General features: G+C 44.5%; 1 protein-coding gene across 3 annotated transcripts; it reads right to left on the reverse strand.

The window, feature by feature from the left end:
* Window positions 1-7,505: 7,505 nt before the first annotated feature.
* Window positions 7,506-53,615, reverse strand: LOC147443820 (extra-large guanine nucleotide-binding protein 3-like). 3 transcript variants are annotated; one of them, XM_086526618.1, is made up of 9 exons: window positions 51,764-53,615; window positions 33,265-33,402; window positions 32,848-32,952; window positions 17,224-17,275; window positions 16,605-16,768; window positions 16,203-16,380; window positions 15,782-16,032; window positions 8,951-9,120; window positions 7,506-8,365 (listed from the first exon to the last, which is right to left on the reverse strand). In XM_086526618.1, exons 1-9 carry the CDS (start codon window positions 52,934-52,936, stop codon window positions 7,783-7,785), a joined length of 2,814 nt encoding a protein of 937 aa, XP_086382744.1. In that variant the 5' UTR covers window positions 52,937-53,615; the 3' UTR covers window positions 7,506-7,782. The 3 variants fall into 3 exon arrangements, with proteins under 3 accessions (XP_086382744.1, XP_086382745.1, XP_086382746.1); XM_086526619.1 differs by having other exon boundaries at window positions 16,605-16,775; window positions 17,243-17,275; window positions 51,764-53,614; XM_086526620.1 differs by lacking the exon at window positions 17,224-17,275 and having other exon boundaries at window positions 16,605-16,775; window positions 51,764-53,613.
* Between the last annotated feature and the right edge of the window lie 18,474 nt (window positions 53,616-72,089).

Below are 72,089 nucleotides of genomic sequence, written 5' to 3' on the forward strand. Positions count from 1 at the left end.
AGCACTAAGACAAAATAGCTGCAATCTGCAAAAACCTGCAAATCTGCTATCTCTTTCTACACTCAACGAGTGTCCACAATCAAGCGTACATACAACCACTGTACTTGTACAGTAAATCTCTGTATACTGCACTTTGGAGACCTGTTCAGAAACTTGTGCGAAAAACCCCTTAAAAAATTTTTGCTCTGCGAGGCGCCTTCGGCATCTGGTCGTGGATTGCGAACGAAGGGATTGTGATGCTCTTGCTCTCTTAGCCTCTCTTGCCTGCACCAGGCTCTGATACCATGTAAAGAATGAGGATGCAAGAGAGCTACACAAGACAAGCACAAAGCACACAGAGATGGAAAGCTTCTTCTTCTTCTTCTTCTTCACAGAAAAGAGAGTACAAAATGACTAAGTGCTAAACCTGAAAAGTAGCACATATATACATGCGGTCACTAAGTGTGAACTCTCTAGAAGCGTACTAGGCTGGCACTATATGTGTAGTCCAGCTGTAGAATCATTGGCAGAGATCCTCCGTGTCGGTCACCTAACGCGCCAGTGACTAAACAGCGAAAGCGGCCAAGAACTGTAGTGGATGCCAGCTCAAGGTGTAGAGCTCGACATCTCAACATGAATGTGAGGAGTAATAGTGCGCTTCACATACAATGCAATCAATGCGTGCTCCTGCACATCTTTTACATCCCAACGAGCTTACTCAGCCGTAGGCAAAACAGCTCTAGCAGCAGCAATCCTGTCACCAAAACTTGCAACATCCTCAACATCGCCTACATCCTTAGAACCAGGACATACATCAATGCCCTGCACAATATTCCATACACCCTTTGACACAAGGACATGTTGCATCATATAAGCCCACATAGGGTAATTGTCCCCATCCAATCTATCCTGAGAAGCAAACATCTTAGACTCATCTGTGTTGTTGTCAGCCATGGTAAATGCTGCACTTGATGTGAAAACTACCCGTAAAGAGGAGAAACAAAGCGAAAACAACACATGCTATATAACACAAACCATTGAAGACTGTAAGGGATCTGTTATGCAAAAAACGACACTAACAAAAAATTTGCACAAATTGATAAAATTGCATGCACAGTACTATCTGTAGTGTGAATGGAGACCGAAATGAGCCCAAATAAAAAACCTAATTATAAAGGGAGATTTGAGAAATATTTAAAACTTAGTCCACCACCATTCAAGGGAGGAAGAAAAGCCGATCCAGACATGCATATTCAAGCATTTGAGATTTGGGAGGAATCGAAAAGGATAAGGTTTGACACAATTATATGGATTATTTTCCACAAAAAACGTTAAGAGCTAGAAAATGGTCCTAGCTACCTAGCTTCAGTTTGTACTCTTATTCTATCCTAGAGAAGACATTCATACAAATTTTTTGTTTCAATTGTAATGATGAATAGATTCATTTTGAAATGGGTGAAATCAATCAAAGGAATAAGCTTGAGGGTTTCACCTGTAAGAGATCGAGCACTACCCAGAAGCTTAGCTGTCAATTGTCAATCATCTCTCTCTCTCTCTCTCTCTCTCTCTCTCTCTCTCTCTCTCTCCGAGCGTGCAGGTGCAGGCAATCCCTGTGACCTGTCTCTCTCTTTCCGAGCACGCAGGTGAAGGCTACACCGAGTCTGCTCTGTGTGTGTGTGTGTGTGTGTGTGTGTGTGTGTGTGTGTGTGTGTGTGTGTGTGTGTGTGTGTGTGTGTGTGTGTGTGTGCACGCGCGCGCTCAGCCCGCCTTTGAGTCTGCCGGATGAACGTGGTGCTGCCATGTGTCCGGGGGGGGGGGGGGGGGGGGGGGGGATCGGAATTCCCTCCCCCATTATCCTTAGTATAGAAATTTGCACTATTTTTCTCTATTTTGGAGCGAAAGTTTTACTTTTCTCCTTGCTCTCAACCGGTATTTTTTAAATCTAAATCGGCACGATATTAAGATGAGTTGTTGGCCTACCTTGGTTCACCATGCCGTAGTAGTAGCTGACGCCCCCACAACCTGCTACGGCACCCCGACGGTTGACCCCAGCAACTTTGGTCCAATGTTCGATAAAAACCATTTTCCCAAACATACAAAATTCCCTTTCTTGAATTTGCGAAAAGGAAAATTTAAAAAATCAAGTTATTTTCTCAAATCTTACACTATTTTTCTCTATTTTGTGATGGAATATCTCCTTTTCCCCTTTGCCCGGCCCAGTGTTTGTCAAGAACCATTTTCCCAAACATACAAAATTCCCTTTCTCATTGGATGGGAAAATTGGAAGGCTTTCGTAACTCCAGTGTGCATGAAAGCATTGATCGATCTCTCTCTCTCTCTCTCTCTCTCTCTCTCTCTCTCTCTCTCCGGGGAAGGTGGTTGCGCTGCAAAATAGAGGTTCCAAGCACACGATGAAGTCATGGACAACATCGAAGAAGCTCAATCATTCATTCTTGCCCACCAATGTGGGCTTCGATCTTGGAGGCTCTTGAGTCCCAGAGTGCATGCATGGCGTCGTTGACAGACACCAATGCCAGCAAGGGGGGGCAGGCATTTACTTTCCAAGGTGCACTTTAGTTTTCAAAGGGCACAGAAGTTCCGTAGGCTAGCACTCGAAGCCTGAATGCATCTGGGTTTGAATCTAGGCCCAATAGGCATGCGAGGCTCGATGCGAAGCAAGAAGGCAGATGACAGTGGGACAGTGATGCTGCAAGTCGACTACTCTCCCTGTACGTCCACCCCTTGTGGCCTCTGTGCTAGCCTGCCTGCTGCAGGCCCCACCACAATTAGCATCACGTCGCCTGCATGCAATGCTCAGCTGCCGCTAGCCACCGACTCAGTGACTCACCTTATTTCTTGCGCTCACTTGGTGTGCAATCATTGGAGCGCACATGCAATTATTCCGAGGACTGACTTGCCATGCAATAATTGGCTATGATAATTCGCAATGATTGGAGGAGGAAGGCGATGATTCTGTATGCTGAGCTGGACACTTGATATTGGTTGACTGCACCCCTGAAATTCTGCGTGCTCAGGTATCATGCATCGAGTAGCCCTCCACGTTGATTCTATCCAGTAATGTGGGCTAGGATTGCCTGCCCCCTGACTCCCGACCTTGACGGTGTAGGGAATGGTCGTGCACTGACCATTCCCACTAATCAGGGCGACCGGCGGAGGCCGGGAGCACTAATTATGGGAATGGTCTGTGCACGACCATTCCTGGCCGTCAATGGTCGGGGGAGTGGGGGGCCATTAGCTTTGTGCCAAGTGGCAAACCTGATGCTCTGTCACACAGCAATATAGTGCACAGCTTCAATTCCAACAACTGACGTGTTAGCTTCTCAACACACAATCAGCAACAAGATTCCCATTGCTGAGGTGTCAATATAGCAGAGCCCATTCTGCATGCTGATTTGCGAGCATCTGATTGGGTTGCAGGTGGTGATATTACGTAGGCTGAGTTGGCGTTCATATGGTGGCTGAAGCTAGAATTCTTTGATATAATGGACAGTGGATGCACGGCCCAGATCCACTGCCCCCCACCCCCGACCTTGACAGCCAAGGAAAGCGCAACTAATGGGAGAATAAATTATGCAGTACACATTTTGAAAATTAAATGTTGTTGAGAATCTTGTAAGATTCTCTCTCTCTCACTCACTCACTCATGGAGTCTCCCTCCCTATTTTTATCATCCCTCCCTCCCCTCTCTCTCTCTCTCTCTCTCTCTCTCTCTCTCTCTCTCATGCAATCTCCCTCCCTACTTTTATCATCTATATCCATCTTTGTAATAACTTTTTATCCGCTAACCCATTATATCAATCCTCACCCCATCACCCTTGCCCACCTATTTCGTTTGAGTTTCAGTTTTTTAGTTCTTTGTACTTGTTACATTGTATAAGATTCACCAATTGTAACTTTTTAGTCTCATAGGTCACTTTTGTCTCTTGAAGACGTTAATATAACATTTCATTTCATCCATCTCTCTCTCTCTCTCTCTCTCTCTCTCACACACACAAACAAGAAGATTTGGAAATTTTCTCATGTAGGACAACAGAGTCTTTCTCAAATGTTTTTCATACAATGCATAACATCATGAGCTTCTGCTCGAGAGGCACTGCATACCTAGCTAGGTACGCTTGGGGGCAAGGGACCAAGGGACCGCCGGCCCGCGGTGGGGGGCCGGCGGTCCCTTGCCCCCAAGCGTACCTAGCTAGGTATGCGGTGCCTCCCTCAAAGAAGCTCATGATGTTGAGGTAAGTCACAATGTGGGAAACATTGTGAGAATTTGTCCAAAACTTCTTGTGTCTCTCTCTCCACACATCGAAGCCTCTCTCTCTCTATATATATATATCGATGCCGCTTTTTGTGCCTAGTGGCATCTGTGCTTGACCAAGTAGGTAGGCAAGAAAAGCTTGTCTAGCAGAGTTGCAAAAGAGGAAGGGGAAGAGGGGGGCCTATGCGGTAGGAGCAGCAAGGGAAGCAATGGAACGGAGACAAGGTGACTGAGGATGGGGAAAGCAGGGGGAGACAGGTTGGGCAAGGAGGGGGGAGGGCAATAAGGGGAAATATTTCTACATATTGATTATTGACTATCTTTTCGAGACGCCAGTATGCGCTAATATGACTCTTCTGAGTGTGTAGCCCATTTTTATGGACTTATGTATCACCTTCTAGGTGAGGTTAAATTAAAAAGATACTCTTTCTTTCTTTTTTTTTAGCACCACGGGGATTCCCACTCGTGGTGTTATAAGAGAGCATCGTGAGCGACTACCATGGTCGCCTTCTCAAATACTATGGGCATGACCTCTTGTACAATCAGCAGTCTAGGCCCGCACTCGAACCCATGACCCAGGTCACAGAGGACGAGTACTTAACCAACCAAGCTAGCTTCTTTGTAAAAGATGCTCTTTCACAAAGCCTTTGAAAAAATTGTCGACAAAGATCCTATGCCCATAACCTAGAAGTCTGCTTCTAACTTCTAATCACATGAGCTCATATTCAAAGCATCTATTAGCCTATAAGAACTATAAAACTAAAACTAAAAACCTTGCTAAAATCGCAACTCTAAAGTAAAGAAATACTAAAAGAAGCTTGTGATGCAAAGAAAATTATGTTTCACGTATTCATCAACTACCTTGCCTTGAAGTCTGTTGATCTTTCCTCGTCTTCAATTCATTTGTTATATTTGTAAGACTAATCCTAGATTCCAAGGGACAAGAATTTTGCTTTACCTCAAATAAAGGGAACTTACATCAAACTTTGCTACAAGGAAAATTGGTTCTCGCCACTTAATAAACAGTGGAGACTATAGTGGCGGGAAGCAAAATGGACAGTAAATATAGGTAACATTTGGGATCCTCTTTGGCCTAGAATAATGAGGATATCATTTGGAGGGTGTAGTGGGGGGCTCCTCCAACAGCGATCAAAGTTAAAGCAAGGGGAATAGGCACTAACCTATGTTCAGGATATACAGCAACAATCAAAGACCCCCTCCATCTATTGAGAGACTACCCAACCATGAGGCGTCTCACGGGTAAAATCTACAAATAGGTGCAAAGGACTTGGAAGATCCGCTTTCTCAAGAATTCTTGGAGTAAAGGTTCTCAATAACCAAGCCACTCTAGTGTGCACACAAATTGTCAGCTTGTGCTATCTCAAATAAACTTGGAACCCAAGTATTAAAAAAAAACTCTGCAACAACCACATTTGAAGAACTCATTCGGGAACGTAGTGAGTGGATACTATCTATAGGCAAACACAAACTCTTTGAAGAATGGAAGCAAGCACTACTCGACAAGAGATGAGCACCAACTAAGGCAGAGGTTTTTGGAGAACCTTCACAAGTGTACAGGTTTACGGGTATGCCCCCAAAAATGCCAACACACAACCAACCCCCCCCCCCGCCCCCCCCCCCGCCCCCCAAACCACCACAAAACCCCTATTCTAAAAATAGTTGGGGTAAAAATAGAACAAATTTTTTTCTGTAGACTTTGATGAATATGCAAAACGTCAACATCAATAGTAGAAAAAATGTAATTACCATTAGGATAATTTTATAAAGAGAAAATGAGTCACTGACATACAGTTGATGGAGTGAAGTTTTGTGTATTGTTTTTGCAAAATACATGGCAACAAAGAAGTTGCCATACACTTACAATGGGACCTAAGGAAATTTTGACATCCAAGCTTGCAATATGGATGGTTTGAAAGAGTTATGCAAGACGGACTAGGCTCTGTATCATTTGGGTCTTCTAATTTGTGCTGCTTGATTTTTTTATTTATGTAGTGCCGTTATTTAGCCATCTTCATCTCCATCTTTGCACAAAATTCTTTTATAGAGTCTCCCCCTCAGAACCTCCTAATTCAACTGTACCTTTGCCAAATACACAAAACATGCGGCTTGTCACATGCCTTCTTTACCAGCTAAAAATTTTGAGGGGTCGTAGCTATTGCCTTGGAGACTACCGAGAAGCTCGATCATCTGATAACCATGTGTGTGCATGCCTTATATGAGCTCCATTTGCACTCAAATTCAAAGGTATCATTCACACAGGAAAATATGGAAATGGAGGTAGACATACATGGACATATAGCAAAAGAGATGCAAGATCTCCATTGGCTATTCTAGAGAGGAATAGCTATCAGAGAATTAGCTAACAGAGATCTTCCATCTCTTTTGCTGTATGAAGTTTTATATATATATATATATAAATAGAGAGAGAGAGAGAGAGAGAGAGAGAGAGAGAGAGAGAGAGAGAGATGCAGAAATGTACTAGTATCTACTATCCAAGAATTTTTCATGCAAATGCACAAGCTAATTACCTTGACTAACTATATATGGTGTCTATAAAAGGTCCATCAGATAGAACTTTTGAGGACAGCCTTCCAATAAGAGTTTTTCGTCCCACTTATTAGATTCCATGGGACTCCTCACCAAAGTATGGTAGACTGGTTATCCCAATTCCCTCTTGAAAGGTCTTGAGTTCAAGACTTGTCACCTAGATCTTTGAGGTCACTCCGGATTGTTAATTAGTCTGTATCATATGTTTGTTCCCTTTGTCTTTGTTTGGGATGATATAGGAGATACCACAGTTGTACATTGATTTGTCTCATAGGGCAAGTTCAGCCCCTGCACCCCCAATATAGTACAGGGAAGAGCTAGCTGGATTGCATATATAGTTTTGCCTTACAAGCCCCAGCAGTAGAACTCCATCCTTCATCCATCATGGTCGTCATCCAAAGTACCATCCCCTCTAACTCTATACTGCAGATTGAGTCCAAGCATCAGCTTATCAGTTAATTAAAGTCTTTCAGCTTAGTTTTTCTTTCTATGGTATGACAGGATATACCACACATGTATGTTGATTTGTCTCTTCGGTCGAGTCTTTCGAAGACTGTGAAGTAAAGTTGTTCTTTCTTCCACATGTGCATGCACAAATCTGATGGAAAGAATTGTCTTGCCCTTAGATTGAAATCCTTCTGCCGACTTATAATCCTTCAGCAGGAAATACTATATACAATGCACATAAGGCAAACTTGAAGAGTGTAATTTATAGAAAGGACGACAGTAAAGGTCATCTCCAAATAAAAAACCAGCAGCTGCTCTTGTGAGCCAAAGGAAACATCCATTCCCAATAAATAACAGCATCCCTCTGGCTCACTGAGAAGCGCCCAAGATGTCACTAGGAAAGTATACATTTACAAGTTAGCTATATCTCCTCACTGTGAGTGTTTTTGGGAGCTTCATGTACAATCTCAAACAGTATAATATGCAAACGATCGTATGTAAACAAGAAGCACATATCACCTTCTCTGCGCTTGAATGACAAGAGAGCTTGTCTCTGTAGTATAACATGAAGTCAAAGGTACACCCTGATTTTTGACATCCTCCCAAACAAGTATCTCCTTCACATATTGCAAGGCCGCACCCACTGATGATCGATCCAAAGCCTTCAACTGGAATGTATAAAGTTTGCCACCACCTGGATTGACTATCTCAAAATGCTTCTTGAACATGTGTGCAACGTATGTGTAGGCTTGTTGTGCCAACGCTGACGAAGTCTGAGTAGAGCTCTTGACTGGATGGAAGTCGGAAAACCACTCACAAGTAGTGAGAGGGACTATGGATATCTTCTCCTCAAAGGAATCATATTTGTTCAAGAAAAGGACCACTGGTTTGTCCCTGAACGAAGGGTACTTGACGATGCTTCCAAATAAATCACGACTCAACAACATTTTGTTCTGAAGAGGTTCATTTCCATTAGGCCACATTTGATCGTAGGAGTCCAATGCAACACAGAATAAAACCGCTCGTACGTCATCAAACATCTTAAACAACTTGCAACCATCTGTACTTCCACTGCTGCTTATCCGGATAAGGTGATACCTAAATCGGACCAAAGACAGGTGACACAATTTTGTAATCCATGGAGCAAGTCCTTACTCCTCGAGAAAGAAGACTGATTCAACAATGCGACAAGGCTAACAAGAGCTACAGCACTAGATCCTAACAAGATAATTGATAACACCCATGTTCATCACTGACAGGAAACCAATCAGCTAAAAATATTTTTAGATAGGGCAATTACCAACATACCCTTGAAATGTGGTAATTCTCAAAAAAAACCTTCACATTTCAAAAAGTACCAAAATACCCTAGTACCAATTTTGGATGGATTGCTCCCATTTGGGGAATTTTAACAGAATATGAGAGATATTTTGGAATATTTTGAGATTTTGGGAATTCCCTTAGATTTCAAGGGTATTTTGGTAATTTTCCCTATAATTAATGGCTAATACAGACTCACCTGACATATTGGATAGACAACAGACACTATGAGAACACAAACCTTCAAAGTAAATTGACATTCTTGACAATGATGCTATGCTATTCCAGAATGATCTCAATTGAAAAACATTTTCAAATCAGGTTTCATAACCACTAAAACAGTGAAGTTATATTCAGTATTACCTGGGCTCTGCAAGAGACTGTTCCAAGCTCTGAGCGTAGGGCCCTGATCCCTGACTTTCTTCTTCAATGCAAAATTGAACCTCTGCTAGCCCAAAATCATTTGTGACGCCTTCAGCAAAAAGAATGTCACGATCTAAAGGAGAATAATCATTTGATGAGATGGATACTACCTGCCCAACAAATGGCCTTAAATCCTTACTTGTGCTGCTGTTTAATTCCACATTTCAATACACCCAAGAAATGAAAGGTTTTCTGATGAAAGAACTCCATTAACATACTGGTCAAACACATAATCTCAGCCCCCCTCTTGACGCAATCATTGTTGAAAGAATGTTGATACAGCAAGCCCCAGCATTGGGGATAAAGCCCAAACATGAGATCTCTTATTCCCATATTTATGTGATTTCCTTTTGAAGGGGTGAAATCAAGGCTCAAGCAAAGCAATTCATCTAAGTTTCTTCATTTGTGTGCAATGCTCTTTTGAGACTTGACATCACTATGAAGTCATCAAGATTTCGCTTTAAAACTCTTTACCAACTTGCTCCTAATTGACTCTACACAGCACACACACACAAACTCTCTTCCCTTTTTTTCTTTTTTGCGGAAAAAGGAGCTGTTTACAGTGTATATGTAGACCGAGGGATGCTCAAGTGAACCGGTCAGCAAGTGAGGGCTGTAAGCAAAATCAGTGAGGAAGAGCTTTGTGTATATCAAGCGAGCACGTGTGAGGAGTGTAAAATGAACCACTGAGAGGGTGCAGAGTGCCAAGTGATGTGGACCTGGTCCATGCTTAGGTTCAGCAGTTTCCATACAGATTCTAACCAAGGGGTTTGACATTCTCAATTTTAACCAAGGGAATACTGAAGCACGAAACAAGGTTGACACGTACCCTTATGTACAATCAGTACAAGTACAAAGACGTGCGGTATTGATCAAACTACAAAAATTATGACGTACCATGGACGTTACGTACAATTAAAAAATAGAAGACTTGTTAATTTAGCCTAGAGTTTCGTCTTTAAAGAATAAACAGTAAAAAGTTCAAAAGGCTAGAGCCCAAACACGGCCAAAAAAGATAACCACAATGTTCAAAAATGGTTATTTTGGCCGGTCAACAGAGGCTGCAGTGTTGACTTGAAAACTGTCAAACAAGTCGTAAACAAAATATAATAGTTCATGGAACAGAACCGAGCGTGTAAGTTGTCCCGTACATCCAACTTGAACAACCTCGGCGCGAAACCACCATCTGAGAAATGATTCACGATGCTCCTCCACTACCCTAGAAGAGCCTGCTGATGTATCCCACTGACTACGCAAAGTGTGCAGTAGCGCTGCAAGAGAAATCTTCACATTTAAATAAAGATCTGAAGGGCACAGCCTCAAGATAAATATACAGAGCCAATCACCGCAAAGGAGTGATCCAAAAATTGTCCATAAAATATACAATGATGACCAAAGACTATTTCTTGGTTTTCATAATGAGTCTCAGAGATCATCTAACATATTCATTTTTCTGTAAGGCCCCTCTCACACTGGGGCGGGCGCCCACCTCCTTTTTGGAAGTGTGGGCAGCTGCTTCATGTCACACTTGATGATATGTAACAAGCTGCCTTCACTTCCCATCAAATGGGCTGTAGCCAAATGGTAAAGTCTCAGGCTTTCCCGCTGCCCATAAAAGCTCAAGTTTTGTCAGCTGTGTTCGCACGCTTGCTTCTGTGGTTGGCCACGTCTTTGGAAACTTGGGCGGGCAATCTAGGCCACGTCTCTGACAACATGCGAGGCCACCTACAATGTTTTTCTGCAGCCAATACTCTGCCGCCAACTAAGTTTGGCCTGCTCGTGTCCGATCCAGGATGACAAGGGATAAGATACGCATTCCTCAGTACCTTCGTGGATATATGCACCGAGGTACCACACATAATGGAAAAAGTGGCACTCAAAACCAAGGTCACCATGAAACGTGATTCAGCAGGTCCGAACAGGTGAAACGTTTCACTAATCAAGTGGAACAATTGCCATTTCACTAACAGCAACTTACCATAGTCTTAGATTTGAGGGCCTTCCAAAATCCATATATACACATTTCAGACTAATCAAGTGGAACATATGCTATTTCACTAACAGCAACTTACCATAGTCTTAGATTTGAGGGCCTTCCAAAATCCATATATGCACATTTTGGCCCCACACTTCACTGTGCTCTAACATTAGACTGAAATGCTTTAGGGCCTTCCAAAATCCATATATGCACGTTATGATCCCACGTTTCATTGTGCTCTAACATTAAACTGAAACGTTTCGTGGTGAAACACCAAGCTTCGAGAGTAGAACATTTCGGGCTTGAAATGTTTCAGTGATGCTGTGAGTCAAAACACGTGTGTATCTAGCCTTCCCAACAATCCATGAGGTGATGCTGCAGATCAAGACCAAAATGATGTCACGCAGGTAAGAATCAAAACTATGGACAATGGAAGGCAGCATGTGTAAAGCACCTCTGATCAAGAAGCCCTGATTTTCTTCGATGGAGGAGCCAAGGCCAACTTTATTTCACCCGAATTGGCGGCATGGCTCGTGATTTCAACCGATAGGATGGGACCACCATCATAGGCAGTTCTAGCGGCAACCGGACGGGACATAGCCATTACACCTATCATTGGCAAACTTCGGTTGCATTGTCAGGGGTATTTGGGGCACGAGGACTTTTACATAATGCCCTTGAAAGGTTGTGACGTCCTCCTAGGAGTCCCTTGGTACCATAAGAACAACGTCGTGGTCGATTATCAAGCAAAGAAAGCAACTTTGACGAATGAAAAGGGCCGAAAAATTGTACTTGATGTAAAATTGAAGGGCGAGTCCGTCCCTATTGTATCGGTTTCAGCCATTTCCAAATTAATGAAATCCAGTCAATGATGAACACAGAACGAACATGTCTGAACTTGATAAAGAACACCAAGATATTCTCCACACTCATGCCGATTGCTTCTCTGAGGGCCTGCCAAGCAAATTGCCCCCATCTCGACTTGAGGATCACACCATTTATCTGATTCCTGGAAGCACACCACCGAACCGGCCACCTTATCATGTTAGCCGAGCCCAGAATAAAGAGATTATGAACCAAGTGAAAGACCTTCTAGAAAAGAGTCTTATCCAACCAAGTACTTCACCCTACTGCTCTCCGGTGTTGTTGATTTTAAAGAAACACGGATCTTGGAGAATGTGCATTGATTACAAAGCTCTCAATAAAATCACCATCAAGAATAGATTTCCAATTCCAAGGATCGATGATATTCTTGACCAACTTAAGGAATCCTCTTGTTTCAGCAGGATTGATTTGAAAAGCGGATATCATCAAATCCAAATTGTGTCGGGAGATATCTACAAGGCAACCTTTCGGATGAGCTTCGGTTTGTATGAATTTTTGGTGATGCCTTTTGGCCTTACCAATGCTCCAACGACTTTCAACCGAATGATGGATAGGATTTTCAAAGAGTATAGATCATTTGTCCGCACTTTCTTTGATGACATTATAGTCTTCTCCAAGGATGAAGCAGAACATAGACATCATCCGCTACAGGTCTTTCACGCATTGCAAGATCACAAGTTAGTTATCAATGCCAAAAAGAGTGAATTTTTCTTGCCCGAGATACACTTCTTGGGACACATCGTCTTAGCAGCAAGAGTACAGATGGACCCGGCCAAGATCGAGACTATACGTGATTGGCCCAATTTGAATTATGTTCATGAAGTTAGAAGCTTCTTGGGTTTGTGTTCTTACTACCGGCAGTTCATTCAAAAAGTTGCAGAGGTAGCTTCCCCTTTGTACATTCTGACACAGAAAGAAGTCCCTTTCTCGTGGGGATCCACAAAGGTGACTGCCTTTCAGACACTGAAAGAGAAATTGACTACTGGACCAGTATTGTTTGTCGGATTTGTAAAAGTCATTTGAAGTATATTGTGATGCTTGTGGTCGTAGTCTGGGAACGGTCTTTATGCAAGAAGGCCATGTGATTGCCTATGAAAGCGGATTACTTTCAAGGCCAAAATTGACAGAACAGATTTATGAGAAAGAGCTTTTGGCAGTGATCCATGCTCTTACTCAGTGGCGACATTACGTACTCAGAGTCCATTTTACAGTCTTCACTGATCATCAGAGTTTATGCTACTTCTTGTCACAAAAGCAGCTTTCGGAAAAGCAGATGCGATGGGCTAACATCTTGTCACATTTTCACTTCCAGATTGTCCATGTTCAGGGATAGAAGAACTTCGTGGCAGATGCTTTTTCTCGGAAGCCGCTACTCTTGACTATTTCCGCGATTCATCATAGAAGCTTCGAGGACATGGTTGATTAGTACACCACAGATCCGGATTTTTCGGATGTATTCACTCGAATACAGAATGGGGAGATAGTAGCGGGATATTCCATACGGGATGGCTACTTGATGAAGAAAACGATGTTGTGCGTTACACAGCCGTTGAGGGAAAAGGTTTTGACTCAGTGCCATTGTCCACCTATTACGGGTCACCGCGGCACTGACACCACCTTGAAAGGTGTGGAGCGTTACTTCTTTTGGCTGAGACTCAAGAAGGATGTGGACAACTTTGTACGCAGTTGCTTGGTATGCCAAAAGGTCAAGTTTGACATGCATAAAGCACACGGATTGTTACAGCCTTTACCCATTCCCACCTGCTTCTGGGAAAGTACTGCTATGAATTTCATTTTTGATCTCCCGAAGACACAGAGTGGACATGATGGCATTTGGAGTGTCCTCCACAGATTTAGCAAGCAAGCTCACTTCATTCCAATGAAGAAAACAGTCAAGCCGGATCATTTAGCGAGACTGTTCATTGCACAGATTTTCAAATTACATGGCATGCTTGAGACAATAGTCTCCAATAGAGATCGTGATTCACGAGTTTGTTTTGGAGGGCTAACATTGGCAAACGACTGCAGTTATCGTCATCTTTCCACTTGCACACAAATGGGCAATCTGAGATTGCAGATTCAGTCGTACTGGATTTATTGAAGTCTTACGTGGCTGACGTGGCTGTACGGACCGCAAGCTGCACTGGCTTTTTTTAATGGAAGCTTTTGGGGCTTTTGAATTTACATGCTTTTGGCATCCCTTGTAACAATAAATAAATCCCAAGGGGTCTCACTTCTCAAAGCATCTAGACGCAGAGTCTGAGAGCGAGCACACGTAGGAGTTGTATTTTGGTCAAAGATTAATATAAAAGAAACACCGAAAGGGGCGTCAGTCTTTGAGGCCAATCTCTCTTGGCACCGAACTACATCGGGCCGTGTCGACTCTTGAATTGTGAAGTGTTTTAAAGTGAATCTCTTTTGTGTCACGACAGAATTTAGACTTGGGGTGTCAATGTTTGTTACAATGGTATCAGAGCACAGCCGATTTCTCTTCTACCGAGAAATCCGATCCTTCTTCTTGCGGCACCTATGGATTCCGAAAAGAATCAATCAACCTCTTTTGCAACTGTTGGGGCAGGAGGAGGCAATCCCAAAAATTTAAGCGACTTAGCAAAGAACGAGTACAGGCCACCTCCACCATCACAATATCACTCATGGAGTTGCAACGTCGACAGCAGGTTGACGAGTGCACAAAGCAGATGCTTCACTTTGCTAAGGATCCCCAATGCAAAATTTTTGACCTAGCCGACGATGGTTGAAGTGCATACCCATTGGCAGAAAGCCATCGAGACTCTCAAGCATATGGTAGTAGCAGACAAAGAAACCTGAAGTCAAGGTGCCGCTAGGAGACTACCAGCTGCACCAAGTCCTGGCTCTCCAATTGACCTACATTTTCAACCCTAAGGTCAGGCCCACACCGGCCACACCAGGGGCAACCCTTTCTCGGCTTCTTCCCGCACAAAGGCCAACCAAACCCACCACCTAATTTGCATTTTCATCAACTTGGAGCAGGTCTAGTTACAGCCAGCATAAGTGTCCTTAATGCAATGCCATTGCTCTCAAGAGAACCACTGCATCGCGCTGGAGCCTCTGCATTTTTGGAGAGCAGCAATTAGCCTTCATATAGCAGCGGTCTTGAGCGTTCGTTTTCAGCCTAAAGATTGGTGAAGAATCATCGTAATGGTGACATATCATCATCTGCAGGAACTTCAGTCCCACCAAGTACATAACCCAGGCTCCTCACAACTTCCATAAAGTACGGAAAAAACTACAATAAAAGCCCAGGTAGTCTGACTCCTCCCAAGCTGGAGAGATCCATGCTTGTTTCCATAAGTAAAATGGCTCTGATCACATGCCTGTATCTGCCTGGTAGAGAGACTTCAACTGTACCACCCGACAGCACCTCTTCCCAAGAAACATCATGAAACTGTAAATGCACAAAAAAGACCCTGCCTGAGTATAATCTTGTACTTCCGGTGGAATGATCTTTCATCAATTACTCTGCATACCATATAGCAAGGTTATACCTTGGAGAGACCATTTTCTTTCTTCTCCAATGACTCATAAGATATATTTATTATTTTCTTTCACTGGTATGGCCGCAATTGATTGGTTTCCTGCCAATCTCTCCTCTGATTAGCTGTTTTCTTCTATTACCAGTTTGCTGGTGCATTGACATAAGTAGTTTACGCAGGTAACACAAGGCTTTTGTTTTGGGAGACTCGGTCGAGACTACAAGGCCATACTGCCTGTCGTTGTGGAGTCCATGTCTTCTGTTATTTTGTAGAGGTTGAGCTCATGGCATAATTGCTTCATGTCACATGAAAAGCCTAGGAGGCCTTTCTCTTGAGACACACAAATCGAATATTAAAGGGGGAGGGAGGGAGAGAGAGAGAGAGAGAGAGAACCTTAGAGAGGAAGTGCTCGGCAACGTCCGGTAACAAATGTAACTCTGCCTTTCTTTTGTGTGTGGCTTGTATTGCAGGGTCTCTCCACAACTCTTCTATGACTGATGCATGTTCTCGGGTCACTGCAGGACAGTATTTCTCAAGTTCTCCGTTTGCATCTGTTCGCAGGAACCAGTCTGCCTGATCTTTTAGCCTAGCAGTCAAAGAGAAAATATTCGCCTTGACTGACTGAAGCTCTGGCCCAGCATCACCTACACATGCCATGAGATGGGTGTCCAAATATGCATGTTGGTGGCCATCAAGAAATGTATATCATATAGGGGTGCCCCCCTATTTGACACACTTGTGAAAGGAACATTCTTGAAAATCTTGCCAACCCAAGGTAAAATTTCACTTGCAATTGCAGTTAAATAGAACATACCTGATGATGTTGATGGGGTATTCTCTTGCACCTTTTTCCTAATGGCATTCTCCTCATCCTCAAAACGCTCCCTTGCTTCTAAGAGAACAATGAGATATCTGTATATATTTCTTTGTATCAGTGCCTTTATATCCTGCAACTCTTTGGGAGTAAACTTATCTTCATATAAAAATTTTGCCTGCACACCCCCCACACAAAAATACACACACAAGGCATAAGTCATTAGCAACCACAAAGTGCGATTGTTTCAAACTAGAACAGACTTGTTACATTTGCAATATTGGCTTCTTCAGCCTCCAAACCCAAACTGCAAAAAATGCATATACATTTGCATACATACATGCGTAGATTCATACATACTTCATATATGTGTATAACATATATCTCGGCTTGAGAAATGACCTGCTTAATGATTGTGCTTGTTCCAGACCCTGCATGCCCCAAAAGAAGAATCTTATAGATCGTCTTTGGCTCGTAATATGCAGGTACTGATATGGATGGTTCAGGAGCAGCCACACATGTATTTGGTGGCATTGGCAACGAAAATATATAGCAGAGATACCTTGCTGAAGCCTTGCCAAAAATATGCAGCTAGATTAGAGCCGCAAACAATCATCTATTCCTAAAAAAGCATGTAAATAACACAACATAGAATTTAATAAATCATCAAGCGCGATACTCATAAGCCTAGAACACAGAGTGGGCACTACTTGAGAAAGAGTGGCCATTGATTATTAGACCAACTATCTATGTAATTCAATGATTTATACTGCTCAGCATACAAAATAAATACACCTAAAAGACAAACATACGTAAGGAAACAAAAAGAAGAAACTCAGACCATGACCCATCGCTATAGAGTCCAAAATTGTGCATATCATAAAATCAAAAACCACGTAAGAATGTACATGTGTCCATATGTATCTATGTGTGTGTACATGTGTGAATATGTATGTATAAACACACAAACACACATGTATCTACGTATGTGTACATGTACAATAAATACATATGAACGTACACATGTAGGTAAGGATAACCTGAAGCAAGTCCATGTGTATGTAGGTACGAACCTGGAACGCAAAGTGGGCAATATTTGAGAAAGGGATGAATGCTTTACACATCCTTAATTATTAGTCAAGCAAAGATTGTGAAATTATCCCCTTGTTATTGATGCATGCATCAGCTACCTATGTATATCATATTGTTGTACACTCACCACACATCCAAAAAAAACACACAAGCATATATAGCACGCGTGCACACACTCACGGCTCTTGAGAATATTGTTGTTCCTACTTGTTCAATAAAATATTATTGAAGCAAGTTTTTCCTGTTATGCAAACTATGCGAGACGTCAGCTATACAAGTATGATATGCATAACCTAACAAGCTACATCCAGTGCCATAATGAGGATGAGGATGTAATATGGCTAGAGAGAGGCAGTCCCAGAGACACATTACAGATTTCTTTTCACTAGATATGGGACAGCCAGAGGAGCAGCCACCACTGCAGAGCTCGTCCCACACTCATTCGACCACTACTCGCACTCTCATCGACCGAGCATTGGAGCTACAGAGATACAGACGACCGCGACTGAGGAGAGGAGCTACACAGCATCGACGGAGACTACAACAGAAGATTCGAGCCATACTCTCTCGACATTCAGAGTGCAGATGAGGATGGATCCTCACCATTTCTTCCATCTTTGTTTCACACACTGTTACATCCAGTTTACCGGGTACCTATTGTATCAGCTGCTACACCCACGTAGTTTTAGATTGTAGTAGTAGTAGTAGTATTTTGTTCCACTTCTAGTTCTTTTCTAGTTCTTTTGTACCCAGACATGGTATTAGATTCACTATTTTGTAACTGATTGGTCTCATAGGTCATTTTGGCCTTTTGAAGACGTTAATATAACATTTCATTTCATTTCTCTCTCTCTAAGGTCTCTTGCGATAGTTTCCTACGACTTTAAAATACTCTTTCTTCTCTCTCTCTCTCTCTCTCTCTCTCTCTCTCTCTCTCTCTCTCTCTCTCTCTCTCTCACCCCCTGCGCGCACCACTGCTGCTGCTGCTGAACCCGTTGTGGCTGACCTGTTGCGACTGCACGCTGCCAAGGCTGTAGCACTTGCCGCTGCCTCACTGTTGCAGCATTACCAAGTGCACCAGGCCCGCTGCCCCCAATCTCTCTCTCTCTCTCTCTCTCTCTCTCTCTCTCTCTCTCTCTCTCTCTCTCACGCAGCCGCTCCCTCCCTCTCACGCAGCCCCTCCTCGCTCCCCATCACGCAGCCATCTCTCTCTCTCTCTCACGCAGCCTCTCTCTCTCTCTCTCTCTCTCTCTCTCTCTCTCTCTCTCTCTCTCTCTCTCTCTCTCTCTCTCTCTCTCTCTCACACACACACACACACGGATACATACCCATACACACACTACACACATACACGCATACACACATGTACTCCCTCTCTTCCCCTTCCCCCTTCTTCTTCACAATATGAAGAGAGGGTAGTTACGAAGACAACCATGTCTTCCCCCATCATCAAGACGCCGACATCGACAATGAACACAACCTTCATGCTCACGAACAAGAGGCTTGCACGATTGGAGAAGGACATGAAAGAATGGCGGATGCAGAGAGAGATATGGGAGGAGGAGAAAGCCACCTTCATCAAGCTATGGAACGAAGAGAAGGAGGACATGAGAGCGGAAATCCAAAATCTCAAAGAGGAGAAGGAGAGAAGGGAACGGGAGAACGAGAAGGAGAGGGAGAGATGGAGGAAAGAGCAAGAAGAGATGAAGGCACAAATCGATCTCCTTCATGCTTCCATCACATCCCTCACCCCCGAGGAAGGAGAGATTAAAGAGGAGGCTAAGGAAGCCCTCAAGGAGGAGATCACCAAAGCCCTCACCGCAAGCATTGAGGACAAATTAGAGGCCACCAAAGAAGGATGGGTCGAAGTGGTCAAAAAGAACATCAAGAAGGTAGCAAGAGAGGAAGCCCAAAAAGATGAGGTACTCATCGTACACACAACCATCGAGGAGGAGAAGATGCGACAAGCTCGCCGTCTCAATGTGCGAGTGACCGGCATCAAAGAAGAAGAAGGGCCTACACCCGAGAGCGATGGGAAAGCTTTATGCAAGAAAGTGGGATACAAGGAAGAAGAGATCCCTTTCTCCAAAGTTTGGAGAGCCGGCAAAGATCCAAAGAAGAGAGCTCTCATCCTCCAATTCGCCTCCGAGGAGTCTCGAACTTCTTTCCTCCGAAAGAGGGTCGTCTTGAGAGGGCTAGAAGGCCCCCCGATTTATCTTGATGATGACCTCACAAAGATGCAACAAGATCACCGTCGCGCGTGCATGCCTAGAGTCCACCAAGCCCTCAAAGAAGGGAAGAAGGCAGTATATCGAGATGGTAGGGTTATCATTGATGGCAAGACCATCGCATAGGGACTCGCGGCCTGTAGGACACACGAGGAGATTCATGTCACGGTTTGGAATTGCAATGGAGACCTATGGACACACCCAGAGAGACTTGAGGAGGTGATGAGAGGTCGAGACATCATTCTACTTACAGAGACACACGAGAGCCCAGAGAGAGGGTTACCACGGATACATGGATTCTAGTGGGAGTCTCTACATCGGGGATGTATGCGCCAGCACACCACTCGCGGCTCAGGAGGAGTGGCCATACTCTTTAGACAGGGGCTTCACAGCAGACTACAGATTGTTGCCCGGGACCCACAGGCCCGCTACATGTGGATTCGCCTCGAGCTCTCACGAGACAGGATCGTCTACATTGCCCTTTGCTACTTTGCTCCACACAGGCTCCAGATTCGCCCCTATTGAGCAGGAGTCACCGTACGCATGCCTCACGGAGGAGATTATGGAGTACTCCACACTGGGTGAAGTCTTCCTTATGGGAGACTTCAATGCTCGTACGCGCAATGAGCAGTGTGAGGCATATGACCACGAGGACCCAGAGGCACTACACACTCTAGATGAGGAGGCTACTATGAGAGATACAGCAGACAGAGCTCCAGTCACAGCCTACGGACGACATCTACTTCGACTTGGCTCCCAGCACCGTCTCGTTATTTATAACGGGATGGTCCAGTGGCCCACCTCAGGGGGCCTGACTTGTATGCCACATGGAGTTGCAGAGGGAGGGGGGAGTACAGTCGACTATATTCTGGGACCCAGGGAGGCTACACACCTTATCACATCCTTCACCATTCCACCCATACCCATCGGAGCCAACCACACATACCTCTCTTTCTCCATCACCGGAGATACCATCCCACAGCTCCACAGCACACACTCCACACACCACCATCCATTTCACACATGAGCTAGCCTCTCTTTACTCGGCCGAGGTCGAGCATGGCCTATGCCTCCTCCACCCATCCACACCACTCTCAGTTCTCACATCACATATCTCTTCCGTTCTCCACACTTCAGCTATTAGCTCTTTTCCACACACCACTCACACAGGACGCACTCCCCCCCCCCCGGGACTATGCCTCAGAACCGCTGGTATGATGATGAGTGCAGAGAGCTATACCGACGCCTCCATGCACGGCGAGCCTTAGGAGAGATCACAGAGAGAGAGGCCAGACGGCATATGAAGACGCTGACACGCCAAAAGCGGCGAGCATTCGAAGAGGCACAGGAGCTTGAGCTATACCGCCTATTCATGAGCATGGATAGCGCGACAGCATGGCGCACCTTGCGCGAGCCACGTCCGACTACAGCTATTGAGGATCCACAGATATGGCATGATTATGCAGAGCGACTTTATGAGGTGCCAGGGCAGCCTCCTATCCCACAGCCACACGAGCCACGCCCCACGTGCTCCTCCTTCTTTACAGCAGAGATGGTAGAGAGGGCCATACGCCGCATGCAGCACAGACGATCAGCTGACCATACTGGATTACAGAGTGAGCACATCATTTATGCGGCCTCCACTATAGCCCCGTTGATTGCACATGTCTTCAACCGGGCTATAGGGGAGGGCTTCCCAGAGGAGTGGACACAGCACACCATAGTGCCTATCCACAAATCTGGCGACACCCTGGACCCAGGGAACTACAGGTCTATCATGATTGGCCACACGATGGCCAAGCTATATGGAGCAGTACTTGAGGCACAGCTCAGCTGCTACGCAGAGATCGAGGGTTTACAAGCTCCAGGCCAGGCAGGTTTCAGACGAGCTTTCTCCACCACTGATCACATCTTCGTTCTGCGCTGCCTCATTGATGGGGCAAAGGCGCGGAAGAAGAGGCTTTACTGCTGCTTTGTGGACTTCCGCAAGGCCTTTGACACAGTCCCACGCGAGAGACTCTTCTAGCGCCTTCACAGCATTGGGGTACCAACAGAGATGATTTGGGCCATATATGCTCTCTACGAGAGGGTGACAGGTCGAGTTCGTTGCCCAGGCGGTTTTTCAGAGACCATTGCTAGCACCATTGGTGTTGAGCAAGGATGCCCACTCTCCCCGACACTCTTTGGGCTCTACATCGACGAGATCTCCGACTACATACTGCGAGCAGGAGGAGAGGGGAGCGACTTGGCAGGTACTCCGGTCCACATCATGTTATATGCTGATGATATTGTGTTGATTTCAGAGTCACCAGAGGGCTTGCAACGCCATCTTCAGGCCTTGCACGAATTCAGCACACACAGGGGGTTGACTGTGAACCTTGGCAAAACCAAGGTTATGATCTTTCACACATCCAATGCAGTGAGGAGCGCCGCCACCTTCACAACAGCAGGAGGACAGGTTGATGTAGTCACCTCCTATGTCTACCTTGGCATCACATTCACCAGCCTACCAGGACCCTTCACTATGAGGCAGGCTGCTGCTGACAGGCTCACCCGAGGATATGCAGCTCTGGCCATGCTAGAGCGGAAATGCCACCAGGCACACTTTCAGGAGCCCCGCACGAAGCGGTGGCTTTTCGACACCTTAGTCACCCCGGCCTTGATGTACTCGGCGGCAGTATGGGCACCAGGATTGACAGCTGACCAGTGGACACAGCTTGAGAGGCCACAGGTATGTATGATCTCACGCTTGCTCCGCAGCAAGAAGACAGTGCCACATGACATTATTAGAGCAGAGCTCGCCACACCACCTATGGTTGTAGAGGCACTATTCCAGACAATCTGCTTCATCCAGAGGATGAGAGAGCTACCTCCTGACAGACTTACTCGTAGAGCATTTGAGGCAGCTATACAGCTATCAGAGAGTGGGCATGAGAGAGCATGGTACTCACAGGTCAGAGCATGGTTTGAGGGACACGGTCTTGACATGGAGAGCCTACCACCATTCCAGTACGACCCCCACTCACCAAATGTTCACCTCTCTCGCAGTGAGAGGAACTTGGTATTGAGACAGGATCTGTGGCAGCTATACACTAGGAGAGTCTGGGAGTCACCTGGCTTGGGGATGAGGATGTCAGATTACAGAGACCAATTTCTCACCATATTGTCTGGGGGGTTCATACAGAGACCACGCTACATGGACACATATATGCCACATAGCTCACGGGTGGCGATTGGTCAGCTGAGAGTGGCTTCACACAGGTTAGAGATTGAGATCGGGAGACATACTGGTGTTCCCAGGGAGGAGCAAGTCTGCAGAGCCTGCACAGAGGAGGTGGAGAGTGAGGAGCACTTTGTATGTAGATGCAGAGCATACACTGAGATCAGAGGCAGGTATGAGGCCTTATTCAGAGGACAGCCCACTCTCCGAGAGATCATGGACTCTCCAGATCAGAGACAGCTCGGACGTTTCTTACTAGAGATACAGAGCCATCGGGACACACTACTACAGCCACACACAGCTACACAGACAGAGGGGAGACAGTCGCAGCTCACAGACTTCCTTCAGAGGATTGCCGCCCCTCCCTCACCAGACACTCAGAGGGGAGTGACACTCCCACAGGCGGAGGTGAGCCGAGCTAGACGACGACCACGAGTCACAGGCTACAGGGGCGCGAGCTCCCACCACCGACAGATCGAGGAGATCCGAGCCCGGGAGCGCCGTGCCACTGAGGAGCGAGTGGCTCAGATGAGGGCCGACCCGACAGCTTTCATCCGGGTAGCCTTGGCACCAGACCCGCCCATGTACCACATCTTACATCCCCCCATTAGTACAGGATGGAGCTAGATAGCTTGATGCATTCTCATGATTGTACTACCTTGAGCATATAGACATGCATATACCCCTAGAGATAGAGCTCCATCCCTCCTCAGATACTCCACTACCTACATTCAGTTCAGTTTTGTATCAATTTTGTTTCATTTGTCTTTCCGATAGACGGATGACATACACACCATGTACATTTGATTTGTCTCATAGGCCGATTTCGGCCTGACATAGACGTTAAAAATCTTTCTTTCTCTCTCTCTCTCTCTCTCTCTCTCTCTCTCTCTCTCTCTCTCTCTCTCTCTCTCTCTCTCTCTCTCTCTTTGCTTCCCAGTGCCTAGTGCGACGGAAGAAGCGAGCTTACTCGGCTCAAATGGAGCGAGACTTATATCAAATGTTCTTGAGTAGGGACTCACGAGAGGCATGGTGACTCTTTCATGAGCACTCCCCTCCCCCAGTGATTACTTCATCTGATGTGTGGGGCCAATAGGCGACATTGTTATATACGGTTCCTGGATAGGAACCCCCTCCAGACCCTACAAAGCCATGCCCACCTACAAGCACCTTCTTTACCACTAAGATTCTACAAAGGGACATTGACAAGATGAGGACCGAGAGGGCATATGATCATGACGGTCTAGTAACAGAGCACTTTATACATGCTAGGGATATGTTGATGGAGGTTCTTGCAGTGTTGTTCAATCGTGCCATGTGTGAAGGGTTACCTGAGACTTGGAGGTTGTCTATTATTGTGCCTATCTTCAAGGCAAGCGATCCTACAGAGCCTGGGAACTACCGCACTATTATGGTGGACACACATTGGCACGGTTGTATGCATCCATTCATGAGCGACAGATCGCCCTCGATTACGCCTGCAAAACCGACAGAAGCCATAACCCGTCTTAGCAGACACTGACTGTTAGTACCTACGTACTAGGAACACACATCCAGCACATGTACCAAATCGACAGTCACATCACACAACATCACAGGGCATCACTAGACATCACATGACATTCAACACTCATTCGGATCTTAGACCATGATTTATCGGCAATGTAGCTAGCAATCGTATCTAGATCCAATGGGGACCTCATCGATGTCTGATTGACTAACACCTACTGCAACCATGTCTATTCGAGATCAATCAGACCAAAATGCTACAGTCATTTCGTCTATCAGTTCCTGCACTTAAAAAAAGTCAAGAACAAATCAGTATCATAATCAGGAAGTCCATTTTATAAAGTCATACAGCAGAATACTGTCAGCTTTCAGTATGCCTGAAGCTCAAAGAGACATCAGTGACTCTAGTATCTAAATCAAGGCATCTGTTGACAAAGGAGCGGAGTGACTCCCCTCTTGTGCATCCCACTGCACCAGATCTCCGACCAAGCTGAATTCTGGGTTCCGTTTGGAGTAGACTATGCTAAACCAAAAGCATCGAGGTAAAGTTTCACAATCTAAGGAGTATCTGCTAGGTCCTCCTCCATCCACTTCGCATCCAATGCAGGATAGTTCTTAAACTTAACCAAGAAGCGCCTTCGGACTTTACCTTTATTCTTCGTATCCCTATGTGCCAAAATCTGTTCAGGAACAAGGATCTCCTCGTTTTCTTCCACTTCGGGTTGGTCATCAGGCTCCTCATCATCGGGCACATCACCCTTAAAAGGTTCATGAGACCCGCATGAAATGCATTGTGAATCCTCCAAGTATCTGGCAGTTTCAATCAGAAGGAGACGTCAGTTATCTTTTCAGTGATCTGGAAAGGTCTGTAATATCGCATACTAAGATTTGAAAAAAGTCTCTCCTTTCCCTTTTTCTTTCTTAGGCGTGCCTTCTCAAAACGTAAGAGCACCCAATCATCCTCCTTCAATTTCAAGTCGCGACGATGGCGATCCGCTGCCTTTTTCTGTCGTTCTTGAGACTTTTGCAAAGTCTCGCGAACCTTGGCAAAAGCTGTATCCAAATCTCGCGTATATTCATCCGCTTCAAAAATCTTATCTTTCGTGCTTAGGAAGGGTGGAACCTTCGCAGCACCTTCAACAATCTCAAATGGCGCCTTCCCCGTCGAAGAGTGTATCGTGTTATTGTAGGCAAATTCCACCAAAGGTAAGTACTTTTCCCATTGAGTCTTCTGATCTGAGATATAAGACTTCAATAAATCTAGAACCACTGAATTTGCAATCTCAGATTGCCCATCAGTTTGCGGGTGGAACGATGACGAGAACTGCAACCGCGTGCCAATGTTCTCCAAAATTGCCTTCCAAAACAAACTCGTAAATCTGGGTTTTCTGTCGGAGACAATTGTCTCAAGCATGCCACGTAATCTGAAGATCTGGGCCACAAACAGTCTCGCTAAGTAATCCGGCTTGACTGTTTTCTTCACTGGAATGAAATGAGCCTGTTTGCTAAATCTGTCAATAACAGTCCAGATACCATCGTGACCACTCTGTGTTCTCGGGAGATCAAAAATGAAATCCATTGCAATACTTTCCGAGGGGCGGGTGGGTATGGGTAAAGGCTGTAACAATCCCTGTGCCTTATGCTTGTCAAACTTGACCTTCTGGCATACTAAGCAACTGCGCACAAACTCTTCCACATCCTTTTTGAGTCTCGGCCAAAAGAAGTATTTCTCTACCCCCTTCATTGTGGTAGCAATGCCGCGGTGACCCGTAAAAGGTGGACAGTGGCATTCAGTCATAACCTTTTCCCTCAACGGCTGTGTAACGCACAACATGGTTTTTCTCATCAAGTAGCCTTCCCGAATGGAGTATCCTGCTATTGTTTCCCCATCCCGTATCCGTGTGAAAATATCTGCAAAATCTGTATCTGTGGCATACTAGTCAACCATATCCTCGAAGCTCCTATGATGTATCATGGAAATAGCCAGAACCAACGGCTTCCGAGACAAAGCATCTGCCACCACATTCTTCTGTCCCTGCACATGGACAATCTGGAAGTGAAACTATGACAAGATGTGTTGTCATTTATTGCATTGACAAAGAAAGTGGTTTCTGTGGATTCTTTAGATTCATTCGATTCAAGGTTAGGACATGTGCTTTTTATGTGACCCTTGATGTGACAATGAAAACAACGACCTTCCTTAGAATAAGTGCTTTGCTCTTACGACGTGATGTATCCTCCTAAAATTCCTTGTGCTACCTTTTCATCTAGAGTGAGCTTAGGTTTAGCAATTGTGTTTGGAAGAGTTCTTTTCTAAGAGACTATTAGAAGATTGGTTAGAAGAGTTACCATTCTTACCGTTCTGAGGGTTCTGAGAAGTTTGAGACGTACTTGTTGAAGTCTTGTTTTCCTTAGGCTTTCCCTTGGTGTGCTTCATCTCTTGTGCGAGAGCAATCGCTACCGCCTTGTTGAGATTGATTGGATCGAGCACCTCGACATCATACTTGATATACTCGTCCAAACCATAAAGGAATGCCTCCTTGCACTCCGCATCTGATTTGCGTAATTGAGTGCCGAGCTACAAAACACGATTAGAGAAAGACATAACTGGCATACCATTTTGCTTGAGACCGCGCCACTCGTCCTTCAATCGTGCTAGGTACTGTGGTGGCATAAACCGCGCCTTGAGCTTGTCTTGGAAATCGGCCCAATTGAAGGAAAGGGGCGTGACTTCGTCGGCTTCCTCTAGGTGTGCGGCTAACTGTGCCTCTTGCCATGCGTGGTACCAATTTATGGCATCACCGGCAAGGTACATAGCTGCCGTCAAAACCTTGCTATTTCCTGTCTTCTTAGTTGTCGCAAAATAAGCATTAACTTGATGCGACCAAGAACGAATAACCGTAGCATCAATCTTACCATTATACTTACTGAACTGGATCTTCTCTGTGACTGGGTTGTTGGAGTCCGAATCTCGGCTTGCGCCACTTGATGAACTACCAACATCTTTGGTTGGGTCGGACTTCGAGGCAAGAACCTGTCGAACCAATTCTTGCGTGCGTAGGTCTCTCTGAACCTCACGATCGACCTCCAAGGCCGCTCGTCTTTCTTCGGCTGCCTCCTTTCTTTGTGCTTTTCTTTCTTTTCGTGCATCGCGCTCGCGTTCCAAAGTAATGCGAGTCGCTTCTTGTTGTGCCAGCGCAACGCGATTCGCTTCTTGTTGTTGTGCCATCATGTCCATCATCGATTTCACCAAAGTCTCCATAGGATTTGGTGCAATTCCTAGCGTAGCTGGCGAAGGGAGAGGGTCGGGAAACCTCCATGGTGAGGAAATTCTTCTTCACTACTTTCATGCCCATCACCTCCATGCGAAGTATCCATTCCGCTTCGGGTGATGACCATGCACTATGATCTTTGGTTCTTACGTTCACGAGGAACTTGGGTTCTTGTGGGTCTTGGGTTCTTGGGTTCTTGAGGGTCTTGAGGTTCTTCTTTCGCTTGCAATCTGTGTTAGAGAAGGATCTTCTCTTCACCCGAATTCTGCTCTTTTCCGCGGGCGCACCCCTTGGCGGCCTTGCGCTCACACCAAGGTCGCTTTTTTCCACCTCACGTCGATTGGCCAACCGCTAAGTGCACGGTCCGCTCTCAATGAGTGAAAAGAGACACAAGGGGAGGCTGGACAAGCCATTCTTTCTTGGGTTTCCTGTCACTCTGCAAAAACACGATAAGGAATCCACACGCCCAAGTGAACTTGGGTTCGTGCAACCTCAACAAGCAAAAAATAAAAATAAAAAAATCTATGGTTCTTGTGGTTCTTTCCTTGAGTGATACAGAACACTGTCAAAGCTCTGATACCAATGTAAAGTGCAGCGAATTGAATGATGAACTTTGCTCACGATGAGTGCTCCGAACTGTGCTCAAGGTTCCTTGTTCTTATGGAAGGGAGAGCCTTCCATTCTTTAATGAGAGAGTGCAATGGACACAAACAAAGTGAATGGACACTGTGCATGAGACTGACAGATAGAGAGAAAAGAGAATATGACACCAGAGACGTTGTAAAACCCTCCTCCGAAGGCCCCACTCTCGATGGCGAGAGTGGTCTACTATTGATTGCACAATCTGATACAAGATGTCGATGCAAATCTAATGGCTATGTCGAGACCGACGGTGATGAGACTATGGCTGAAAACTGAATCCTTGATGAATCTGCAAGGGGTCGAAGTTGTCGGGCTGATCTGCTACTGTTTGGCTTGCTAAAGTGTTCGCTGAAAATGCTACTTGCTCTACTGTCCAAAAACGCTAAGAGTGCTGAAATCTGCTGATGCAAAGCACTGAATATGGCAGCCCAAAAACGCCGGTTATAGCTGGCCAAAAACGCTGATTAGATGCTGTTAAAAAACGCTGGCTGTGGCTGGAAATTTGCTGATGCAACGATGCGGTTGGAGACGCCAATGCAAGGCTGGAAATCGCTATGTGCAGAGGCTAGTCCTTGCTGAATTTGCTGATTAGAAAATGCTGCCTGAGATCGCCAGATAGGCTGAAAAACGCTGATGAGGCTAGGTGGGAAAACCCCAGCCAAGGGGGGGTCTTGCTGAGAGAGAGAGGGGGAACCTGCTGCACTTGTGCCTGTGTTCTCCTTGCTCTTCTACCAAATGATGCTAGCCTTGATTTCCTTATATATTATCTTACCCAATTTGCCCTACTCAGTTCCCAACAAAAGTCACTTAAAATAATAAGTGAAAAATGTCAAAATTAGGGAAAATAGGTTTAATGCACTAGAAAATGCCCCTGATGGATTCTGATGGTAATGCTGATAATCATGTTGTGTGCAACCAGAGGATATGCGTCTACTCTAAGTGACTGGTCATGTACGGTCTACGAAGAGACTCACAAAAGTGCCAGAGCACTTCCTATTCTAGACTAACTTGACTGAACTGAACCCTGGTCATTATCCACACATAGGGTTGGATGTGTCACGTGACACATTATCCCTCCATCCACCTATGCAGAGCACCCAAGTACCGGGGTACAACCTCACCGAGGAACTTCGCCACAGGCACGTGCCATGCGGTTCCGTTCCTTGAGTACGGATCATGGCTTCCTAGAAGGGCAGCCGCTTCCCGCGAGGCTATGAGCCTCCCCACCAAGGAGAATAACGGTCCTTTCTTCAGGGTCCAACTGCGGGTCGATATCGTTGAAGGTGGAGTTGAATCGGTTCAGCCAGCACCCCCTAGAATCATCAATCACCGAGCAAGACACCAACAAATGCAAAAGCAAAGGACCCTCTAACTGGGAGCACACCGAGCAAATACTGTGTCCGCGCCTTGAGCTATCCGCCAGTTTGAGTCCGCGTACTCTCGCGAGAGAGAGCACTGTCTCCCTATGCAGAGCACCCAAGTACCGGGGTACAACCTCACCGAGGAACTTCGCCACAGGCACATGCCATGCGGTTCCGTTCCTCGAGTACGAATCATGGCATACCCAGAAGGGCAGCCGCTTCCTGCGAGCCTCCCCACCAAGGAGAATAACGGTCCTTTCTTCAGGGTCCAACTGCGGGTCGATATCGTTGAAGGTGGAGTTGAATCGGTTTAGCCAGCACCCCCTAGAATCATCAATCACCGAGCAAGACACCAACAAATGCAAAAGCAAAGGACCCTCTAATTGGGAGCACAGCGAGCAAATACTATGTCCGTGCCTTGAGCTATCCGCCAGTTTGAGTCCGCCTACTCTCGCGAGAGGCAGCACTCTCTCTTCCTTCCTATTCACGACATTGCTCCTATTGAGCTGCAGCAGGTATCCACTTGTTTGTTCAAAGCCGGTCGTCTTATAAGGCTCCAACACCAGGCACAAATGCCTCTAGTCCCACTTGTCCCATGCGTGGTAGTGGACTGAGCTAAAGTCACCCGCTAGGATATACTTATTCAAGGTTCTTGTCGTCCAAGACCACTTCTTGAACGGTTGGTTCTTAGGCTTCTTGTTTACCAAGGAGCCTATCCAGGTGGATGAAACCGAGCAGTACTTGTCAAAAGCCCTTGCTCGTTGTCCCCCACAGAAAGCAAGTACGGGTGGGATGTTAAACTCGTGGTGGAGAATTGTCGTCCCTACAGAGGTCGACCTTGCTCCGTTCCCGACTAACATTCGTATCCAGGTGGCGACGAAGCGCTGCAAATAGTGAAGGGCACGCTTGGGCCCCCATAATTTCCCGGCCATAAGAAATCACTGGGTACACACATGCCTTAAAAACAGTTAGTCGAGACCAGATGGGGATGGCTCGGTTTGCCAACAGGTGCTGGCATGCGAATAGGCTTTTCCTACCCTTGTCCGCTCGCTCCTTCACGATGCGCTCAATGGAGAAGGTCGAGTCTCATTCCAGATTGGAGCTCTTGATATCCTGGGTCATTGGTTTCCCAGAAAAATCTCATCCAATAAGGAGTATTCAATGGTTGGCACACCACAATGCAACACAAATGCTCACATATGGATGTTACAAGACACAGAAACATAAAGCTGCCAATGAACACTACCCCCCCGCAAATAACAATCTTGGTCCAAGCCATGATTTGTTCAACGACTCCCTCATCACTCCTCCCGCAAATAATCTAAAAAGGTCCTAGCCATGAGATATAGAGGCCTTTAACAACCAAACACCTCACAGACCGCAGTCTGTGTCGTTTGGAGGTGTTGAGAGTAACTGCTCAGACTTCTTAATACTCCCCCCATAAATAACCATCCAAGTCCGGGCCATGAGTAACAACGACAATACTCCCCCCGTAAATAACCACAAAGGTTCGAGCCATGATAAAAAACAACACTTTCCAAACATTCAATACTCCCCCCCCCCCCCCCCCCCCCCGCGCAAATAACCACAAGGATCCAGGCCATGAGTATGAACAAGCATTCTCAAACATCAATTCTCTTCACTACTCCACCTGGGAGTAAATCATCATCGAATACTTAGCTTTAGCACCAAAAACCTTTTGTATCCAGGCAGCACTAGAAGATTGCACGTCATCAATAATAAATAAAGTCATCTTCAAGAGATGTCAGAATAATACCTAATGCTTGCTCGTCCTTGCATTGTTGCTTGGTAGATAGCCCTCTTGTAACTGCAGTGGATGTGTGAGCTTCGCCAGTTGATAAGGGCTTGACCACGCTCTAGAGATTCTTTCGCATCAAATAGCCTTTCAATTTAATTTGCCAGGTATAAAAGTCGGATCCATTAAATTTGTCTACATTTGATGCCATGTTGTAGTCTATTTCGGCGTTTCAAGATGCTATTGGTTCGATTGATTATTTGTTGTACTTTTGTCTTGATAACTAGCTTAGCAATTGGCTGCAAATCTGGAAATTTCCATGTTTCTGTAAGTCTTCAAGGTCAATTGCCAATCTCCTATTACAGATCACCAAGGGTCGGTCACCACACCGAACTGAGCGTGTCTTTAAGCACTTCATATAGCAACTGAACTGAAAGAGATGCACGACACACGAAACGAGGAGTGGCGGAATTCCACCCCAAGAGAGCAATGCCCCAAACCTTGGCGCCCCTTTCGCTATTTCTTTATATTGCTTGAACTCATTACAACGTTGGTACTCCAGACTCTCCACCTCCACGGGGGGAGCGTGCTAGAGAATAAGCCCTTGGCTCATATTTAAGGCCCTTGGCCATGAAAAGCTTTAAACTCAAAAGCATCTGGTCCGAAGAGCGCCAAAAGCTACCAGCACGTTTTGCGAAAATCCGTACAGCTGCCACATCATCAGCGTAAAACGCGATAATCCGTACAGGTGCCACGTTAACACAACCAGCACGAAATCGGGAAATCCGTACAGGCTACCATGTCACGATGTCAACACAAAATTTGGGTGTCGGTACTGGCATGCCATGTCATCAACTGCTACGCAATAGTGTGTGTGTGTGTGTGTGGTCCTACTTTCTTTAATCCCTTTAGGTCACTTCGGCCCCATCGAATGGGTCCCGCAAGTTAATAAAACTTCTTCTGCTACTTCTTCTAGGGTTTAGGCTCCTTGGCCAGGATCTACAGGTTGGCTCCGTTCTTCAGTGGCTTGACTTGTCAGCAATTTGTGACAGCCCGTGTTATTATGTACACACAAATACAAATGTATTCCAATGTACATCGTACGCATATAGACATACAATGGTTTATGTGTAAGCCCAATACAAACAAACTTAAGCTTTAATGTATGCTTGTGATACATTTGTACGAAAATGTATATATAGTATACATAATATGTATGTGCATACATACATATATAAGCAAATGCGCACGCAATGTACATACAAGATAAGTATGCACACACATATATACGTATATGTGTACATACATGCATATGCATGTAGATACATATGTATGCCTCTATGCATGTACATTGATGTTACACACTAGAAACTTAGCTCAGAACATATAGTTAGGTTTTAACACATCCATATCAGCCAATAAGACATGTATCACCATATATAAGTAAAAGCAGATGTGCAACCAATGAGGTACAAAGACGATCGTGGAAAAACATAGAGCAAGCTCCAATTAGAATGTTTCCATATAGAAACTAGTTATGATAAATTCACATGATTGAGCTCTACCTTTGCCCAGATATTTCCACGGCAATGGTTGTGACCCTCTTCTGTACAAGAACCCTCAGCGTCCACCCAAAAACGTGTTCGAGGAGAAACTGGAAAACCTGCAAACTGCATCGCTTTAAAGTAATTAATCGTTGTGCAAATTGATTTCACCAGAAGAGATGCTTTGGGAAACAAAGAAAATTGCACATGAGAGAGAGAGAGAGAGAGAGAGATTAATATCCATGAAAGGCCATGGAAAACTGGCCTATGAGACACCTCCGTGTACAATATGTTAGTCCAGAGGACATTACGAAAGTACAACAATGATAGACTAGTCTCCTCAACGACACGAATTTGATGGGTAAAAGCATGATACATGATCATTGAGAGAGAGAGAGAGAGAGAGAGAGAGAGAGAGAGAGAGAGAGAGAGTCGTACCTTAAGCATTTTTAATTCCACTTTAGTTATCTCTCGATTGTTGATGTAAACGTCAGTAGAACCAGCACTAGCATTCTCTGATAGCTCACTACCAATGTTCAAGCTGTGAGAGATTATCTTCTCAGGCTTGTCGCCCTCCTGGAGACCAACAAGAAATTCTCTTTTGACTACTTAATTGTAGTTCCACCCAATCAGCCAGCAAAAAAGCACCATTATACAATTAAATCAATATATCACTTCTTCCTAATTAATTAACAGGTTAAGATTGGGAACTCTCTCTCTCTCTCTCTCTCTCTCTCTCTCTCTCTCTCTCTCTAAAAGTGGGCCCTTTGCATTACATTAAATCGACCAAAGGTCCATATACAAGGAATATGGGAAAAACTTTCACAAACACGAGTGCACACGAATAATCAACAAGCTGAAAATAAATAAATTGTCACGTGCACATCTAACCCTATGTGCATGTGAACAAGCTGTAACTCCTACTTCTAGGGTTTAGGGCAGCCTACAAAGTGTATTGACACCCTTGGGAGCCTGTCTGCAGGACGTGCATGTCCAAGCACTAAGAGTAGTTGCATACCCTTGGATTGCACGACCCATTAGCACCAAGCATTAGCATTCCACCGCATGTGAACCACCTCTTAACCACGTGTGAACCACCTCTTATAAGGCAGTAAAATTGTGAGTGACATTTGGGCTTTAATACAAAATTGTGGGGCTGAAATGATGCTGCTCGACCCATCTCTTTGGTAGTACATAAGCAAGCCCAATGGGGTGCTACAGAAAGCAAGAAGCAGGACAAAGCACCCGCAGTACAAGTACCCTCGGCCTCAACGTTTTCGGCATCAACAACCAGCGTTTCAAGCATCTGCCCATCAGCGTTTTTGCCACCAGCCCATGGCCCTTTGTAGCAGATGCCTCAGCATTTTGCACCAAGGGTTCAGCCATCCCCTAGCGACAGCAGATCAGATCAGCATTTGCAGAATTCAGCCCTCAGGTCAGCCTCATCAGCATTTCAGTTTTCAGCCATTAGCATCCTTAGCGTTTTCAGATTTAAGCCTTTAGCCTCGCAGTAGCATCTAGATTCTACCGCCATTACCGTCATCATCCCGGCATTTAGTACTATTGTACCAGCTTTTGTGCAATCTAAAGCAAATACCTCTCTAGCAATAGAGAGCGGGGCCCTTGGAGGGGGGTTTGAGACCCATCTGGTGTCAATCCTCTCTCTCTCTCTCTCTCTCTCTCTCTCTCTCTCTCTCTCTCTCTCTCTCTCTCTCTCTCAGCACCTTTTTCTCACAATATCATTCTCTTTCTCTTTCTAGTCTAATTGCACAACCTTCATGAAGTAAGAAGGGGGCTCTCTCTCCCTTCACTAAAAGGAACCTTGAGTACACACTGAGCACCTTTTTTTCACAGTATCATTCTCTCTCTCTCTAGTCTATTGCACAACCTTCATGAAGTAAGGAGACTCTCTCCCCCTTCAATATAAGGAACCTTAATTACACATTGATGGACCCATAAATCACTTCCACTACACATAACATTGGTATCAGAGCTCTTTGGCAATGTTCGGTATCATCACTCAAAAAAAGAGTGACAGGTAACCCAGAAAAGAAGGGATTGTCCAACCTCCCCTTGTTCCTCTTTTCCACTCATTGAGAGCGGACCTTGCACATTGCGGCAGGCCAATCAACGTGAGGTGGGAAAAAGCAACCTTGGTGTGAGCGCAAGGCTACCAAGGGGTGCGGGTGCACCCGAGGAAGGAGTTGGGCTAGGGTAAGAGAAAAGCCTTCTTAAACGCGGATTGCAAGCAATACCAAGTACCCCAAGTACCCAAGGTGCCCAAGAACCCCAAGTACTCGGTGCATGGTCATCACCTGAAGCGGAATGGATGCTTTGCGTGAAGGTGATGAGAGTGGAATTGGAGGAGAAGAAGGCCCTACACCAGAAGGACGGTGTCCCATGTAAGGTGCAGGGGAAGTGAATGTTGAACGTTGCTCAAGATGAGTGCTCCGAACTGTGCTTAAGGTTCCTTTTACTTACGAAAGGGAGAGCCTTCCGTTCCTTTAGTGAGAGAGTGCAATGGACACAAATAAAGTGGATGAACACTGTGAATGAAGGTGCTGAGACTGAGAGATAGAGAGAGAAGAATACGACACTAGAATGTTGTCAAACCCTCCTCCGAAGGCCCCACTCTCTACGGCGAGAGCGGTCTACTTATGATTGCACAAATCTCTACAATGCTTGGACTTGCCGACGATGAGATGGACTGAAATCTGCAAATTTTTATCTGCTAAAAACTGACTCTATGTCGATGACGACGATGAAACGACAACGCACTGAAAACGCAGATGCTGAAATCTGCATTTTCTGGGCTGAAACTGTAAACCTTGATGAATCTAACCGTGCGACGAGAATCTGCTACGGGAAGGTGAGATCTGCGAGGTTCGGGACTTCTTCTGCGGAGTCAATGTGCTGAAAACTGAAAACGCTGGTCCTAGGTCTGAATCTGTCGCGATGGAATTGCAAAACGCTGAGGATGATCTGCAAACCAAAAACGCTAGGCTGAATTCTGCTTCCTGCGGTGGAAATCTGCTAACGCTCGGAATCTGCTGTCTTCTAGGAAATCTGCTAACACTAGGGCTGATCTGCTGTCTACCTTCGCCGGGAATCTGCAAGAGCAAAAATTGATCTGATGCAAAAACGCTAGGCCTTCTGGTGAGTGAAAACGCTAGAGTTGTCGCGGAGGGGGAGTCTTGCTGAGAAGTTGCCTGATGAACACCGGGTTCATGCTGCCTCTTCTACCAGAAAGTGCTAGCGCTAGGTTTCTTATATACAGACTTAGTAAATTTACCCTACCTAGTTGCCAACAAAAGTCACTTAAAAATAATAAGTGAAAAATGTCAAAAATAGGGAAATAGGTTTTCTGCCCTGTAAAATGATCCTGATGGAATTTGATGGGAATGCTGATGATCATGATGTGTGCAACCAGAGGATATCCATCTACTCTAAGTAACTGGACATGCACGGTCTGCGAATAGACTCACAAAAGTCCCAGATCACTTCCTATTCTAGACTGACTTGACTGAACTCAACCCTGGTCATGCTATAGCTTGTCCACGGACACATAGGGTTGGATTTGTCACGTGACATCCCAATCCTCTTCCGTCCCCATCTATGCCACGGATAGCACCAAATCCTATGGAGAGTCGTAAAATCTATGATGGAGATGATGCTACAACAAGAGGCTCAGTGCGCCACCATGGACAGAGAACGGGAAGAACAGAGGACAGCTATGGAGCTTAAGCATGAGCAAGCACGTGAAGCTCAACGCATAGTGGATGAAGAAAAGGGAGCAGCTATGGAGCTCGCGCATGAGCAAGCACGCCAAGCTCAACGCATAGCGGCTAAAGAAAAGAGAACAGCTATGGAGCTAGAGCGTGAGCAAGCACCTGAAGCTCAGCACATAGCGGCCGAAGAAAAGCGGGCAGCTATGGAGCTAGAGGGAGAGACGCAGCGGGACCATCGCACGAAAGAGTTGGTCCTATAGATACTATCACGTGACACATTCAACCCTATGTGTCCGTGGACAAGCAACAGCATGACCAAGGTTCAGTCAGTCAAGTTAGTCTAGAATAAGAAGTGATCTGGAACGTTTGTGAGTCTGTTCGCAGACCGTGAGTGTCCAGACACTTAGATTAGATGCATATCCTTTGGTTGCACACAGCATGACCATCAGATTCCAGTCAGATCCCATCGGTAGCATTTTTACAGAGCATAGGCCTATTTTCCCTATTTTTGACATTTTTCACTTATTATTTTTAACAAGATCTATGATGGAGATGATGCTACAACAAGAGGCTCAGTGCGCCACCATGGACAGAGAACGGGAAGAACAGAGGACAGCTATGGAGCTTAAGCATGAGCAAGCACGTGAAGCTCAACGCATAGTGGATGAAGAAAAGGGAGCAGCTATGGAGCTCGCGCATGAGCAAGCACGCCAAGCTCAACGCATAGCGGCTAAAGAAAAGAGAACAGCTATGGAGCTAGAGCGTGAGCAAGCACCTGAAGCTCAGCACATAGCGGCCGAAGAAAAGCGGGCAGCTATGGAGCTAGAGGGAGAGACGCAGCGGGACCATCGCACGAAAGAGTTGGTCCTATAGATACTATCACGTGACACATTCAACCCTATGTGTCCGTGGACAAGCAACAGCATGACCAAGGTTCAGTCAGTCAAGTTAGTCTAGAATAAGAAGTGATCTGGAACGTTTGTGAGTCTGTTCGCAGACCGTGAGTGTCCAGACACTTAGATTAGATGCATATCCTTTGGTTGCACACAGCATGACCATCAGATTCCAATCAGATCCCATCAGTAGCATTTTTACAGAGCATAGGCCTATTTTCCCTATTTTTGACATTTTTCACTTATTATTTTTAAGTGACTTTTGTTGAAAAGTAGGTAGGGCAATTTTGCTAAGTTGTGTATAAATAAAAACCTAGAGCTAGCACTTTCTGGCAGAAGAGGCAGCAGGAGCACCTTGCTCAACAGGCAACTTCTCAGCAAGACCAACCCCCGCGACTACTCTGGTGTTTTCTCCACAAAAGACCTAGCGTTTTTGCATCAGATCAGCCTTGGCGATTTGTGCACTGCAGATCAGCCCCGGCGTTGTCAAGACACAGTAGATCAGCCTAGTGTTTTGCATTTGCAGGACAACAGGCGACAGCAGCAAATTTTCAGCCCTAGCGTTTTTGGTTTGCATCACAACCTCAGCGTTTTTGCAGATCATCGCGACGGAACATCAAGAACTACCAGCGTTTTCAGTTTTCAGCCCTTAGACACCGCAGATCAAGTCCCGAACCTCGCAGATCTCACCTTCCCGCAGCAGATTCTCGCCGCACGGTCAGTCTCCGCAAGGTTTACAGTTTCAGCCCGGAAAACGCAGATTTCAGCATCTGCGTTTTCAGCGCGTCGTCGTCGCATCGTCGCCATCGACATCGTCATCGACATAGAGTCAGAATTCAGCAGATAAAGATTTGCAGTTTTCAGCCCTTAGCGTTTTCAGATTTCAGCCCGTCTCGCCGTCGTCCTCATCGTCGTCGACATGGTCGGCAAGTCCAAGCATTGTAGAGATTTGTGCAATCATAAGTAGACCGCTCTCGTCATAGAGGGTGGGGCCTTCGGAGGAGGGTTTTACAACGTCTCTCGTGTCGTATTCTCTTCTCTCTCTATCTCTCAGTCTCATACACTTGCACGCACAGTGTCCATTCACTTTGTTAGTGATTATTGCACTCTCTCATTAAGAACGGAAGGCTCTACCTTCCATAAGAACAAAAAGGAACCTTGAGCACAGTTGAGAGCACTAATCTTGAGCAAAGTTCAAACATTCATTCCGCTGCACCTAGCATTGGTATCAGAGCTTCGGCAGTGTTCTGTATCACTCAAAGAAAGAACCACAAGAATCACAAGATTTTTTTTGCTTGTTGCGGTCGCATGAACCCAAGGTCTCTGGCGTGTCGATTCCTAATCGTGTTTTTGAAGAGTGACAGGAATCCCAAGAAGGGCTTGTCCAGCCTCCCCTTGTGCCTCTTTTCACTCATTGAGAGCGGACCGTGCACTTAGCAGCCGACCAATCGACGTGAGGTGGGAAAAAGCAACCTTGGTGTGAGCGCAAGGCCGCCAAGGGGTGTGCCCGCGGAAAAGAGCAAAACTCGGGTGAAGAGAAGATCCTTCTCGAACACAGATTGCAAGCAAAAGAAAACCCTCAAGAACCTCAAGACCCGCAAGAACCTCAAGAACCCAAGAACCTCAAGACCCTCAAGAACCCAAGTTCCTCGTGAACTTAAGAACCCAAGACCACAAGAACCCACGACTTCAGAATGGTCGCCACTCGAAGCAGAATGGATACTTCGCTTGGAGGTGATGAGCATGAGAGAGGCGAAGAAGAATTTTCCCCACTAGGAGGTTTTTCCGACCCTTCTCATCTACGTCAAGGATTGCACTAACTCCTATGGAGACTTTGGACCAGATGTTTATGGAAAGGAAGTTAGAACGCGAAGCAAAACAAGCAGAAAGAATGGCAGAATTTGATCGTGAATGCAAAGAAAGAAAAGCAGAAATGGATCGCAAACACGCAGAAAGCAAAGCAGAAAGAAAGGCAACCAAAGCAAGACAAAAACAGAGCGACCAACACATGCAACAATTCTTGCGACTCTTTTCTCAAGTGCAGGCACAGATGCAAGAGATTCAGGAGACGGAGACTCTCTCAGTCTGTACTTCTAAGTTCTCCCAAGCATGACACACAAGATTTGCATGATTATGAGAAGCATGATGATTTGAATGACGATTTGCATGATGATTTGAATGATAATGATGAGCATGATGATTTGGATGACACTGACAAGCATGATGATTTGCATGATCAAGATGTGATATCTCACAAGCATGATGATTTGCATGAAGATGACATGATTGTTCACAAGGATGATGAGTTAGTTGATACTTTCTCTAGTGAAGCTAACCTCATTGCAGATTCGATCAGTCACGAAGAACCGATCTTGGCTCTTGAGCCTAGGTCCAGAGAACCCTCACAAGAAGTATTATGTGTTCACATGATTAGTACGTACGCATTGTACGAGTGTTTCATCCGTGATCGTTTCTTGTATTTTCGTTAGCGTCTTTATGTGATCCCTTTTCCTAGGCATGACATATTGTAGGTTGAGCACGATTCACTCATGAATGAGCACGGATGTATGCGGATTCCTCATGAAAAGCTGAAAAGTACGCATTCAAGGAAGTCACATTCCCTGTCTCTTCCTTGGCACGACATAGTTGTAGAAAGAGCACATGAAAGTATGAGCACCAAGCATGGGCATTCCGGTTGTGACTTGCCACAATTGATTGCTCTAGATCATAAGAGAAAAATTCGATCTCATTGTTTGCATGTGTGTGGTGAACGGTTTGGCACTCCGTCTCTTTGTTCATCTACATTGCATGCACAGTCTTTAAGGAAGACAAGATTTTTCCCACTCACTTTAGATGGAATAGGTATGTTCATGGTTTTGTGTTGGAAGTGGTTTCAAGAATTTTCAGCGATGGAGATTCTTCAAGAAGAACGAAGCATGACTCCAGATGAAGTTGAAGCATCGAAGGAGCCACAGGAGACTTTGTGTCGCTTTTGGCGCGGCCCAAAGAAGCAAGCTTTGCAGACCTTTATGAAGTTCAAGTACCGCACGACCCACACATCAAAGTGGGCCGGCGAAGAGTCCCTTCCAAGATTCCGGATGCTATTGGCGATCTCCTTCGACGCCATATAGTTCGGTACCAGTACCTCACTTTGAAAAGGAGGGGATGTCACATGACACATCCAACCCTATGTGTCCGTGGACAAGCTACAGCATGACCAGGGTTCAGTCAGTCAAGTCAGTCTAGAATAGGAAGTGATCTGGAACTTTTGTGAGTCTGTTCGTAGACCGTGCATGTCCAGACACTTAGATTAGATGCATATCCTTTGGTTGCACACAGCATGACCATCAGATCCCATCAGTAGCATTTTTACAGTGCATAGGCCTATTTCCCCTATTTTTGACATTTTTCACTTATTATTTTTAAGAGACTTTTGTTGGAAAGTAGGTAGGGCAATTTTGCTAAGTTTGTATAAATAAAAACCTAGCGCTAGCACTTTCTGGCAGAAGAGGAAGCAGGAGCACCTTGCTCAACAGGCAACTTCTCAGCAAGACCAACCATTGCGACTACTATGGCGTTTGCTCCACAGAAGACCTAGCGTTTTTGCATCAGATCAGCCTTGGCGATTTGTGCACAGCAGATCAGCCCCGGCGTCGTCAAGACACAGTAGATCAGCCTAGCGTTTTGCATTTGCAGGACAACCGGCGACAGCAGCAGATTTTCAGCCCTAGCGTTTTTGGTTTGTATCACAACCTCAGCGTTTTTGCAGATCATCGTGACGGAACATCAAGAACTACCAGCGTTTTCAGTTTTCAGCCCTTAGACATTGCAGATCTAAGTCCCGAACCTCGCAAATCTCACCTTCCCACAGTAGATCCTCGTCGCACGGTCAGTTTCCGCAAGGTTTACAGTTTCAGCCCGGAAAACACAGATTTCAGCATCTGCGTTTTCAGCGCGTCGTCGTCGCATCGTCGCCATCGACATTGTCATCGACATAGAGTCAGAATTCAGCAAATAAAGATTTTGCAGTTTTCAGCCCTTCGCGTTTTCAGATTTCAGCCCGTCTCGTCGTCGTCCTCATCGTCGTCGACATGGTCGGCAAGTCCAAGCATTGTAGAGATTTGTGCAATCATAAGTAGACCGCTCTTGCCATAGAGAGTAGGGTTTTACAACGTCTCTGGTGTCGTATTCTCCTCTCTCTCTATCTCTCAGTCTCATACACTTGCATGCACAGTGTCCATTCACTTTGTTAGTGATCATTGCACTCTCTCATTAAGAACGGAAGGCTCTACCTTCCATAAGAACAAAAAGGAACCTTGAGCACAGTTCGGAGCACTCATCTTGAGCAAAGTTCGAACATTCATTCCGCTGCACCTAACAGATACTCTCCCCGAAGAGCGAGCCACTGAAGAAGGCCAGCGAGTCATCACGTAGCACAGGTAGAGACGATGACTCCAACAATCCAGTCAATGAGAAGTTGACGTTCACTAAGTATGATAGTAAGATGGTGCTTCTGTGATTCTGAAACCGGCCCGTGGGGCGGTAGGCAGTGGCTTTCACCCGAAATTCTTTACTTTACACTTTACGACACAAAGGAGCGTCACGAATAAGCATGTGACTGGAATTGACAAACCACGGCCTGGCAGCTAGAGAGCTACCAAGCAGACAACGACACCCTATAGGCCCCAAAGACTGGCGCCCCTTTCGGTATTTCTTTATTCTTATTATACTTGAGAAAAAACTGTAAACTTATACAAGCTGTTCCACTTTTATGGGGCTGAAATTCCTCTACTCTAACTCGATTTCGGTAACATAGCCACGGTAGAAGTCTCCACGGACAAATCCCAAGTAGGCATTGACTTTCCACACACTTTAGAGCACTTTGCAAAACCCGGCGAGAAATTACAGCTCGTTGAATTCTATGTTTTGCACTCCGATTCGCGTGCCGATCACTTCTGTGGATAGCCCTTGAGCTCTCGCACCTGTAGGGTCACTTGCCCCTTGAATTAGATGAGACTCCTCGCGGGAAATCTCTCTAAATTGTCTTGTACAAGCACCCAATGCTTTCTCGAGGCTCCCCTGGCAAATAAACGATCCGAATGCTTGCACCTAACCCTCACCAACCTGTTCATTGCTGTAATTGCAGGTTTTTGACCCGATTTCGCCAACATAATGGCGCAAAAATCCCTTTAGGTCAAAAGTACACGTCAAGGACACTTTCGCTTGCGGTATGGAAGCTTTCCAGTGAGCTGCAGGTCAATTTTAGCATGCTGTAATTTTCTGTTTTACCACTGTTAGGTGCCTACTACCCTGTACACGCATCCCAAGGCCTTTACGAGGCTCCACTGGCAATTCCCTGCAGTTTAGGTACTAAACTCCAATGGAAATTCCCTGCAGTTTAGGTGCTAAACCCTAAACCTGCAGAAAAACACAGCAGGCTGTATTTCTCTATTTTGGACGATTTCAAGGGGAGCAAGCACGCCTACGCGTGTCTCAGGTGCTCCCGCACGCAATGGGACAGTTCCCTTTCAAATTGAACGAGTTTTCACGCGAGAAAACTCTTCGTTTTCGCATTCCTTCGCAATGGAACTATGCGTACCTGAAGGGGATTAGCAATTAGCTAATCCGGTTCCTGAACAGAAGGCTCTTGCCTTGGCAAATGCGCATAAACCCCCAGAACTGTACATGGTCATCTAAGAAGCCCAACTAGTGGGGCATCACCATATGTGCAAAAGGGAGAGAGCTATGGGCGAGAACAAATCGTCGCGCTACATAGAGCTAGGGAGAAGGCAAGCTTTCCATGTGAGCACCTGCACCCATTACTCACACACACTGTAGCACACTGTATGTACAAAAATCAGCCCCCTCTCTCTTGGGCGCCCAATCCAGCTTAGGTGTCCTGCAGGTTGCTCTACAACTGCCAAGTGTCCAGTGTGCCTCTTTTGAGTTAATTCCCTAGTACCCACCAACTTATAAGCATCGCGAGGGGCCTAAATGACTTTGAACTCAGCCTAGACACCCTTTTACTGCTCGGATTCCAGTGCCGATAGGCCCGACCAACTCGTGGTGACCTGCCCTTCCGGATTGCGGGTGAAACTCTCGGCCGTCAACTGTTTCACACTTGCCATACAATGTCCGACCATTTGCAACTTCAAAAAGAGGGTCCCAAAAATTAAACAAAAATCATCAGAAAGAAACCACAACTCAAGTTAGCAATTGCCACGTCCTCTTGATAGATTCATTCTTGGTTACATCAATTTAATGCTTACTTTGCGACTAACAGGAAAACCAATAATAGTTAAGTTTTGACGGTTGCCATGTATCTCTAGGGCGATGCCATTAATTGGTATCAATCCTAGCAAGAGGCACATTTGGTTGAGCATCTTGAGCATGCCTAGGATGGCGTACCCCTCTTTCAGTTGGGGTCGACTTACAAGACAAGCTCAAGGCCATTTTATCCACCACAGTACCTTCATCAATTGAACGAGGATTGGAGAGGCTTCAAGCAAATGGCACTCCCGTTAGGTCTTTCTCTAACCGTATTTTGCAGATTGGTGTGCAATTACGTAAGTCAGATGCGGATCGTAAGGAGGCTTCCCTCTTTAGTTACAAGGAAGACATGCAGCTTGCTACCAATACTTAACCTTGAAAAGGGGGGGATGTCATGTGCACATCTAACCCTATGTGCATGTGGACAAGTTGATCTTTGGCTAGAGCTGATCCATACTCTCAGAAGGAAAGTTTGAGAGACTCCAGGGCAGCTCCGATCGCATGCGGGAGCGTAGAGAGGCTTTCCTTCAACTCTAGCGCCCTGGGCCTTTCTTCACCATGGTCTAGGGTGTGCTCAGATGGCACTACCGTCCACTTGTGTGGCTTTTCCCTCCTCCCATCTCTTGATTTAGCCTCATTGTACATATGCTGCTTTTTCATTGGGAGAGTCTCCCCCTTATGATTGTTGTAGCCCTCTCTAGTAGAGGTGGTTGTAGCCCTATGGGCAGTTTCATTAACTAATAGAAGGATCTTTTTCTCGGAAAAAAAAATTATATATCACAATTAGCAATATTCAGTGGTTGACACATCACAATGCAACACAAATGCTCACATATGCATGTTACAAGACACAACGAATAGCGCCGTTGAGCACTCCTTCGAGACAAACGATCTGCGGCATGAAGCTACTCAATGACCACCTCCTCACTCTCCCCGCAAATAACCTAAAAATGTCCAGGTCATGAGCTTAGATTAGAGGAGTGATACAACCAAACACTACCCACACCCCAGCCTTCGTCGCTTGTTCCAGCATACAACCAAACGCTCACGGGACACCCATTCTACATCGTTCAGACGCTTCCCAGACACATGGTTTGCGTTATTTAGAGTTTCAAACATTATCAAATAGGGATTCTTCAATACTCCACACGGGAGTGAATCACAAATCGTTGAAACCAGTAATGAAATTAGAGTCAAACAATTGTCAAATCAGCACCAAGATAGGTTTAAAACAAATACAATCCATTTCAAACAATTGTCAAATCGGCACCAAGATAGGTTTAAAACAAATACAATCCATTTCAAATAATACTTCCTCAAACAAAGTTCAAAAGTATCTAAATACAAAGCAACTAGAAAATTTATTCGGGTTTTTATTCGGACATCCGAAGTTTAAGTACAACTGGCTTGTCCTTCTGCATCAAGGTAATCGTACGGTTTCGGATTTGGTGTGTCACATCATTCTTAGTTTCAAACATTATTAAATAGGGATTCTTCAATACTCCACACGGGAGTAAATCACAAACCATTAAAACCAGTAATAAAATTAGAGTCAAACAATTGTCAAATCGGCACCAAGATAGGTTTAAAACAAATACAAAATAATACTTTCTCAAACAAAGTTCAAAAGTATCTAAATACAAAGCAACTATAAAATTTATTCGGGTTTTTGTTCGGACAGCCAAAGTTTAAGTACGATTGGCTTGTCCTTCTGCATCAAGGTAATCGTACGGTTTCGGATCTGGTGTGTCACACCATTCTTAGTTTCAAACATTATCAGATAAGGATTCTTCAATACTCCACCCGGGAGTAAATCACAAATCATTGAAACCAGTAATACAATTAGAGTCAAACAATTGTCAAATCGGCACCAAGATAGGTTTAAAACAAATACAATCCATTTCAAATAATACTTTCTCAAACAAAGTTCAAAAGTATCTAGATACAAAGCAACAGTCAACTAGAAAATTTATTCGGGTTTTTGTTCGGACAGCCGAAGTTTAAGTACGACTGGCTTGTCCTGCTGCATCAAGGTAATCGTACAATTGCATATCTAATGTGTCACATCATTCTTGTCGTGCCAAGGCATACCCAAAAGAACGTCGCAATTGCCCAGCTTCATGATGTGGAAATCGGCTTTTCCATGGTATCCTTGGATGGTTATTGGAAGCGCACAAATGAGAGGTGCCACCTTTTGAGTTTGACCGGTGGCTAACTCCGCTTCAATTTCTCGTCCTTGGGAGTCATAATCCAAATCCATCTGCTTGAGAAAGTTAGGATGGATGAAATTCTTGGTAGCTCCTGGGTCAAAGAAGATTAGGGCTCTCAAGCCGTTGATTTTGCCATATGCTTTGCAAAATTCATTTGAACTTTCGACCTTTATGTCATAAATATCAAGTGCAAGTCCAATGGCAGGTCTTGCTCTCTTAGCCACAAGTGGCCTTGGGAATCTATCCGCTCTCGGAGCAAGAAGTTGTTGTGAAGATGTCTCGGCTTGTTGAGGACAAGAATTGAAAGTATGCCATGTTTGGAAATACTCGGTCTTCTTCTAACAGGGTTTCCAGTTGACACTGTGTCAAACAAGGCTTTGAGGTTGATTTTCACGAGATTTCCAGGGATTTGTTCGTTGTTGCTGGGAGTTCTGATTGTTTGCCAAAGTTTGTTCTATAGTAAACTCCAGCTTCCCTTTCATAAGCTTGTGACTGATCGCGCCATGGTCCATAAGCTCTTGCATTGTGGATACTTGTTTAGACAGATAGTATTCCTGTAATGGTGATTGTCACAAATTGATGACGTGGCAGTGCTACCCGGACACACACACACACCGGCCAGACACATGACATGGCACTATGACAGAATTACTGACGTGGCAAGACAGTACGGACGATCGTAAAATGCAATTAACAAGATGATGACGTGGCAGTTTTGCAATGCACTGACAACATGCTCATGTGGCAAATCTGTACGGAATTCCGCTTTTTGCGGGCAGATTTTTGACCAATTGCTTTTGGAACTATTTGCTTTTGAGTTTAAAAGCTTTTGGGGCTCTGCTTTTAAGGCATCTCTTGTAAATTTATAAGAGCCCTTGGGGCCTCACTCTACAGAGGATCTGGATGCAAAGTCTGAGAGCAGAGGTCCCTCGGGAGTTGTACTTTGCAATGATTAATGAAAAATAAATACCGAAAGGGGTGCCAGACTCTGGGGCCAATACCTCTGGGCACGAAACTCCGTCATGTCGTGTCGACTCTCTCTCTCTATCTATCTATCTATCTATCTATCTATCTATATATATATATATATATATATATATATATATATATATATATATATATATTAAAGTTCGATGATTAAGAAGTTTCTGTGTTGCTATTGATTTCTCGCTTTGAGTGTCCAAGCATGTTACAGTGATGGCAATCCAATGGTACATCACTCGCATTGGTCCTCCAAGGGAATCATCTTGAATACATCGAGAAACCTTTGGTTGTGGTCTTCCATGGTCTGTATGGCAAGCATTTTCAAGTTGCCCCATTTTGTCAAAATCTGGACTTCCAACATGGAGGAGGTCATATAACTTAGTGTACAAATTGTCTTGAAAGCTTGCCAAGTCCTTGGAGCATGCAGTTGTGTTGGAATTGAACTCCACCATACATAGCATTATCCTTGAGGAATCTCGCAGCTCAAGAAATCTTTGATTGTTCCGTATAGATGTTGTCGAATTGTTAATGGAACTACAAGGCTTTCTTCCGACCTTTCACTCCAAAAAAGATGAGAAATTTGACTGTCGTGCCGCCACCCTTGAAATCCTTCGGTTGGTTAGGTGCAAACCCCGGATATGGATAATAAGGATATGCAACGGGCTCCAACCATTGTACCCAGGTGGCGTTGGTGGAAGAGGCGATTGCACTGGATAAGGGTTTGACGGCTGCACCATGTGCCTAAAGACTCCCCCATTCGAAACAAACGGAGGGTTGCCAGTTAGAGGCTCTTGCACTCTCAAATGTCGAAGGAGGGGGTACCACCTGGGGCATCAAAGGCGGTATCATGTCGTTTAGAAACTGTTGAAACCTTTGTAGCATCAGGAGATTTTGTTGAGGATGCCGCAAGAGTATGTGGCGAAGCTCGTCGAGAAGAAACCGTGCATACTTTGCCGAATCCATTAACGCCATTGTGCTTTATATGTTCTTGGTAGGACCGGTATGCTTTCAAAAAAGCACACAACTGGAGCTCTCATACCACTATAACGGGAGGGCACCACGTGCCAACGGAAACGAACAAACGGAACAAGCTTTAAGCACTTCAATAACAATTGAATTGAAAGAGATGCACGACACACAAGACGCGGAGTGGCAAAGTTCCACCCCAAGAGAGCATTGGCCCCAAACCCTGGCGCCCATTTCGGAATTTCTTTATATTGCTTCAACTCGGTACAACTCAGGATATACCTCTCTACACCTTCCACACGGTAGGATGCCAGAGAGTGAGCCTTATGGTCATATTTAAAGGCCCTTCGCCCAAAAAGTAGTTTACATTGAAAAGCATCGAGTCGAAAGTATGTGATCTAGAAGAGTCTAGTCTTCAAAAGTAGCCAACGGAATTTGAAGAATCCCGTACAATTTGCCACATCAACAGCCAGTGCAATTCGCAGCAGTCCATACAGTGCCACGTGGCATGTCTGCGCAATCCACGAACGTCCGTGCAACTGTTGCCACAGCATCTGATTTTACACAAGTGTGTCCCCTGTTTTATTTTATTATGTTAGGTCCCATCAAACGGGATCCTATAAGTTGGTAAAACTTTAATAGTTGGTCCACTGGGCGAGGATCTGTGAGTTGGTGAGAACTTCTTCTACTGCTTCTAGGGTTTAAGCCCCTCGGTTGAGATCTACAAGTCGGCTAGGGTTAGGCTCGCAGAGCCCTAACCCGCTGCGTCTTCAATGGCTTAACCGTCAGCTGTTTGAGATAGTGACCTCCTCTTGGGAATCCCCTTGTACCATAAGAATGGCGTTGTGGTCGACTACATGGCTAGAAAGGAGACTCTGAAGAACGAGAAGGGTAGAGATATTATTTTTGATGTAAAATTGAAGAGCAAGTCAGTCCCACTTGTATCGACTTCGGCCAATTCAAAATTAATGAAATCCAATCTCTTTGTTTACTCGATCTACTTAAATGAGTTAAATAACAATAAAAAGTTAAATTTGTCCGACCTAGAGAAGGAACAACAAGACTTTTTGCAAGCTCAAGCCGATTCTCTCTCTGCGGGTTTGTTACTTCCTCGGCGACCTGAGGATCACACGATTAATTTGATCCTCAACAACACGCCACCAAACCAACCGAGCAGGCACCCAGAATGAAGAAATTATGAATCAAGTGAAAGAGCTTCTAGAAAAGGGTCAAATTCAGTATAATAGAACACCTTACTATCCGCTTGCGTTGTTGGTATTAAAGAAAGATGGATCTTTGGAGAATGTGCATTGACTATAGAGCTCAACAAAATCACCATCAAGAACACGTTTCCAATACCCAGGATCGATGATATACTGGCAGTTACATGCTTCAAGAGAATCAACCTAAAAAGTGGATATCATCAGATCAATGTCGCTCTTGGAAATGTATACAAGACCGCGTTCGGGACATCTTCGGATTGTACGAGCATTTGGTGATGCCTTTTGGTCTCACGAATGCTCCTGCAATGTTCAATAGGATTATGGACAAGATTTTTAGTGAGTACCCGTCATTTATGGTTATCTTTTTCGACATCATCATATTCTCTAAGAGTGAGGCAGCTTACAGACACCATCTCTTACATGTTTTCCAAGCATTACGACAACACAGATTGGTGGTTGATGGGAAAAAGATAAACACACCCACTTTATGCCGGTAAAGAAAACAATTAAGGCCGACCATGTGGCTAAGTTGTTTGTCTCACAGATTTTCAGATTACATGGTATACTTGAATCTATAGTTTCAGATAGGGATCCCTGTTTCACAAGGTCAATCTAGGAGAATATAGGCACAAAGCTTAAATTCTCGTCCTCATTTCATCCATAGACAGATGGGCACTCGGAGATAGCCAATCAATGGTCTTGGACTTGTTAAAGTCATACATCTCTGATCAGAAGACTCGATGGGAGAAGTTTTTGCCCTTGGCAGAGTTTGCTTACAACAACACAATTCATGCCTCTACGGGGAAGGCACCATTTGAGATTATCGAGGGTGTCCGAAAGGTTCCACCCATCCTGAGCACCAAAGATAAGATTTTTGAAGCAGATCAGTATACACGAGATTTGGTCATTGCTTTTGCCAAAGTACGGGAAGCTTTGGAGAAGTCTCAAGCACGGCATAAGAAGGAAATAGACAAGCATCGACTTGACTTGCAGCTAAAGGAAGATGATTGGGTGCTACTCCGGTTGGAGAAGGCACGTTTACGAAATCGGAAGAGTAAGGGGAGACTTTTTAAAAGCTAAGTATGCAATATTGTAGAGCTTTCCAAATACAAGAAAAGATAAATGATGTATCCTTTAGATTGAAGTTACTATATACTAGGAAGATTCACAATGCATTTCATGTGAGTCTATTGAGACCTTTCAAAAGTGAAGTGCCAGTACACACGGAGCCAGATCAGCAGCCCGAAGTGGAAGAGACACAGGAGATCCTCATTCCTGAACAGGTCTTGACTCACAAGGAAAGGAAAGTGAAAGGTAAGCTAACACGACGGTATTTGGTCAAGTTCACGAATTATGCGGCTCTTGATGCCAAGTGGATGGAGGAGGAGGACTAAGCAGATACTCCTCAGATACTAGAGCTTTACCTAGCAGCTTTTGGTTTAGCACAACTATTCCAAGAGTTGCCGATGAATCAACAGGTTGAATCTGGTGCGGTGCAGACTGCACAGGAGGGGAGTTACTCCGTTCCTTTGTCACAAGTTACCTTGATGAAATAAAGTCACAGATTTTTTCTAAAATTTCAGGGATACTAACAGGCTGATAGTATTCTGCTAAAGTACTTTAAATGGGAATTCCTAAACTGAATCTGTTACATGTGCTCCCTCATGTGTGTATTGTTTAAGTGCGTGTCTAAAAGGCAAAACGACTACAGCATTTTGTCTTGTTCACTTGAGGGATGATGATGTGGATGTGGTAGTAATGTGATTTGATAGATCAAGACATTATAGAAAGATCAGTGCTCTTAAGATGTGATTGTTGAATACGTTACAATGATAATGATTCTCATCTAAGATCTCGACAGGGATAGTGATGTGAATGTGATGTGAATATTTAGTGCCTGTCTACTTCGTGCAAGAGCTAGGTATACATTTCTCATCTAGGTAGGTACTTAGAGTTAGGGTTTGTTAAACTAGTTTTTGTCCTATGTCTATTTTGCAGGCATAATCGAGGGCGATTACAATTCTTTCAAAAAGGGGGGTATGTCACAAAGTGATGACGTGGCATGACCTAGAGGACAAAAAGGGGCCAAAACCCTAGCGAAAGAGGCAGAAGTCTCACTGGCCTAAGTATAAATAAGATGGTACTCATAATTAATGCCCCTCGACAAGAAATAGTAAGAAATCACGCACATGGCTCTCATCGACAAGCTTTATACAACTGTCCACAATTGGGCCCAAGAGTCCATGCTTTACTAAGGCCTTATCTGGGCCAAAAAGCAGTCAAGCCAGGTCAACGCCCTAGATACCACAACAAATTACACATCATAGAACAGACACCATCATGTTTCTTCACACTCTTCTTAATTCATTGTGTGCCAAATACTTGAAACACTTAATAGATGATATTCCAATGAACAACTACAAAGAAGAGAGTAAATAAGTGTGCCAGCACCTGTCCATGTGTGGCACTTCAATGCCCTTGGAAAGTATGGACACACTAACCACTCATGATACAGACAAAACAATCAACAAACCAGCTGCTGGCAGTTGCGAATAAGCATAATCACAATCAAAATCCTTATTAAAACCCATCCAAAAATACGAAAACATTGTTAAATCTGATTCAAAAAAAGCATAAACTAGAGACATAGCATAAGGTCGCACCTTTCCCCAATACCCACATCCACCATCATACCAATATCTTCCTGGCTTGAGCTTAGAGGGAGGATATTTACATCCAAGCAACTCACCAAATTCTTTGCCAGTAAGCGGTCTTCCATTCACATAAACTTGCTCTGGACGTAGTTGATTGGCTGGACAGTTTCTTTCTGCTTTCATAATCTGCTGCACTTCCAGATTGCTAAGGAGGCGGCTAAGCAATTTCGAAGGCTTGCCTAACTCCTGCCGCCTTGATTCGCAAATGGGCTTCCCTATACATCCAGAACACTTTCTTCCTTCTGGCATAGATCCCATTGCTTTTGTGACACAGCCACTGCAGTATTTTGCAGGGCAAACCAAGCATGTTTCCTTCCCTTGTACTCTGCTTACCTTTCCACAAAGAAAGCACTCACCCTTTTTCCTTGGTTGGTTGTTAGAAGGAGATGGTTCAGGCGTTAATTGATCTCCCAATTCGTGAGAGAAACTGTTAGTGCTGCTATGGGAAGCAGACGATCGCTGTCCAAAAAGCTCGGACTGCGGAGAAGAATTGTGGTCTTCTTGCTCAGAGTATGGCGCTTCTCCTGGCTCAAGCTGAAGAGAGGCGAACACATCCTCCATGGAAACATCCCTTGCATTAGAATCATGTGAATTTCCATATACTGTATCATCTCTTGATAAAGAAGCCCTGTGATTCATCATTCCAGAGGAATGTAAACCCACATCGATGGCAGCCCCGGCCTCAAGGGAATCCTTCTTCTTATATTCTAGGTCTGAAATACCCTCTGCATCTTCATATAATATATTTTGTGAGATCACTGCAGCATCCTCTGTTTCTGAAAAGGCCTCTTTCAATGAGATGTGACAGACACTTGAAGGAAATCCCTCCAAGGTTTCGCTGAAACAGCCTTCCTGAGACATACACAATGGGTCTGCCCGCGCATCCACAACAACATACGAGGACGAAGGTGGGGAACAGCTTTGACGTGAACACACAACAGTCTGAGTAACTGTCCTGATCGGCTCTGCCTTGGGCACATAAGCTGGCCGAGGGCCAGTGTAAATCTCAGCAATCGAATAGTCCATACATTCTTCCTCCAAAAGTCGCATCCCTGGTGGTATAATGGTCTGGACAGCAGTTTTCCACGCTCGCCCTTTCATGCTATCCACAATGGCAGCCATAGTGGGGACAAACTCACATCGCAACGAAGAAGTGCAAGTTTTAAATAGTGTATATTCGCCTTGGTTTGCAGAAAAAACTACAAAGTCTCCCTCCAAATCTTGCCTGTTATTATTGTAAAATTCCCTGTATCTCAACTCTGCATCAACAATTTGGCTCTCAGCTACCTAAGCATACAGCTCTTCTATGAGCATAATACATACAGCCTGCCTTATGTCCATTCTGCTTGCAATTTGGTTCTCTGAGACTTAAGCATGTAGCTCTTCCGTGAGAACAATGCATACGGCCTGCCTTATGCCATGCTGCTTGATCTCAGAGGGAGATCTTCTCAGCCAGTAAACATGCTCAAAAAGATGAAAACCTGCCTTCTAGCATTTGAAACAGTGCAACTCCGATGCTGTGTCCAAAACCGGAAGACCTCATTGGCTACAAAACCGCAGACTTTGCTTACGTCAAGAAAGCACACTGCGCTAGCAAGGAAAAGCTATAGAAATCGAAACTTATCCAACAAGGTTATTTCTAGAATCGACTTGGGCGATGCAGACATTGTTTCTGCTGACGGGTGAGAAAGAGAGAGTTTCAGCTATGCCGTCGACCACAGCTCGGCAAAATTTTTGCTACATGTGACTCTCTCACTCTCTCTCTCTCTCTCTCTCTCGCGGGATAGTTTCCTACGACGTTAAATTCTCTTCTTCTCTCTCTCGATTATTGTTCTCATCGACCTCTACAAGAAACTTTCAAAACCTCCAATCCGTTGAACGTTCTTCTGGCCCTCTAGTCTCACAAGTCGCTGAGATAGTAAGAGAATAAGAGATCTTTCGCACACAGCAAGGTGGGAGTAAAGGTGACGGAATCAAATATGTCGTCTAGCGAATGAAACAGCATCCACTAGCGGTGGTTGGTGTAACTCCACCTCTTCTAGCAAAGTTATTGAGAGAGGGCGGGGATAGAGAAGTTCATCTTTCGCTAACCTTCGCTGTTTGCGAAACACCTCTAACGTCCTTTCAAACGGAGTTAACTTTGTAGTGGTGACTGCCTTCCATGAAGGGCCAGCGGCACCAACACAAATCACCCAAGGTATTTACCAAACAAGGAGCGATGGGATTAACGGCAGGCACTTGGGGCACGAATTTATGATGTGCGTGATTCGTCAATTGAGTGCAAGTTTGAGTTTATCTTTTAAGTCTAAGTTTACCTTTTCCTTGGTGAAGTACATAAGCTTGAGTTTAGGCTTAGGGATCAACGTGGGCACGTGGTTAGAGAATGAGGTTGGCAAGATATAGGTCATTAGAGGGAGTCTCAAGGCTAGCTTTTTGTTTTATTGTGTCAATCAGACTCAAAAAGCTCGCTTTCACTTCCGAGCCATTGATCCCACTCCTACATGTTATTTAAGATCTTGTAGCCTTTCGTATCGTGGGGGTCACGACCAAGACCTACAATAGGATGATTTGTTCCCTTCATATGGCAATTAGCCCTATGAATATCGCATCGATGGATGTATATAACTTCTGCTTCAACTAGGAAAGGACCTTTTTTGACACCACTCTTTGGAAGTGCAATATAAAAAACTGTCTATCCAACATAGGTTCTAACAGAGTAAGGATAGTGTTCTTTTCCAATCTTATTGTTGGACCTCTGAAATTGAAAGAGAAGAAACAAAATATAAATTTGATAGGAATCTTTACATGTTAAATGGGATGCCAAAATTGACTTTATGTTTATCATTGACATGAAATAAACAAGGCATAAATCATGAGGCTTCCCCATGCTGTTGAAACACAGTATAGGAAGGCCCTCTAACTTTTAGAAACTTGCTCAAATTATTTGAAATCACCTTACTAATCAAGCATTGAATCCACCATCTTTCCAGAAGCTACCATAGACTTGTCACTCCTCCCACAAAACCACATCAACCTACTCCTTACAAAGAGGTCATTCTAGACTTCAACATTATGAATAAGACTTGCCAAAATTCACAAATATCTTTTTGGCTTTCTAAAAGAAACCCTTAGTGTTGTGTTCGTTAAGGGAGACTTTCATTGTTTCAAGTGCACGATGGAGACTTACCTTTCATTTCACATCCTGACATGTCTTTACTTTTCCTGCATTCTATTGTTTTAGAATGCCAAAGTGAAGCTTCACCTTGCATAATTTTAGTAAATTTTACACACACACATATATGTTTTTTTTTTCATTCTATTGTTTTAAAATGCTAAAGTGAAGCTTCACCTTGCATAATTCTAATAAAATGCTAAAGTGAAGCTTCACCTTGCATAATTAATTAATTTTTTTTATTTCACCTTTCATTTCACAACTTCACATGGCTTTACATTTCTTGCATTTTGTAGCTTGATTCCAGACAATGTTAACGTTCGAGAAAGTCTCTTTTATTTAGCGGTTGTTGATCGAGTTTCCTCCTCACAAAGAAGAAAACCAGAAATATTAGCAAAAATCTTGAGATTTGCAAAATTTTTGGACGACTTTCTCACATATTTCATCAATTTTTCTTTCGTTTACCATGGTGCAGCTAGCTAGTCTCGATTTTCAATCGGCTCAAAGACTAAGCTGAGGCAATCCTTTTCCAAACACTGATACCAGTTTAATTCAACCTAACAATTTTATCACTTCCTTATTGTTTTTGAAAGCCGTCGTGACCCTTTCACTTGTTATTAGGAGCTTTGGGTAAATAGAAGAGATATAATGATACAAAAGTTACCCTCCAATAGGTGCCCCAATCCATTTTAATTAAATATTTCTTTTGAAAGTGAATGACTAAACTTTAGAAACCTTGGTAGGAAATGTGAGATCTCGTATGGAAATTGAATCGACTAAGGATGTGGAAAGTCAAGTGTGTGGAGGAGATGAACGGTGAAAAGTGCCCCATTAATTTAAATAGAAGATTTCTTTGAAAGTGAATGATGAAAGCTTACAACCTTGGTAGAAAATATGAGATCTCATATGGAAAATGAATTGGCTTAAGGATGTGAAAAGTCAAGTGTGTGGGAGGAGATGAAAGGTGAAAAGTTGTTCACGGATATAAAAAGTCAAACAATGTAGAGGAGAGTGAAATGAGGAGACTCGTTTGCATATAAAAGAGAAACTTTACTTGATTTCTCTCTCTCTCTCTCTCTCTCTCTCTCTCTCTAATAGCCACATTTCTTAGGTGTTGGATGTAATATCCTTAGCCATTCCCTAGATGAATCATCTAACAAATCAATTTATTTTTTCAAAAGAAGAGCCATTAATATGCACACGTCATGACCAAAAGAAGTACATTGAAATTAAATGTTTCCCAAGAGCATAGCCAAGGCGATCATTAAGTTAACCATTGTTTAACAAAACGAAGTCTACCGCACCTCCAAAATATATAGTAACAAAAGATCAAACAATCTTGATGCACTAGCAATTCCATGTGTTGCATTATCCATTAGAAAATTAAATTTGTGATCATTTTATTCATGAGTTGAGCAATCTACTTCAAATATGCCTCGGCTTGAGAACCTTGATCAAGAAAGTCGTTCTCCCATGCTTGAAAAGGGAGCCATCACAACCAAATGGTATTCATGAGTTTTCTCTTCATGTTTCATCTTAACCCGTTTCATATGTATTTGAAGATAATTGGTACAGGACAAGAGCCACTTCTCTAGATAATGTCATGAAACATGAAGATTCCATTCCATAAATATAATATGCTATGTATATACTCTCCCATAAGTAATTGTCATGATGACAAGGGACGAAATTAGTTGTCTATCTCAGCAACACCATTTTGTTGAGGTGTATAAGGCACTGTATATTCGTGTTTTATCCCACGACTAGCCAGAAATGCATTAAATTCATGAGACATATACCTCCCCCTCGATCGGAACGGAGGGTGCCCATAGTACATTTCGAGACATTTTCAGCCATAGCCAAAAATTGTTTGAAGCACATAAATACTTTGGACTTTGTTGTAAGCGGAAATATCCATGCATGCGTGGAGTAATCATCAATGAGATTCATGAAGTAAAGGTAAGTTTCCAAGGACGGAGTTTGCATGGGCCCACAAACATCACTATGCAAAAGCTGCAACCTCCATGTGGCCTAGCTGAACCATCCTTTGAAAACTTAGAACGCTGCATCTTACCCAAAATACAGCCTTCACAAACATGTTTTACAGGTGCTTCAAGAGGACACAACATAAATAAGTGTACAAGCCATAACCTTTGCTTATAGTCTAAGCTCTTACTTGAAGGAGTACGAGCGGAAGTGCGACGCGAGAGAGAGTGCGAGAAGAAGAGCACGACGATATGGTGAACTCACTCTACTGTAATGTGTAGAGCATAGTGAGTTCTTATTAGGTTTTTACAAAAGAATATGTGTACATACCTGGCGGCCCGCCCACTTACCTGGGCGACCACATTGGGCTTTATACCCCAACAACCTCCCACTTAAAGTCCAATGTGGTACTTTAAGTGTGAGAGAAGCTAATATACAAGAGATGTAGAGAAGTGATGTACTACCCTACACCTAACTGCTTGCGAAAATGCGCAAAGCTCTCTGAAGAAAGTCCTTTTGTAAGTAGATCAGCAGGATTTTCTGTGGTGTGAACTTTGACAAGCTGAAGTTGCTTATCCTCGAGCATTTCCCTGATGAAATGATACTTCACATCCACATGCTTTGTCTTTGAATGATAAACTGGATTGCAAGCCAATTGTATAGCACTTTGACTATCACAACATAACACAGGCATCTCTTCTTTGATTCCCAGATCTGTTACTAGTCGATTAAGCCAAAGTGATTCTTTGCATGCCTCTGATGCTGCAACATATTCAGCCTCTGTAGTAGACTGAGTAACACAATCTTGTAATCTAGAACGCCATGATACTGCTCCACCAGCCAATGTAAAGACATACCCTGACGTAGACCTTCGGCTGTCTACGTCACCTGCATAATCTGAGTCTATAAAACCCTTTACACTTAGCTCCTGACTCCCATAGCATATACGCATACTCTTTGTAGATTTCAGGTATCTCAATATTCCTTTCACTGCCTCCCAATGTTTCTTGCCTGGGTTTGACATGTATCGACTTACTACTCCCACTGCAAATGCAATGTCTAGGCGAGTAGCAATCATTGCATACATCAAACTACCCACTACAGACGCATATGGAATCTTATCCATTTCAGCCTGTTCTTCCTCAGACATAGGACAATCTTGTTTGCTAAGTTTCACATATGGTGGCAATGGAACACTCAATGCCTTTCCCTTCTCCATATTGAAACGTTGCAAAACCTTGTCAATATACTCTGATTGAGATAACCAAATCAACTTCTTTGATCTGTCTCTCTCAATGCGCATACCAAGTATATGACTTGCCTCACCCATGTCTTTCATGTCAAACGATTTTGCCATCTTTGACTTCAAAGCTGAAATTTCTTCCAAGTGCTTGCCAGCAATCAACATGTCATCCACATACAAAATAAGGATCATCCAACTGCCATCCTTAGCCTTCTTTGTATATAGACAGTGATCGAACTCACTACGTTTGTAGCCTTGAGAAAGCATAAACTTGTGGAATTTATGGTACCATGCCCTCGGTGATTGTTTTAAGCCATAAAGACTCTTTAACAACTGGCATACCCAATCTTCCTTGCCTTTCTCAACAAACCCTTCTGGCTATTGCATATAAATTTCCACATCTAAATCACCATGCAAGAACGCTGTCTTGACATCCATTTGGTGCAACACCAAATCTAATATGGCAACCAATGCAAGAAAGCATCTCAATGTAGTCATCTTGACCACCGGAGAGAAGACTTCATCAAAGTCAATGCCTTGTTCTTGCTTAAAGCCCTTGGCAACAAGCCTTGCTTTGTACTTTGGCTGACTATCATGAGCGGTGATCTTATACCTGTAAACCCATTTACAGGGTAGAGCCTTTTTGCCCCATGGTAATTTAACTAGCTTCCATGTCTGGTTTTTATGCAGAGATGTCATCTCTGACTGCATGGCCAATTGCCAATTCCCGGAGTCCTTCATTTGCACTGCTTCCTTGTAACATGAAGGCTCATTGCAATCAGTCAACATGACATAGTTCATAGATGGAACAAACCTATCAGGAGGTCGCGTGACACGTCCAGATCTACGCAAAATAGGTGGCTCAGGCTCAGCCACAATCTGTGGTTCCACTCTATCATGTCCTTGCTCCTCTTGAGCCCTGACATTTTGTCTTGCATGTGCAGGTCCATCTTCTTGGAAGACAACTCTTCTAATCTCCTCAACCCTCTCTGGTCTAGAATGATATTTGGATTCATTAAAGTGAACATCATTGCTGCGGACAATTTTTCTGGATTCGGGATCCCAAAGTTTGTACCCCATCTCACCAGAATTACCATAGCCTAGAAAGATGCACTTTCTACTCTTTGGCTCAAGTTTGTTCCTAAATTCCTTTGGAACGTGAGTATATGCCTCACAGCCAAAGACTCTGAGATGCTTGTATGAGGGCACCTTGCCTGACCATACCATCTCTGGCACTGAATCCTTCTGCAAAACCTTGCTAGGAGATCTATTTACAAGATGAACAGTTGTTGATACAGCTTCAGCCCAAAACCCATTTGGCAGCTGTGCATTAGACAACATACTTCTGACCTTCTCTTGTATGGTCCTACTCATCCTCTCAGCAACACCATTTTGAGGAGGCTTGTAAGGAGCAGTAAGTTCACGTTTTATACCTTTTGACTCACAAAAGTCCTGAAAGGCCTTTGAAACATACTCTCCACCATTGTCAGTGCGTAAGCATTTAAGCTTCTTGCCACTCTGATTCTCCAGAAGTGTCACAAACGTTTTGAAAACACTAAACGCTTCATCCTTGTGCTTGAGAAAGTAAACCCATACTTTCCTCGAGTAATCATCTATAAATGTCATAAAGTAAGAAGCTCCCCCTAGAGATAGGTTAGGCATAGGTCCACACAAATCACTATGAACAAGTGCCAACTGTGTATCTCTTCTACTGCTTCTATGCTTATGTGGCTGCTGTGTTTGCTTACCATATAGACAATGTTCACAGAATTCAAAATCTTTAAATGAAAAGCCAGGCAAATAACCAGAACGAGACAAGATTTCCATTCCCTTCTTGGACATATGTCCTAACCGGCTATGCCACAAAGAAACGTTCGGCTGCTCGGTTACATTGATTACATTTTTAGAGACATTTGATACATAAATCATGTAAAGTCCTCCAGACTTTACTCCATGTGCTACTGTCATAGAACCCTTGGATATCTTCCACATGTTCTGTCCAAAAGTGGTGACGTAGCCAGCATCATCAAGTAAACCTGTGCTGATCAAGCTCTTTATAATTGCGGGAACATGTCTCACATTCTTCAGCGTGAAAGAAGAGCCATTCTGAAACTTCAATTGAACATCTCCAACACCTAAGATCTCACATGTCTGCCCATTGCCTAGCCGAACATGATCTTTAGTGGGCACATAAGAGGTAAACCACTCCTTGTTTGGAGACACATGAAGTGATGCCCCTGAGTCTATAATCCAGTCACTCAGTGCATTTCCATCAGATGCTGTAAGAAGAGCTGAGTCCATTGTATTCTTCAAGAAGTAGATGTCTCCTGACACTAGACTGTCATCCTCTGCAACAGTGTTTGTCACATTTATTTCTTGAATCTTCAGTGAGGACTTGTTCTTCTCACCATGGTCTTCAGCTTTCTCTTTGCCTTTTTCTGCTTTCCATTCTCTGCAGTCTCTTTTCATGTGACCCTTCTTGCCACAATGGTAGCATTCTATGTCGCTCTTCCTTTAGCACTGCGGGACTTGCTACGAGACTGATTCCTCTTTCCACCTTTGTACTTTTCTTTGGTCCTTCCCCTGACAACTAAGGTTGTTCCTTTGCCTTTGTCCATAGTCTTTCTATTGGTTTCTTCAGTAAGCAGACTTTCTTCTACACCTGCTATGTTCAAAGCATCTGGAGGTGCAGAATTACTCAAAGCTGTGCGAAAAGTGTCCCAACTTTCCGGCAATGTGATCAACAAGAACATAGCTCTAACAGGTTCATCAAACTTGACACCTTGAGCTGACAACTGACTGTAGATTGTGTTGAATTCATTCAGATGATTGGACATAGGTGTCCCTTCTTTCATCTTCAAGTCAACAAGCTTCTTAAGCCAGTATACCTGTGAAGTTGCACTCTGCTAAAGATCACTCAGCTTTAACCATGCTTGATAAGCCAACATCTCGTCTGCTACATTGAGGTAAACGCTTTCTGCCAAAGTCAGCATAATGGTAGAAAGTGCCAATTCATCCATTTCGCTCCATTCATCTTCGTCCATATCTTCTGGTTTTATCCCCTTGAGCTTTATAGGTTTTATCTGCTTCTTTTGTACCAACACGTGCCAAATCTGCTGCTTCCACAATGGGAAATTGGTTCCATCCAGCTTCTTGATATTGTAAAGAGTAGTGTCCTGTGATCCAGCCATAGCTACGCTTCACAGTAGTTTACTTTCCTGGGAAAAATTCGACAGAGTTTCCCCCTGTAAACTGACCTCTGAACCAATATCAACCTGTCAAATGAACCAAGAAAGCTTCAGATTCTGCATAAATTTTGGCAGAGTCTCCTTTGTAAAATGGCTCTGGTGTACTAAAAAAAACCAAAAAACAGCTCAAAAAACCATTGTCTCTCTAACACTGTAAGCTGTGGGTAAACCTGTCCTGCACCTGTACTGTCTCTGACTATCCTGTCACTGTCCTGTAAGCATAGACTGCGACAATGCCTCAACGGCAGTAAAGCAAAGATGCAATCCCAACTGTCTAACTCACAGTCAATACATCCTAGCTGCCTATCTAAGGGTGCTCGAGGGATCGCTCCAAGACCTGTATCACCGAAAGGATCTCAACATTCGAGAATCCCCCAGCTCAATAAAACCTCACTCGTCCCTCAACAAAGGCTGCAGTAAATCTGACAATACATAGACTTCCCACAAAGTCATACATCCACAAATTTCCCATTGTATGTTGTAACCGCTGCGGCGGTTGTTTGCTACGTGAATCACAGCCAGCAAACCCTCAACAGACATACATCATCTCTGACAATACATCCCATGTGGAAGTACCTGCAATTTCAGGATGAAATCTGGAATATCAAGCAGCAAACACAAGCTACCTGATGAACTAGTGGATGTCGCCTACAGACTGTGTGTAGATGCGCCCGTGTCGTATGTGACACGCCTCCAAGAACTGTGAGCCATCCTTCGATGTGTAGACAGCCACAAATCAACACTCTGGGAGTGTCGATATCCTCAGCACCTGCACTCGTAGGCCGAAAACCCCAAATTTGCAGAGTCAGATCTGCACCCGTCGAGACCACGTAGTCGAAAATGGCTTGCGCATACCTTTGTCGAAGCCGAACGGTGGCCGAGATGACCTCAGAATGAAATTCTGACGACACCGAGCCCTTTGAGCAATCCCACGAGATTTGGGGCCGTGTCTTCGCCTGTTGAATTTCACTCCAATCTGAGCTGGTGACTCTAGCCTCCTGCAGTGCTGCCCCGAGCCTCGATCTTAGCTCTGATACCAGTTGAAGGAGTACGAGCGGAAGTGCGACGCGAGAGAGAGTGCGAGAAGAAAAGCACGACGATATGGTGAACTCGCTCTACTGTAATGTGTAGAGCATATTGAGTTCTTATTAGGTTTTTACAAAAGAATATGTGTACATACCTGGCGGCCCGCCCACTTACCTGGGCGACCACATTGGTCTTTATACCCCAACATTATTGCAACCCAAAATCCCTCACAAAAGATCGAACACATCAATACTAACTTTTGAGCAGAGATACAAAGTCTGTGTGTCAAGTAGAATTTCAATTTTGTTACCTCTTAATATATAATCTACCCCATCAATCATTGAGGATTGCATCAAGAGGAGGGGTTGATAAACCACTTGATAACAAATGTGAAACACCTTGTAGTGGCCTTTTGTTACCATATATGTGGTAGTAATGTGTGAAAACACACTTAGGACTGTTGGGGCACTTTTTTCCCTCATTAGGAGGTTTTTTCCATGTGCTGACTTATCTTTTTATTTGTACATTAAGAAACACACTATCAGTTTGTGTGCCTTGAGCTTCTTCATCTTCTCTAAGTTTTGTGTGCATCCCTACAACCCTAATTTCACCAATTGGTATGAAAAGACGTTACGTCCTCTTTGGCATAGTCGTTAGCATTGCCAGCATCCCCCTCCCCACTTTCTCTGGTTGGATGAGCTTTGGTGAGCATCAGCAGGTTGAGTACTGCACATGCAATTTCGTCCTTTTATGTAGAATTTTTGTCAATGCAATTTCCTACATAATAGGTCCCTATAGTCTTCTTTGGGTTGTGCTACATAGCACGTGTTAGTCCTACTTCATTTTCCCTCTTTCAAAGAAGTTTTCACATCGAGTGCAGTCACTCGCCCTGGCTAACAACAACAGAGATGTTTTCAAGATCTTTGCTGTTGAGGACAAATTGGATGGGGATAACTACCCAACATGGGCTTACATGATGACGCATATTCTCATCTCAAAGGGTGTTTGGACAGTTGTACAAGGCATTCATGTATGTCCGCCTTCTGGAGGATACGCACTTTGTTGAGGATGCTGCAGGTTCTATCGGGTCTGTTATTGCTATAAAAAAAAATTGCCTTTAATTGAGCAACCTCGTTGGGATGTTAGAGATGCGCAAACTCATGCATGATTGCATTATTTGTGAAGCGCACTATTACTCCTCACATTTGCTTAGCAAAATCAACAAAATAGGCTTGGCATACTCTAGTTGGTCTTCATGCAAGTTGCATTGAGTCTAAAATTGCATTGCTCCGTAAAGAGTTGGAGGCAAAGGTTATGTAAGAGGAAGATGACATGGGCACTTTTTTTTGGTATCAAGGATATCAATGAGCAACTCATTTCTACAAGTGAAGTTTTTTTTTACTATTCACTTGTGCAGACTGTTCCCAATGCACTGTCAGACTCTTACTCGACTTTTGATAGTACTTGGAGACTTATAGCCCAAGAAAACCCTCAAAATGTCAAGTTTGATGCATTAAGGACATTGTTGTTACAAGAGTCACTTTCAAGAAAGAACAAGGCTAAACAGTATGCAATTGAGCATGCTTTTGTTTCTGTCAAAGAGGAGGTGATAATAGGATTGCAATCACTTCTCGTGGTTCTTCTGTAAGTAGCAAATCACATGTGCTTTCATTGGTAGCAACTCGTTTAGGGATTCTAGTGAAAAAGGCAAGGAGAAGATGTGTTGCCATTATTGCAAGGCTAATGATCACTAGCAATGTCCTAAGTTGAAGGCAAAAGAATCCAAGAAGAAAGAGGCTGGGTCCACTACCAGTGCAGCTATTGTAGAATCTTTTGTAAATGGAGATTGTGATGTCGATGTAGATGTAGAGTGGGAATTTAGTGCAAAGTGTACTTATGATCCTTTTCTCCACGACGCATGTATGTCAATTGTTGCACCATCACATGTTGGTACTTTGATAGTGGTGCTACAAAGCACAGTAGTTTGCATCGTGATTTGTTCGCCTCTCTCAAGGCTGTCCCTCACGGGAATACGGTCACTTATGCCAGCAATGCCTCTTATGTTGGGGTATAGGCGCCTGTGCCTTGCCCAGCCGCCCAGAGTCTGGGCGCCCACTGACTTGTATACCTTATACATAGCATAAGTGTATAGGGGGCTGCTCACTCTTTGAGTCTCCCCACCCACATCGTGTGTGTCTCCTTCTCTCTCTCTCACTCTCCGTCTGTGGTGCTCCCCGATCCCCTTCAATTGGTATCAGAGCTATGGTGACCGCGGAGAGCACGACGGCTTTGAGAGCTTCGAGGCGATCGCGGAGTTTCACGGAGAGCGATTTTAGCTTGAGGAGCATTGTCTTTGGAGCTTAGGAGCTTGGTGTGGTCAAGCTTGGTCGAGGAGGCAGTTGCGGCTTCCTTGGTGAGAGGAGCTTTTGAGCTCAGTGGAGCTCGTTAGAGAAGTGCTCGACGGAGGAGAGCTTGACATTCGAGTGCTTCGATGCTGTTGTGGCAGAGCTCTTGTGTTGGAGCTTGCATTGAGAGGACATTGCATCACGCAGAGTGGAGCAGGAGCAGGTTCAAGACTGTGTGCAGCTCGTTTTTGCCATTTTCGGGCTCTAAAACGCAGTTTTTTGCGTAGCTCCGTCATACAGAGTCAGATCTACATGATCCAGGAGTCTAGGTCAGGCTTTTGGCACGCTTCGGACGCGATGGTGATGTCTATTTGCTGAAATTATGCTTTGAATTACAGCAGGTACAGCAGCAAGTTTATTTGTGCATTCTCGGGTCCCAAAAACACTGTTTTTGGCATAGCTTTCACACCCGGACTCGGATACATATGATCCAGGAGTCTACCTTGGGGTTTTGGCACGCTCCGGACGCACTCGTCATATCAGAATTGTAAAATTCTGAATGCTGAATTTTCTGCAGCAGTAGTTGTTTATTGTGTGTCGAGGATTCCACACATGGTTTGCTCTCAGATGTGAGAGTGATATTTGCTGCAAGTTTCCTCACAGGTGGGAGGATACGATGTATACCTTATGTGGTTTGATGCTCAGAGAGACTAATGCGATTGCATTTTGAGCTTGGCAATGTATGTCTCGAGCATGTTTTTTGGCAGTCACAGGTAGAGCAGATATTTGTGTACTAGATTTGCAGGTGCTTGCAATGATGTATGCAAAGTGTGGAGATTGGTGCATGCATTTGGAGTGCGGTTTGATGTGCTTTGGTTGCTCATGGTTTTGAGCGTGCAGTCAGTTTGGTTACTGGTTTTGTGGCCGTTTTACTGGCGAAACTCTGGCGAAATTTTTCAAGGAGTTTTATGCGCATCATTTATGCGATCTAGATAGAGATTGCGGGTTGCACTCAACATTTGCGTGCGGTGTTCTCTGCAGGTGGGAGATTTGTGCGTGTGTATGCATCGATACCGCACAGTGTGGGCTTGGTGATTAGCTCACAGATTGCAGTGTGATACTAGAGCAGGAGAGGCTTGTATTGACATTGCGGGAGCTCTATTTTGGAGTGTGTCTCACAGGTTTTACATTGTGTTTCTGGCCATATTGGTAGACAGTTTCCAGGTGTTGTTGGTGAGGTGGTTTTGCTTTCTAGTTTGCTACATTGTGCTCATGGCAGAGACAGGTGATCGATCAGATTGTGACCTCTCACAGATGCGCGTGTTTGATGGGTCAGACTTTGCGGCATGGAGAGAGTGTATGCTTGATGCATTGACACAGCGAGGGTTTCATCGACCATTGAGTGGTGATGTAGGTAGACCTTCAAACATGTCTGACGATCAGTGGCAGGAGCTAGAGGAGATGGCACTATCTACGCTCTCTTTGCACCTTGCGGAATCTGTATATGCTCTTGTTATGTATGAGACTACTTCGAGAGCACTTTGGCGCAGATTACATGATATGTATGATAGATCTGAGTCATCACGGACTCGTGTGAGACATGTACATTCACGAGCACGCCGACAGGTAACATGTTGGTATTGTGGTCATTCTGGACACGTTAGACGGCGCTGTTTTCGTCGTATGCAACATCGTAGGAGACATGGCAGTCTCAGAGATGTATGTAGTGATGCCATGGACTCAGTTGCTTTGACAGTTGAGGCACATGTAGTGTCAGAGTATACTAGTGACGGGGATGTCACTTTTACCTCGAGCTATGCACGAGATGCTATACATGTGGATAGTGCACTCCCTTCGCAGTGGTTGCTAGACGCAGATGCTATGTTTCATGTCACGTCGCATCGTGCATGGTTTTGTAGCTATTCTAGCGGGATGCTTGGCAGTGTACGTTTGACCGATGGATCGGTGCATGCGATAGCAGGTGCAAGAGATGTGAGACTGTCATTACCGAGTGGTGCATCTTACTTGTTACGACATGTGCGCTATGTACCAGATTTGACAGTGAGTTTGATCTCGATTGGTCAGCTTAGAGATTGTGGATGTCAGATTTCGCTACGAGAGCGAGATTTTGTGATGCATTTGGGTTCGCTAGTGATTGCGAGAGGTGCCAGGAGTGGTACAGGTTACCCATTGCATGTGGATCACGCGAGAGACGGTGTTGTCTCTGTGATCATGCAGCCAGGTAGAGAGCGAGAGAGCAGGCGAGTCTCTTTTGCTTGTGGGTTGTAGGATGCTTTGCATGGAGTACAGAGCAGTGACCTTGTTGTGCAGGTTGCGTCTACGGATGCACAGGTAGAGCGGGACAGCTCTAGTGAGTCACAGCAGGATGAGTCATCAGAGGTGATGACAAAGATGACTCACATGGATGTTGAGATGTCGACTATTGTGGAGTCATTTCTTGATATGCTTATGCCAGAGCTTGATGCAGATTCAGGACATATGGATACACTTGGTACACATGTGATATGTGGTGGGCACGAGGAGTCACTCCAGAGCTCGGAGTCAGAGTGCCATGGTCTCTATGATAGGGGACAGGATTGCCATGAGTTGAGTTCTGAGTTGGAGGTGGCAGAGGTTGCCAGGGTTGCATCAACGTTCGGTGTCCTTATGTACGAGATGTTGATCTCGAGGCCCGACATAGCAGCTGCAGTGGGAGCATTTGCAGCAGGGTTGATCAGTCGTTCGATGATTGATCTCGGCATAGAGCATAGGGGAGGTTTGCAGGTATTGGATCGATACTTGCAAGAGTGCATGAGCTCTTATAGACCATTTGCAGAGCTTGGAGCTAGCTCTGTGTGGCTTCCGCAGCGGGATGTTTGTCTATCAGTAGAGCCGGATGCACACGATCACAACCAGCCAGTGGGCATCGGTTGAGAGCGGTTTTCTCTCACCTTTTTTAGTCTTTAGACTAGGTTCCCTTGCTTAAAGGCACAGTCGCCTTTAAGTGGGAGGTTGTTGGGGTATAGGCGCCTGTGCCTTGCCCGGCCGCCCAGAGTCTGGGCGCCCACTGAATTGTATACCTTATACATAGCATAAGTGTATAGGGGGCTGCTCACTCTTTAAGTCTCCCCACCCACATCGTGTGTGTCTCCTTCTCTCTCTCTCACTCTTCGTCTGTGGTGCTCCCCGATCCCCTTCAATTGGTATCAGAGCTATTCTAGCGGGATGCTTGGCAGTGTACGTTTGACCGATGGATCGGTGCATGCGATAGCAGGTGCAGGAGATGTGAGACTGTCATTACCAAGTGGTGCATCTTACTTGTTACGACATGTGCGCTATGTACCAGATTTGACAGTGAGTTTGATCTCGATTGGTCAGCTTAGAGATTGTGGATGTCAGATTTCGCTACGAGAGCAAGATTTTGTGATGCATTTGGGTTCGCTAGTGATTGCGAGAGGTGCCAGGAGTGGTACAGGTTACCCATTGCATGTGGATCACGCGAGAGACGGTGTTGTCTCTGTGATCATGCAGCCAGGTAGACAGCGAGAGAGCAGGCGAGTCTCTTTTGCTTGTGGGTTGCAGGATGCTTTGCATGGAGTGCAGAGTAGTGAGCTCGTTGTGCACACAGTTGGGGCACGACTTGAGCAGTCACACAGAGAGGTGACAGAGTCAGACATGCATGCTTTGCTAGTGACTGAGCAAAGCAGAGACTCAGTTGTGCTAGATACTTCTATGCAGGATAGACAGGTAGAGCGGTCTTGCTCTAGTGAGTCACAACAGGAGGACGTTGTGCAAGAGTCTATGCATACGGAGTTAGAGCATGAGAGCTCTAGTGAGTCACAACAGATTGAGTGTTCATGTTTGCAGTGGATGATTGCAAAGGAGGCTGAGATGTCAGCGATTATGCAGTCATTCCTTTCTATGCTCGACAGTGAGCATGGGGATATAGTTGTGCAGGATATGTCTTCCAGCAGACACCTAGAGCAGCTGGTTTGCTCTGAGGTTGCACGACAGGTTGATGCGTCTTTTGCGGACAGTCAGGAGATGCATGTGGCTGACACACCTTGTCAGTCAGAGATGCCTATTGCCAGGGACATATATGTTGATGCATGCTCCGTAGAGCTAGCAGGGCCTGCTAGCATTGCATCGGCATTCGGTGGTCTCATGTATGAGATGCTGATCTTGAGACCGGATATCGCAGCTACAGTGGGAGCATATGTAGTTGGGGTTTTCAGTCGTTTGTTGACTGATGATGACATAGTGCACGAGGGAGATATGCAGGTATTGTGTACATACTTGCAGTACGTGTGCGGTACGTCTGGTGGTGTATGGACTTACACGGGAGCAGGACAGCCCGATGCACACGATCACAGCCAGCCAGTGGGCACCGGTTGAGAGCGGTTTTCTCTCACCTTTTTTAGTCTTTAGACTAGGTTCCCTTGCTTAAAGGCACAGTCGCCTTTAAGTGGGAGGTTGTTGGGGTATAGGCGCCTGTGCCTTGCCCGGCCGCCCAGAGTCTGGGCACCCACTAACTTGTATACCTTATACATAGCATAAGTGTATAGGGGGCTGCTCACTCTTTGAGTCTCCCCACCCACATCGTGTGTGTCTCCTTCTCTCTCTCTCACTCTCCGTCTGTGGTGCTCCCCGATCCCCTTCATCTTATCCGGTCAAGGGAGTTGGAAAGATTCTAACTACTACAAATGACAACTCTTTCACACTTATTGATGCACTTTATGTACCAAGGATCAAAAAGAACCTTTTGTGTCATGGGTTGTATAAGCCTCCTTTGTATGACAAGTGAGGGGAAAATTTTGCATGTGGATTCAAAAGCTATTTCAGATTCCCAACTCTAGCATGCATGTTTTGGGCATCTGAATTATTCCAGTTTGCCACCTTCACAGAAATATGATATGGTCACTTCTTTGCCACCTCTATAAGCACCTTCTAAGCATGTTTGTGAAGGCTGTATTTTGGGTAAAATGCAGTATTTAACGGTTCTAAAGGAGGTGCAATAAGGGCTACCTGCAGGTGACAACTTGTGCATAGTGATGTTTGTGGGCCTATACAAACTCCATCCTTGGGTGATTACCTATAATTCGTGACTTTTATTGATGATTACTCTAGGCGGCCTAGAGAGTATCCAATTAAATCTAAGTCTGAAGTGTTCATGTGTTTCAAAAAATGTATGGTTATGGTTGAAAATGTCTCTAGATATACTATGGGCACCCTCCATTCAAATCGAGGGGGGGAGTATATGTCTCATGAATTTGATGCATTTTTGGCTAATCGTGGGGTATAACACCAATGTAAATTTCCATATACACTGCAACAAAATTGTGTTGCTAAAAGAAAAAACAAGTCGCTTTACAGAGATGGCACGATGTATGGTCAAGGGTCAAGCTTTACCACATTAGTTTTGGCTTGAGGCTATCATGTGTGCTACTTATGTACTTAACATGTATCCTACCAAAGCCTAGCAGGTGTCCGCCAAAGCCTTGCTTTCTATGAGTCCTTCTCAAGCATGGCATGATAAGAAGGCATCTATTGATCACATCCATGTTTGTGGTTGTTTAGCTTATGCTTTAGTGCCACAAACACAACACAAAAAATTGGATGATAAGGCTGTCAAATCCATTTTTGTTGGTTACAATCCTAAAAGCAAAGGTTAAAGGTTATATCATCCACAAACAAAACGTACCTTGATTTCATGAGATGTTGTATTTGTGGAAGATTTTGTTCAACCTTTTTTATCATGTACCGGAGACAATAATGTAAGCTCATAGGAGATCTATGACACTTTGTTGCCCTTTTTAATGGTGAAAACTTGAATTTAAGTTCTAATGAGGAATATGTATAGCCTATGGGGGTTTTAGAAAAGGTTACAAATAAGCCTATTACTAATGCAAATGTACATAATGTACTTAGTGTGGAAAGGGCTGAGAATGAAGAGGTTAGGGGTGATTATAATGCTTTGGCTTTTTCTAGTTTATGTGATGAAGAGGAACCTCTTTCTTTTGATGAAGCACATAATTCAAAAAATTCAATGGCTGCCATGCAATCCAAATATGGTAAATTTATAGAAAATGATGTATGGACTTCATATTATTTGCCTCCTAGCAAAAAGGCCATTGGTACAAAGTGGGTTTACGAGTTGAAATGTAAGCCAAATGGTGAGATTTATTGCTACAAGGCTAGACTTGTTGCAAAAGGTTACGCATGGCAAAAAAAGGCATTGGCTATGAAGAGACTTTTGATCCCACTTGTTGTATGACTACCGTTTGTTTTCTATGTGCATTGGCTGTTCATAATGGATGAATGGACATCAATGGGATGTTGTGACTTCTTTCTTGAATGGTGATATATTTGAGGAAGTATATATAATCTAGCCTCGCGGCTTTGTCAAGAAAGGACAAGAAAAAAAAAGGTGAAAATGTAAGAAAGCTTTGTATGGGTTGAAGTGGTCTCCTCATGCTTGGCACAAGAAAGATGACACTCATTTGGTTAAACAAGGATTTTGCAACAATCCAACTAAGAGCATTGTGTATGTCAAACGTGAGGGTGAATCATCGTTTTGTATGTAGATGATTTGTTGATTACTGGTCCAAATGATACACACATTGTTGGATTAAAGATTGAATTGAATTCCACTTTCAAGATGAAATACTTGAGGCTTTTGTATCATTACTTGGGCATACAGTTTAAGCAATGTGATGGCGGTATTGCTTTGTGTCAAGCAAGATACATAGGGACATCACTATGTAAGTTTGGACATAATGTTTTGCATTGATTTTATCATTTTTGTACATAGCATTACTCTCAACGGCATCACCATTTCAATTCGTCACTTATGTGTGTGTATGTAGCCCCATTTGAGAGCTTCCTTTCAAGCCTACCCATGCTAAAATCACATTTCATTTTCCTATTCTAGAGCTTGATTAATTTTTCTCTCTTGCACACACTCACTCTCTGTAATTGCTGCACTAGAGGTTAAAAGTGTGTGTATGTGTGTGTACCTAAAAGGAATTTAATGGCCACCAAGTCTCTGTAGAAAAAGAAACCCCAAAAAGCCTTCAAATAGTCGGCGCTACCATGGTGGGAACCCTATTTATAGGGCTTTGACCAATTTTCTTTAAGGGCCACACACAAAATCAAACAAGGATTGGGTGACGCCCATTGGCCGGATTCCAAGCAGCAGGCGGTGAATTCCACTTCACTTGCTTTTCGGGCCCACCACCGGAAGGGGCTTCAATTG

Source organism: Adiantum capillus-veneris, chromosome 13 (genome assembly GCF_014529385.1).
Source record: "Adiantum capillus-veneris isolate H3 chromosome 13, ASM1452938v2, whole genome shotgun sequence".
NCBI lineage: Eukaryota > Viridiplantae > Streptophyta > Polypodiopsida > Polypodiales > Pteridaceae > Adiantum > Adiantum capillus-veneris.

What these genes read in the sequence shown, in the direction of transcription:
- LOC147443820 (XM_086526618.1), bottom strand. Translation starts at nt 52,936, where the DNA reads ATGGCTGCCATTGTGGATAGCATGAAAGGGCGAGCGTGGAAAACTGCT. An exon ending in TGGAATTAAAAATGCTTAAG is followed by an intron (nt 32,953 to 33,264) that starts GTACGACTCTCT and finishes AAAGCGATGCAG; the next exon opens with TTTGCAGGTTTTCCAGTTTC. An exon ending in TACCCCATCAACATCATCAG is followed by an intron (nt 16,033 to 16,202) that starts GTATGTTCTATT and finishes TGGCATGTGTAG; the next exon opens with GTGATGCTGGGCCAGAGCTT.